Genomic DNA, 72089 nt, shown 5'->3' on the forward strand with positions numbered 1-72089 from the left:
GGATCCTACAAACAAGGACGACAAGAACCGCTGTTGCCAGAGTTCAAGCCCAAAGGTAATACAGGCCTAGGCTTTGAAAAAGAAGTCCTTCCTAAACTCAGATTCAAAGGAAAACCTAGCAAACCATTTTGCCCACCTACTGTAAAGAGGACACCTTTCATAATCAAAGCACCATCAAGCAATATTGCCATTGCCCCATCGAGGCTCACAACCCCACCGCAACCATCACCAGTGCCAAACATACCACCAATCGAACCAGTAATCCCATCAATAACACCAATAGTAGCAGCAACTACATTGGAACCCGCAACAACATCTATGGCGCCAGTAGTTCTAGCAGAAGCCACTGAGTCACCATTACCAATACTTCCAGTAACAAATCCTTTAAACCCCATCACGGTTCCTACAGCATCGATCACCACAAAAGTACATAAACCAATCACGCCTGCCGTGTTTAACTCCAAAGACATCCCAGTATGGTATAGCAATCGGATGCTGGAAAGTGATTCAGAGACCGACTCACATGAGTGGGAATTTGATCCTGTACAGCTTAACACTTCAGATGAGGAAGACACATCACCACCTCCGCCACGCAAAGACATTCCTGTTTACGGAGAAGCACAGATAAAGACCACTTGGGTACCTGAGCTGGAAACATCTTCCACAAACCCTACGTCTCATCCTACGCCTGATTCTGATAGGGAGAGTACCATCAACGACCTTCACCACACTATCTTGACCCTCACTGATACCTCTAACGCACTTAACTTAATCGATGAAGTAATGCCCATTATCCACCCTGAACTCATTGAATGGAACCAACCAAATCCCCCATGTCTTGACATCTTCCAGAACGATGAGGCTATCATTGACTTTTTGGAATTAAGGGATAATCTACCAAGCGGGGATCACAAAGCTGGATTCGCCATTCAACTTAATAGCGCAGCATACTTCGGAGCGGATGCCAAACCCTTCAGCTGCAAAAATATAACATTAAAACATGGATCTTCCAGTGAAAACCACACTGTGGCACTATTTGATCCAACAAAAGTAAAAAGAAAGAGCGTATCCAACGGTGAAAACCTCTCTGAGGCGCCTGAGGATGAAGGGTTTGACATTCTCCCTGCTAGTACACAACAGGAACGATCAACAATTCTCATTGAGGAGACTAAAGAATACAATGTGGGGACTCCTGAAAACCCTCATATCATACATCTGGCATCTCTTCTCACTCCAGAGGAATAGCCTCAATTTATAGAGTTCTTCCAGAAGCGTCAGATCAACTTTGCATGGTCATATGCAGACATGCCTGGGCTTGATCCTGATTTAGTCATGCATCATCTCACAGTAGCAAAAGGAGCCAAACCTATCAAGCAGAAGCTTCGTAAGATGCATCCTCAGATTGTCGTGCTAGTCAAAACTGAACTCAAGAAACTCCTGGATGTTGGTTTCATTAGACCAATTGATTATGCAGAATGGATCTCCAACATTGTACCAGTTGGCAAACCAAAAGGGGGCATCCGCATTTGTACAAACTTCAGAGATCTAAATAAGGCATGTCCTAAGGATGACTTCCCTCTACCAAATATCGACATCATAGTAGATTTGACAGCAGGACATGCCATGCTTTCACTCATGGATGGCTTTTCAGGATACAATCAAATAAAAATCACACCCGAAGATCAACATAAGACAACCTTCACATGTCCATGGGGCACATACTGCTGGAATGTAATGCCTTTTGGTCTAAAGAATGCAGGAGCGACCTATCAAAGAGCAATGACCACCATCTTCCATGACATGATGCATACTATGATGGAAGATTATGTGGATGACTTACTAGCAAAATCACTCACAAGAGAAGGACATCTCCATATCTTAGATCAAATCTTTGATAGACTGGAACAATATCATGTTCGACTCAACCCAAAGAAATGTGTCTTTGGAGTGACCTCCGGGAAGCTTCTAGGATACATTGTCTCAAGCAAAGGTATTGAGGTCAACCCAACAAAGGTTAAGGCAATAATGGACATGCCACCTCCACGGAATATCAGTCAGCTAAGGACACTACAAGGACGGCTTCAATCCATCCGCAGATTCATTGCACAATTAGCCGATAAGTGTCACCCATTCACACACCTGCTACACAAGAACATCCGCTTTCAGTGGGATGACAGATGCCAGCAAGCATTTCAGGAACTTAAAGACTATCTCATGAATCCACCGTTGCTGATGCCACCAGATCCAAGTAGACCGTTGTTACTTTATATCTCAGCAACAAGTACAGCACTGGGTGTGCTACTGGCACAACATAATGCAGAAGGTAAAGAGTGTGCTATTTACTATATCTCTCGCACACTGGTGGGCTATGAACTCAATTACACGCCTATTGAGCGAGCTTGCCTAGCAGTAATCTTAGCAGCCACTAAACTGAGGCACTATCTATTGACACACAAGGTACAACTCATCGCAAAGATTGATCCACTCAAGTACTTACTCAGCAAAGCAGCATTGACAGGTCGTTTGGCCAAATGGGTAATGATTCTAAGTGAATTCGACATCGAGTATGTGGACCGTAAAGCTATCAAAGGGCAGGTCATTGCAGATCAGTTGGCCAATGCACCTCTCATAGGTGATCATCCTCTCATTTCCAATTTTCCAGATGAAGAGATATTCATGATTACAGAAGTACAACCATGGAAATTATATTTTGATGGTTCATACACTAGGCACGGCTCAGGGGCAGGCATTTTGTTTATCACACCTCAAGGTGATAGCATCCCGAAGTCTTACAGGCTCACATTTCCATGCACAAACAACATAGCAGAGTATGAGGCTTTGATCACAGGACTCAGATTAGCCATACAATGGAAATTACAAGAACTACAAGTATATGGCGACTCACAACTGGTCATTCGACAAGCAACCGATGAATATCAGACCAAGGATGATAAACTCATGCCATATAAGCAAATGGTGGACACTCTAAAGACATCATTTACTACTATCACTTTTGAGCAGATACCAAGAGATCAGAATCGAGCTGCTGACGCTATGGCTACCATCGCATCTCTACTAGATCTTCCACAGAATTCAACACGCTACGAGTTCTTGGTAGAACAACTTTGGATCCCCGCTTATGATATCCCTAAATCCGAAATGATATGTCGCCTTGTCGGTTCTGAATCCCCATGGTACGGTGAGTTCTACACCTATCTTCGCAATCACACCCTTCCTCCCAACCAATCGAATAACCAACGAAAAACCTTCATTCGCCAAACTGCTCGATATACCATTATTGCCGAAACCCTATACCGACGTAGTCTTGATGGTACTCTCCTTCGATGTCTGGAACAAGCTGAGATAACAAAGGCTTTGGAAGAGGTACATGAAGGAATTTGCGGGACTCACTCAAGTGGTCCATCACTAGCCAAGAAGATCATGCGAGCTGGATACTATTGGCCCTCTATGGAAAAGGATTCCTACTATTTTGTCAGGAAATGCAAGAAATGTCAAGTTCACGGCGACCTGATACATGCACCGGCCCAGGAACTGCAACCAATCACGACACCATGGCCTTTCTGTCAATGGGGTCTTGATCTTGTGGGTAAGATTCATCCATCTTCATCCAACGGCCATAAATTCATTATTACCGCCACCGAATATTTCACCAAGTGGATCGAAGCTGTTCCACTTACCCAAGTCACCGGCAAGCAGATCACCTCATTCATCCTCAATTACATCATCTGCCGGTATGGTGTACCCATGTCTATTGTCACAGATAACGGTCTCCCTTTCAAAAATCAGGATGTCCGTGAACTTTGTGAGAAATTTCATATCCAACACCGCTTTTCCACTCCCTATTACCCACAAGGCAATGGTCAGGCCGAAGCATCTAATAAAAACATATTGAGAATCCTAAAGAAGACAGTCAATGATGCCGGTCGTGATTGGCATGTTCAACTAAATCCAGCGCTATGGGCATATCGAACTAGCATTCGGACCCCTACAGGTGCAACTCCTTACTCATTGGTCTATGGTGCTGAAGCTATCCTACCTATTGAGGTTGAGATACCATCATTACGAGTTTCATTGCACAATCTCATCGATGATGAAGCATACAGAGTATCCCGCCTTCAGGACTTAGAGTTACTTGATGAGAAATGACAAGCTGCATACAATCACCTCAAAGCCTATCAGCAGCGCATGAGTAGAAGCTACAATCACCGAGTTAGATCTCGTACATTTGAGGTAGGTGATCTTGTTCTTCGAGAAAATCCTCGCAACCAACCAAACAGAGAACATCAAGGCAAGTTTGAATCAAACTGGTTGGGCCCATATGTTGTCACTGCTGTATTCGGGTCCGGGGCATATCAGTTGGCTACATCAGACGGAGAACCGCTCGCAGATCCAATCAATAGCATGCACCTCAAAAGGTTTTATACCTAAGGTGTACAAGGCATCAGGCTCCCCTACATATCAGAAAAATACCAAACACATTCAGAAAATTCCTGAAGAAAATACAAAAACATTCAAAAAAGTAAAGAAAAATCATGCATCCAAACGGTGAACAACCACTCCGGTGGCACCTGGGGTAAGTGCGATGGTGAAAACCTGGCAAACAGGTGCCACTCGTACAGGCAATGGCTCTAGTATCTTTCAGGCTCGTTGCGATCACATTCACACACACATCCATCCATCCCAACCATGGCTTGTTATTTGATCTGCAGTTAAAGAAAGTACTCCATGCGTCTAGCATCCCACCTTTTCATAGTCAGGTCTACAAACTGGGGGCAATACCCTTACCCTCGTGATGGAAGTGGATTCTACATTGTCTTATATATCATTACGCTCTTCATTCAGGCAATCATCAGAAAATACCAAAAACATTCAAAAATGTCTCAACACAAAATCTAAAAACATTCAAAAATATCTCAACACAAAATCTAAAAACATTCAAAAATGTCTCAACACAAAAATACCAAAAACATTCAAAAAAATGTCTCACAAAATCCAAAAAACATTCAAAAATGACTCACAAAATCCAAAAACATTCAAAAATGACTCACAAAAATCCAAAAAACATTGAAAAACCATGGAAAAATCACACAAAAACATGGCAACCCCTTGTACATATTCATTCAAGCAGATGCAAAACAAACATTGACAAATACTCACACAAGTGACCACTTATCACTCGACCAAAACAATCAACATCAACAATCGAACTGTCTTTTCAACAAGGATGCATCCTTCCTTACCAAAACAAAGACAAGATGACATTTTCTTTGACAAGAAAATTATGTTAAGCTATCAAATACTTGGTTGATTTGTGAGTTCAATTGTTTGTTTATCTGTATCGGAATCTTTTAGCATTGTTTTGTATCATTTGCGCATTATTTCCGATGAAGTTCTGGGGCATGTACTAATGGTATCTACGTAGGAAGTTCACTAAGCTATGTGATCTTATGCAAAATGCAGTCATAGATCACTACGGCTTGCTGACTACGGCGTATACCTCGACCATATGGGCATGAGCCATTACCAAGGATCCTTATTCTTTATTCGTTATGTAAATATACTGTTTGTTTGCAGGTACAATGCTCATCCTTTTGTTCCTCTTCCTCCAAAATTGGATAAAGGTTTTATTTTCTTAGTACGGTATGAGCTTGTCTCAGGATCTGATCAAGCCTAAGATCAAGGAGGACGATCCAAGTCATGCATGAAAGGAGATAATCCTTATCTGTTCCGCAAGCAATACTCTGGTCGACTTGACCCTTATATCAAGTCGTTTGTATTAACTTGCTATATTAAAAACCATGAAAGAAATACTCAGGTCATCTTGAATCATTATGTCAAGATGCTTGTATTCTCTTCCAACATTTTAAAGCTCAATGATGAAAATAGAGCACTATGGATCGTCATTTCACCTCATCTGTTTATATATTGCATTCCGTTGCATATCACCCATCCATTCATATGTAGGCTTTTACATGCAAAAATGACTACTAAAAACTGGTCTTGGATACAATCACGACCGAGTACTCTGATACATCATCAATGCATCATGCAAAGTCTTACAAGATCTTGCATTCTTCATGATCATATCATCATTACATTTAGGTGCATCTTGCATTACGTCCATTTATGTCATGTTAAAAACTTAAACATTGCATATAGTTCATTGTTGACATTAGTTTTCATTAAAATCATTTAACAATCATTTTCATCAATCATAAATAATTAGATCCATTCATGGGATTAAATTGTCTTTGATTGTATTAAATCATTTAATAAAGCATTCATCTTATATCAATTATCCATTATCATTTTATTAAACTTTTCATCATTTATCCTTTGCATTCATTTCTTTATAGATAAAAGATGCATTCATTTATTACTAAGTATCTTATAAATGTTCATTATAGGATTCATTTACATTGCATTTATTATCATTACATTAAGGTGCAGTTATTATCCCCATTAGTTATCATATCATCCCATTATCATTTGCACTTACCAACATATTTAAAACGCATTTAGAATCATTCATTTAGGCATTATCATATAAACATTTGTACTTTACATTTGTTTATCCATCTGCATTCATTTTGGCATCATCATATAAACATTTGAACTTTACCTTTTGTTTATCCACATGCATTCACTTAACATTTTGTTTATCCATATTACATTCATCTAAACACATCTAGATGCATATCCATACATAAAATCATTCATCTAACCATTGCATTGACATCATCACATAAATCATCTCATCATTACATCGCAAAAGGAAACATCATACAATCTTGTTCATCCATCAAAAACATAAGCATATATCATCCTAGTATATTTATACATAACATCATTTATTCAACCATTGCATTGACATCATCACATAAATCATCTCATCATTACATTGCAATAGGCAACCATCAAAATCCTGTTCATAAAATCCAGCATACGCATATTATCATCATAGCGTTCCATACATAAAGCATTACATAACTCAAGAACATATCATCCTGCATTCATATGTCAGTATCTCACATCATAACTCATCATAAAAACATGCATAAAAGAAACCTCTCATCAAATGCATACATGTCCACATATACATCAAAGCAATAAAATCACAAACATGCATAAACATCCATACATCATCACATGCATATCATCACAAAATGGGATCTCCTCATATATATCATCTCATATATCAGAGTACAATGAAGTCTACAAAATCGGCTACCAAAGAGCCATCCAAGATACAGTCCAAAACATAGACAATGATACAATACATGTATGCAAAAATGCTCTCTCAGATGCCGCTCTGGCCAGATGCTGTACCTGCCCCACCCCTACCTGCTCCACCGCTGGTACCCGGCACCACCTGATCCATCTCTCCGTGGAGGCCTCATCGAACCCCCACTCCCTCCTGCATCTCCTGATCTATTCTGCCGCAAAGGACCCATCACTCCCCCACTGCTCTGCATCCTCTGTGATCGCTCGGATCTGGCCTGCCGCATCTGTGAGTAACTGAGAGCTCGCTGGCTAATCGGTACCACCTGCTCATATAACCCCCGCCAGTACTCTATCTCCGCCTGTGCTCGCCGTATCTCCCTCATAACCTCTCCTGAAGGCCCCTGTGCACCAGTCCGCACTCTCTCCTGCAGCTCTGCCAATCTCTCCACCGCAGTATCTCTCTCCCGCAGCACCACTGTCAGCTCTGACTCACGTGCAAATAGCTGCACATCTCTAGCTGCTACCTCCGCCTCTAATCTCTCTACCCGGGTCTGCAAATAACCTATCATATGCTCCCACAGATCCCCTGCACCACACTCCCCTATATCCATGGCTGCTGCACCTGTATCACCCCCTCCACTAGGTCCCTCCCCTGCACCACACTCCCCTGCACCACCCTCTCCTGCACCTGTATCCATCGGGATCTCTCTCTCCATCCCCCTCCCACTCAGCTGCACTCCTCCCTGCATCAATGGTCCCTGTGATATCTGCAGAGGTAGTCCACCTCTCCCTCTCCGCTGTCTCGGCATCCCCATCCCTACTCCACCTCCTCCACCACCACCACCACCACCACCTCCTCCTCCTCCTCCTCCTCCTCCTCCTCCTCCTCCTCCTCTACCACCACCTCCTCCTCGACCTCCTCCTCTCCGTCCTCGTCCCCTCTCATCCTCAAACGCTGGGATCGGCTCAGCTGGGTCTGATATCCGTCGGATCGGGTGCGCCGCCCGATACTGTGTATACTCTGCTGTAACCCCTGCATCAACGACCCTCGGTCGTAAGTCCCATGGCCTCGCCTGCAGTGTCCAGAACTCTGCCAATGCCTGATCATACGGTAGCACTGGACCCCATGCATACCGCTCTCGAATCACTCGAGCATACTCTCCCGATCCGCTCGGCAGTCCCTGCTGCCGTCCAAACTGCCTCATCACCCGTCCTGGCACCTGTCTCTCTACGTGATAAGAGGTCCTCCCAATGAGGAATCGGGTCATCAAACAATACGGCAGTGCCTCAGCATCATCATCCCATGGCTCACACTCCAAGTATGGCCGCCAGATCACTGCATCCAAATCATCTAATGCTCGCCGCCACCACTCTAGCTTCCCCAAGTGGGGCTGGCTCATCATCCCACTATACATAAACATATAGGGCTGATCCACGGCTCGGAATCTCAGACTCACTGGTCGAGTCACTGGTAGATGCTCCCATGCCCACACATGCAACAGCGTCATGCCTACTACAAGCGAACCTCTCCCCCGGTACACTACCTCGTGTAACTCCTGGTACATGTGCGCTAGCACGCACGGCCCCCAGGCATATCGGGTCCCCTCTGTCACCATCATCTCTATCACCTGTCCCCATCCGACCGCCAATCCATGTGACCGCCTGTCTGGACACAGAAGTCCTCCCACGATCCCTGACAAAACTGCTGGAAGGGGCTCATATAGTGCCGCTATATCCTCCCAGGCAATCGACCCATCATCAATGAATACGTCCTCATCAAAAATCCTCTGGCAAGACACTGTCCCCCAGGATCGATCATACGTCACCAGCTGCCCTCGAATCGGAATCCGAAGAATACGCCACACATCCTCCAAAGTCACCGTCATCTCGCCCTGAGCCAGATAGAACGTGCATGTCTCACTGTGCCATCGCTCTGCTAAAGCTGTAATCAGGCCGTGATTCATCCGAATCACGGGCATATGCATCACCTCATCGAGCCCAGTAGCCGCAATACAATCTATCTCGATCTGAGTCAAACGATCTCGCAACCCCTGTGTCGCGGGGTGGCGCTCGCGTAACTGCAACACGCGTAGATCCTCCTGCACATAGACATTCATCAAACCACCATCAGTTGTTTTGTTATCAAACTTTCTTAAGTTTAAACCTAGACTATCATCAGATACTTTGATCAAGTATCTTCGGGTCTTAACAGGTAAGCAATCATGGCCGCCTAGACTTCAACAGGCATTTCTCCTAACAAATGACCTAAGTCTCATCGGGCTGCTATGGTTCAAAACAACTCCCACTTCACCTCACCATCCATCAATCGTTAGGCATCCGGAGTTTTATTTTGTCCGAAACTGGGGCATCTTGTATCCTAAAGCAAAAGCGCTATTTAACCTACAAAAGCGCTCCTTCTGAACAATAGCGCTACAACAACAACAATAGCGCTCAAAAAGCCCTACAACAGCGCTACCAAAACAAAGGCGCTCAAACAGCTACACAATAGCGCTATTCCTGTCAATAGCGCTCAATTAACCACACCATAGCGCCCATTTATCAAAAGCGCTAAATCCGCTATGCAATAGCGCTACTCAACATCAATAGCGCTCACTTGACCCTACCGTAGCGCTAATTTATCAAAAGCGCTCAAACTTGCCTACAAAAGCGCTAAATAAACTCAAAAGCGCTAAAAATATCCTACAAAAGTGCTATTGCGGCACAATAGCGCTAATTCATGGAGCAAAAGCGCTAAAAACCTAGTTCCAGCGCTCTTGCTCCGACTTGACTTGGACTCAGCTAAAAACGTATTAAAAATGCATAAAAAGGAAGTTTTCGAATTTGCGTACCGCTGGTCCATAGTCGGCTGGGCGATGGTACCGGCGGACTCGCTCAAATCGGTGCTCGGTGATCGGAAACGGCATCGTCGCTCCTCCTTGCTCTTCCAAATGTCACTGTCAGAGCTATAGTTTTCAACTGGTCGCGGTCACAAATGATCCTATTTTCACCCCTTTCACCCCATTTATACCCCCCGACGTCACCGTAACTTCGCCCTGCTCATCGCCGTGGTCCCCGTGAACTTCCCGAGCCCCCCATTTCTCCATGTTTCCCCCAATTTCTTCTATTTTTCCCCAGTATACCTAATTTCTTCTATTCCACCACCCTGCCAATTTTCATTCTTTTTCGAGAGATCGCCCGATTTTTCGAAATTTTTCGGCCCATCTCTCGAGGGGGCATACCACCCATTAAATTAACATTTTAATGGGGCATTTCTTCACACCAGTTTTTCTTTCTTTGAAACGATGCAATAAACCGCACCGTCTCAAAGAGGGGCAAATGTAGTCACATAAATCTGTCCATTTTAATTAAATGAATATTTCGTATTTATTTGATTAAAAATCCACTAGCCATCAATTAATTAAATTAATATTTAATTAATTCATCCCCAAACATTCTTCTATTAATTAAATAAATTATTCAATTTATTTTAATTAATTCATTAAATCCAATTCAAATAAATTAAATAAATAAAATCTATTTATTTAATTAAATCCCCCTTTTCCTCTTTTAAATAAATTAAATAAAACATTTATTTAAATCATTATCCCCACCCCACTTGCATTTTCCTACAAATGCAACTTGCACACATTATTGAAATAAATGAATTTTTATTTCAATAAAATCCTATTTTCCCTCACCCACCAAATCCACTTGCAAAATCTAATCCCCTTCTAGATTCTTCTAAACCCTTCCTAATTAGCCTAAACCATTTCCTAAATATTGTCACATTCCTAAGCAAAATGGAGTCACTTCTCAAATGGCCCAAAGTCTTGGATAACCATTGAAGGTTTTCAACCTTCAACCACCAAAAACCCCAAAGTCTTTGAAAACCATTAAAGGCTTCCAACTTTCAACCACTTAATTCCCCAAAGTCTCCAATAACCATTAATGGTTAATTCAACCCTCCCACATGGTTAAAACATTTGTTTGACTCAACCTCTACCCAACCACAAAGGTCTCATCAAGCATTTAATACTTTGACCATGATTATCTCTTAATCATTTGCACAAAGGTTTATCCTAGGATTAACTCCTAATTCAGTGGGTAATCCTAATTTAGGCTTGACCCTTAGCCTTTAGATAACCATGAGGTCTTCTCAGGCCTTTAATGCCTCCAACCTCTTCTTTCAACCCAATCATGTGTTGACACTTGTCACTATTTTATTGGTGCCAATTGTGCACATGGATTCCCAACTTTCAAGCTTGACCCTTGATTAAACCATTCAATCCTGGCCATCCATTGCTCCATTTTTCCTATAAATAGAGCCCATTCCTTCATAATCCAGATCCTGAAAACTTGTAAGCATTTAGACTATAGCCATTTTAGAGAGCATTTAGCATAGCATAACTAAATATTGTCTTTTTGGTTAAAACACATCATTTTAGCATAAAAATAGCTTTTCATTTCATGTTTAGAGCTATTCTATAAATCTCAATCCTCCATAAGCATCCATAGTGCAAAAAGCTGCTGAGAGCTACACTATTTTGGAACTTGGAGAGGAGAGGAACAAGGGAGAAGGAACTAAGAGCATGTTAGGAGGTATTTGGAGATGCCTCATCATGTTTGCTTTGATAGTTAAATATGCTTGCATGCTTATAGTCTCTTTTTTGGTATGCCTTTTTAGATTAGTTTTCGATTGACTAACACTAATGTTTTGTGTGTTTTGTGTTGATTGATCTTAGACTAATCTTGTGCCACATAGGAGGGCATCACATTTACATTTACAGCATTTCTCATTTCTTGGTTAATTCCAAAACCGGGGTTTGACCTAAAGGCAAACCCCTAATCTCTAACCCCCCAATCGTCTTCGCTTTTCTGTGTGTAGGTTGCAGGTACGTGGCTGAAATTGAAGATCTGGAATCCTTGTGCAGAGACGAACAAATCCCCCTTCGTTTCGCGGATTTTTCGGAGGACCGTGTGCACGCCGGGCGCCATCGTCCCGTCAACTTTTGCTCAAATTTGCAGGACAGTGCCGTATCGACATTTTACTGCTAATTCCAGGTCCGCAGCTTCATCCTATATCCCTATCTCAGTTTATAAGCGAATCTTTGTCACTTTCTATGCATTCCTAGCTTAATTCTTCTATCAACATTCTTTACAAAAGAGGGTAGCCTTGCTTTCTTAACCCTTGAAACACATTTAGCATCCAATCTTGCATTGTGTGGGATTGGATCTTGTGGGTTTCAACCCCTCTTTTGAATGTAAAGTCTCTCCCTTAAGTGAAAACCATCAACCCTAGTGAATCTCCCTTCTCTCTCCTTGGAGTTGGAAGAGGGGAGAGCAACTAGGGTTCGATCGCGATTTTCCGCTTTACAATATTATTGTTTTTTTTTTTCCTTCCAAAAGAATATCAGCCTCATTTTGATCATGGGAAGGACCTATTTAAATTACTCCAATTCCTCCCAATGGTTTTAACCACTTGTTAAACAAACATCACTAACAAACACCTAATTATCCTTACAAACACAAAAGTTGCTTTGACAATTTTTGCCTAGGATAGGACATAAACCCAACCTAAAACCATTACGACTCAAAAATTATAAAAAATAAACCAAAATAGGTCCATATTACCTTTATACATTATAAAATACCATGTTCGACCCACTGACACATATTTCCCATAAAATGACAATTTTGATAATTTTGGCAAGCTTTGTCAATATGACCCCAAAGAGTCAACACACAACCTAATGGTCTTAATGAGATTATTACATCACATATGGTCTTTCAAGACATTATTTACCACTTTCAATCTTCAAAACACATAGGTTTCATAATTTTCCTCATAGAGGCTTGATGGCAACTTAGGTGCTCCTGCACCATGCAACCCCCCTAGAAGAGAACTCATGTCCCATGAGTTGATTCTTATGCTTGCTCCACCTTTCTTCTCTATTGCTCCATGTCTTCCCCATGATATCTGGGCTGCAAATTTATTCCATAGAATCAGAGACTCATGCCAAGCACTATAGCCTCTCTGCACTCCTTGCCATGATTGGTTGCTTGCAACTAGACCTGCTCTTGGCTTGCTATCCTTATTCGCTATCATCATTGTCTGAACACTTGCATTCAAAACCTTACTTACTTCTCCTTGAACTTATGCAATAGCATAAAATGATTTCTCTTTAATTCTTGTTGTCTCTAGAGGTTAAATAATGGTCCCCACTATGATTGCATGTGCATCCTTCTAACCAACTTGTGGCTGCTTGTAGACTTGCACTTGGACCCTCTTCTGATCCATCTTAGGCTTCACCATCCAATCCCCATCATTCAAAACTGAAACCACCTTTGAATTCTGATTTTTGGTAGCCCCACTCCTTGAGGTATCTTCAACACCCTTAGTCTCTTCTTCATTGTCTTTTACAAACTCTTTCTTACCCACCAAGATGATCTTGGCTCCCTTTTTTGCTTTGGAATCCTTTTGCAATTGTGTCAACACAAAATTTCTGCCATCCTTCTTGATAGTGTATGTGCATATCCATCATACAAAGATTGCCTATCAAATTGCCATGGCCTTCCTAAAAGTAGGTGACAACAATCCATGGGAAAAATATCACACAAAACCCTATCCTTATATTCTTCAATTTGAAAATCAATGTAAGCTTGTTCATCTATGAAAAGAGATTGATTATCACTAACCCAAGATTCTTTGTAAGGAGTTTGATGAGGAATTATTTCTAGGTTCAATTTATTCACCATTTCCCTAGACACCATATTATCTGTTGAACCAGAATCTATTACCATCTTACATACCTTACCTTTGATTTTGGAATTGATCTTGAAGATTTCTCTCCTTTGTGTAATGTCCTTGTCCTTGGGTTTGTTCAAGAGTGTTCTCCTTAACATCAATATTTCTCCAACTTTTGAGGTAACAGTGGCATTATTAGGAGAGTTTACACTTTCTTCTTCATCTTCTTTTATTAGCTTAACCCTTATTTCATTCTTTCTATCACCTCTTGATGATGAACCTTGTCTTTCTGGACACTTGAATGTTGGACGACCAACTTCATTGCAATTGTAGCACCTTCCTATGAATATGTTAGAACTTCTACCTCCTCCAAATATTCCTCTTGTGCCTCTAAATCCTCCTCTAAAATTAGTAACTTGCTCTTTACCTTTGCTTGTATCCCCTTGGTCTTCTTGAGGCTATCTTGTTCCTCTTCCTCCATTGGTGTTTCATCTACCTCTTCCTTGTCTCTCTTTCCTTCTTTGCAACTTCTCCTCAACCTTCATAGCCAACTTGTAGCACTCCTCTACTATTATTGGTGGTGTGAGACTAATTTCATCTTGAATATTGTACCTCAACCCATTAAGGTACTTTGCCACCTTCTCTTCATCATCTTCCTCATGTGTTGCTCTTATATCCAACTTATGAAATTCTTCAGTGTATGCTTGCACATCCATATCTTTTTGTTTCAGATTTTGCCACCTTTTGTACAACTGGACATTGTAGTAATTAGGTAAGACCTTTCCTTTCAGCTTATCCACCATCTTGTTCCATGAAGTTATCTTTGGTTTGTCCTTCTTCCACCTATCAGCTTGCACACAATCCCACCAAAGTAGAGCATGTACTTTCAATCTTGACTTAGCCATGCCTTCACATTTTTATTCTCTTCCACTTCTTCACATTTGAAATATTTTTCCAATGCTCCAATCCAATCTATGAGTTCTTCTCCATACATAATAATGTCAAAATCTCAGTCTACTAGTTCCTTAGGACATCAACATACCTTTTTTTTGGACAGTCATAAAAATAGTGAGTATTTTGGCCAATCAAGGGCCACAAACACTTGACTGGGCTCTGCAGTAAGCCCTCACACCTCTCCAATCCTTCAACCAACCTTTGGGAGCCCAATCTTTCATGTATTTCAACACACACATCATCGATTTGGTACCATTTTCAAGCTAAGACATAAACATCGGATTTTGTGTCACCCTTAGCATGTGCCAAAACTAGTAGGGATCCCTACAAAAGCATTTACATGAAATAAAATAATATAATACAACTTTTCACCCATTTTGTGGGTTCCACAATGGATACAAATAATTTTTTACATTTTATATGCTCACTGCCAGCCCTAGGTAGGGTTTTGGATAGTTTTTACAAAATTTACTATATCTCCTTCAAAATACAACCAAAATTAATGAAACAAAAACCAAAATTGATTGGATTCAATCCTCTTTCATATCCTATGGATAACCAATGAAAATGAATGAGTTTTCTTAATGTAAAATGCCTTTTATTAGACTGTTACATTGGAAAAACTCAAAAAAGTGCAGGGAACTCCAAGATTTTATTATTATTATTTTTCCCTCCAAAAGAATATCAACCTCATTTTAATTTTGGGAAGGACCTTTATAAATTTCTCCAAGGCTCCCAATGGTTATAACCACTTTTTAAACCAACATCACTAACAAACACCTAATTACCCTTACAAACACAAAAGTTGCTTTGACAATTTTTGCCTAGGATAAGACATAGACCCAACCTAAAACCATTATGACTAAAAAATGATACAAATAAGCCAAATTAGGTCCATATTACCTTTATACATCATAAAATACCATGTTAGACCCATTGACACATATTTCCCATAAAATGACAATTTTGACAAGCTTTGTCAATATGACTCCCCAAAGACTCAACACACAACCTAATGGTCTTAATGACCTTATTACATCACATATGGTCTTTCAAGACCTTATTTACCACTTTCAATCTTCAAAACACATAGGTTTCATATTTTTCCTCATAGAGGCTTGATGGCAACTCAGGTGCTCATGCACCAAGGCTATTGAATACATTTCTAACTCAAATAGACTAATCACTTTTTCTAACTTCGTGATCATCATAAAAAATAGCGTAGCGTAGGTGTTCCAAATTTTCATTATACATAGATATTGATCAAACCTTCAATGCTCAATCTTGAAATGAATATATCACACTCTTAAGATCTTACCAGTAAGTTTCTAGCATTGTTCTAGCACTATTTTCTCTTTGTGGTCTTCATGTGAGTAAACTAGTAGTCTACAACACCATCTTCAATAATTTTGCAACTAAGATTACATCTCTTGGATTTTGAAATAAGTTTGATGTAATATAATTTTAAAAAAAAGTTTCTATGGTGATTCAAGCCATGTTGGATTAGTTTGTGGTAAGTGCTAAGCCCATTACAATTTGAGGATAATAAACATACCAAGAACATCATTTTGTAAACATTGTTTAAAAATTAATGTTCAATGTCAATATCATTCTTTATCACAATTCCTAAACAAAATACCTTCTAGATTTATATTTAAATTGGAAACAACATTTTAATTTTATACTCTAATTAGTTGGTCATGTACACAAAATTTAACACCATCTATGGACTAATCACTTTTTCTAACTCCATGTTCATAATTAAAAATAGCATAGGGTTCTTCCAGCCTTTCATTATACTTATAGATATTGATCAACCCTTCAATGTTCAATTTTGTAATCAATATATCACTCTTAAGCTCTTACCAGTAACTTCTAGCATTGTTCTAGCATTATTTTCTCATTGTAGTCTCCATGTGAGAACACTAGCACTCTACAACATTGTCTTCAATAATTTTGCAACCAACATTGTATCTCTTGACTTCTTAAAGAAATTTGAGGTAATATATAAATTTTTAAATTTTTCTTTTATTATTATTCTTCTTTCATTTTTTATTTTTATTTTTATGGTGGTTTAAGTCACGTTGAATTGGTTTGTGAAAAGTGGTAAGCCTATTATAATTTGAAGATAGTTACATTGATAGGCATAACTCTACAATGGCAACAAACTTTTTTATCCATGTAATAAAAACAACGACAAGTCTAGTGCAAACACGTTCTACTTTTTTTGAAGATTTTGAAGCATTCTACTTTTCTTTTGGACAAGCTTTTGTTGCAGCTTGAGTTCTTTAACTCTTTCTCTATTTCTCATTGTTATAGAGAAGCTAATTATGTTGGTGATTTTTTGGCAAACAAGGCATTAAATGAGAATATTCAAATTTTGGTTGATATTGAGGAGAGTTGTCTGCCTCCTTTTCCTTCCAAGTCTTAAACTTTCATTTTTTGCACTCTCCTTTGCTTTTCCTCGACCTCACATTTTGATTGGAATTGTCAGTAAGTATGCAGTTTAGTGTGATGGTGTATGGGGCCTTTTGGCCGATTTATATTATCACATTAATTTTGCATGCTTACTCATTATCTCAAAGAAGGTGTTGGCCGATGCCTAGCTCTTGAGTTGCTTCAGTACGGGTTATTGTTTTCATTGCATTATCATTAAGTCTGTACTGGTTGCTTGCACGATATCTTTGCTCATATGTTTTAATGATAGTACTTTGCAGTAGCAGTGGCGGCTTGCACGTATGATTATTTCGCATTTCTTATTTTATTTGTCTTTTGATGTGGCAACTTGTGTGTGCTTATTGGCACAGTCTTGGGGATATGGCTCATGCGAATATCTTACATCTACTACAGGAATTATATGGAAGTTATGCTTGCTTCTTAATTATGCCTATTGATTGTTTTTTCCTCTAAGGTGGCAGCTTGTGGATGCTTGCTAGTACGGTGTTCTGTGAGTTAGCTCGTGCTGATCTCTAATCTTATATCATTTTAATTCGCTTGGATGATGTGCTTCTCTATTAATGATGTCTCAATTTTTCTTTATAAGCTCGATACATTCGGCTATGTGTTTTATCTTTTATTGTGTTTTTCTGGTGATGGAGGTTGCTGGTTATAGAATTTATTTCCCTATTAAGAAGTGTGATTTTTAGGACCCTCATGTTTTTGATGATGAGAAGCTTGGTCGACTGTTTAAAATTCATTCTTTGGAATTTTCTTTTGCTTTTCGCAAGGTGGTGGGCATACGGTGGTTGGTGGAGAATGCTAAAAATTTTCTTGTTGAAGTTGCATCTCATTTTATTACTATGTGTATGAACATGTTGTTGGATGCTTCTTTGGTTCGGGCATTATTGGATGCATACTTTCATCCCTCTCTTTATTCTGCTACTGATTTGGATAATGCTTTGTCTCTTTATCATTTTGAGTTTGGTACTTTTCCTTATGGTGGCTTTGTATCTCGATCTAAATTATTATCTAGTGGTTGGCACTGTGAGTTACTTTCACTTATAAGAGGTTGTCTGATTTCTAACCTTTATGATGACACGATGTTTGCTCTTGTAGCTTTTTTAGATCATGTATCTCTAGATATCTTGGCTGCAACTGTTAATGTGTTTTTAGGTATTCATTTCCTTCTTGATTCATTGAAGATAGTTATGCCTCTTCCAAGTGTAGTTGTGCCGCTACAGGTGGTTGCTCCAGACAATCAGAATGCAGCGACTTCACAACCTTTGTCCCCTCTTGAGGAAGGCTCTAGCACTTGGTTTTTGCACTTCTGATGCTCGCTAGCTTGCCTTCTTCTCTGATAATTTTGTAGCTGCTTCACATTTTCTGGGGGGTGGGCTCTATTATTGTAACTGGCTTTGTTGGCCCTTATGGTTTTTTGGAGATGGGTTGGGGCTGGTTTGGATTATCCACTTCTCTTCTTCGAATATAATCGGTTGTATTATTTTCCCACTGGGACTTTTATGAGCAAGACCAAAGGCTTTCTTTGCCTGGTTCTTTCGTACTAGTGTTGTTTGAACCAGGATCATGTACAAAATTATAAATATTAATAAAATTAGTGGTCTTCCACTTTTATTGAAAAAAAAAAAACTTGAAAAACTGCGATGCAACATTATTGTTTTTTTTTTTTTTAAAAATTTCATATTTATTATTTTGCTAATTATTTAGAAGACAAATTTTTATTTTATTTTTATAGGATTTGATGTGATGATCTTTTTTTTTTTTTAAGAAAAAAGAGAAAGTAGTCATGTTAGCTAATTTTATTTTTTAAATTTAATATCTACTTACGTATTTTACATAAATTTTTATAAATATAGGTTTGCTAGTAAACATCAACATCATTTTCTAAACATTAGTTAAAAACTAATTTGCTCAATGTTAAATGTCAATATCTTTTTCTTTTTTTTTTTATCACAATTCCTATACAAACTACTGTCTCCATTTATATTTAAACTAGCATATCTATATTTTTAAAAATTTATGATAAAAACATCAAAATATATCATATTTTTTCATTATTTCACTTTAAAAATTATTATATTATTATATTTTAGTTAATATTAAATCATTATTATATTATGATGTTTTAATTAATATTAAATTATTATTATATATGATTATGTTTAATATTTTAATATATTCTTATTATTATATTGTTTATATTTATATTAAACTCTTCACAAAAATAAATTTTTTTTAAGACTAAATTATTATTATTATATTTTTATTAAAATCTTTACAAAAGCAAGAAAACTATTCAGACTGAATTCTTATGTTGAGAGGTGCATTACACTCACATATGGATGTCAAAAAGTCCATCAATAAAAACTAAAAGCATTTAATTTGATGTGTTATTCATCGTATTACTCACATATGGATGCCCGAATGTCTGTTAATAAAAAATAGTATAGATATCATAAATACATCTAACTAAATAAATGCTCAGATATATCAATTGGAACTATTTTATTTACATTATAATTATTGTATTTCATTTTAAATTATATTCACTACATATAAAATAATTTAAATAATTTTATATTTATATTATTTTTTTTTCTCATACAAAATTATTATTCAATACTTGACATTTAATTTTTTATATTTAAATTTTTAACTTCTTATCATTATTCAAAAAAAAATATTCAAGATTATTTTTAAATATCTTTGTTTTTATTTTATATTTATATATCTATATAAAACTTATAATTTTGATGAGGGAATATTTTTTTTTTCTATGGTGTTTATTTCAAAAATATTATGTTTATAGTTAATATTAATATTTTGACATATGAATGGTTATGAAATTTAAACTAAAAAGTAATAGTTAATATTAACAGAATCACACCATTTCACTCCATCCCTTGTTGTTATAAAAGATACTGATATCATAATATAATTATATAATTTATGATAAATTACTTGACATAATAATTTTTTAAATGAAATAATAAACAAACATATACCATAATTTAGCAATGTGGGTTCTTGTTCATTGTGCTCACATGAAACCATGATGAAAATGTCAAAATCTCTAGGAAGCAAATGGTTGGTCCTTCAAAATATATCATATATAGATTGTTCTAAACTATTTCAATATTACATATTTTTCATTAATATTGATAATATTCATTTTTTCATTAATATTGATCTTATTAATTATGATAGGTCGTGCTATTCTCAATGCCCGAAAAGTAAAGGCAATGCAAACTAAAGCAAGGTTAACTAGTATGTGCAAGTGACAAAATTATGGAAGCTTTGTTGTCAAAACCCCAAGTTTAATGCCCATAACACTAGATCTCTTACTTGTGTATTTGCCCAACTTTTATATCAATCTGACCAATGCCTTGAATAAATTAACTTCAACAAAGTATGTAGCTAATATGAGCTTAATAGTTTTAAGACAATTGTATCAAAGGTTTCAAATTTCCATGACAATTTAACAAGGATAACTTATTATTCCAAAAATCCTCATTGTACATGAATGACCAAATTCTTATTTACACCTACAATTTAAAAGCTCAATGTTTTACTCTAGACTTGTGTAGCAATTTGGTAGGTTGTGCACATAATTGCAATTAATGTTTCTTCACGCAAATACAATTCCGAAGTTTGAGAGTAAAGAAACTAATTAAATATACCAATTTCAATGTTAGTTATGTAGTTACTATGAAATTGTACATTAACTTTGAACCCCCATAGTACATATGAAGATTTAACAATTGAAACTGTTTGATATCAGTTTAAAGGTTTCATAATGGATTTTATTTAAACTCATGTTTTGGCTGAAATTAATAATTTTACCTTAAATAACTTGGATAGATTTAAAATATTTTCAAGTATGCATTTATAATAGTATAAATTAATCAACTATTAATATAAACCAAACTATAATCAAAAGCCAATGTACAAAAGTATTTTGCATGGGAAGTTAAAAATTTTTGCCACACCTTTTAAAGACTAACAAATACATTGGACTCTTATATACAACAAAATTTCAAAAAAATTGTCTCACACAAATGTGGTTTCATGGAAAGTACTGATTGTAGGATATGAACAAAATGGGTTTTGTTGAAAAGGCTTTAGAAAACAAAAATATTTTGTCTAGCTTACCAATTTAAATTATAAGTTGCATATGTCCATATTCAGTTTTTTCCACATTTAAGATCAACTCAATTGTATTCTAAATGATTTCTCTTAACAAAAGCAATGTTCGTTTCTTCCAACTTTTACCTATCTTCCAATATACTATCCAAAGTATATATTGCTATCCGCGTAACCATTGCACCTCATTGAAGTGCAAATGCTAATTACATTTTCATTTTATACTTTTCTAACATATTTTATCTATATCTTTTATCCTAGTCATTACTATTATAATATTAATATATCATTAAATTTTTAATTTACACCTTCCTTATCTCACTTTCAATTTCGCATAGAAACAAACATTATAAAGAATCTCCGCGCGTTATGTCGTTTATAAAGAGTGCCATTGAATGTATTCAGTCACTCATGTGGACTTTTGAGCACACGCCTCACACTTCTTTTGAATGGACGTTAATATATTCAATGCATGCCTGCTGAAACCCTGAATTGAGCTCAGTATAGAGAGAATTCTGTGTTCCTCCTTGGAATTGGAATATATTTTAAATTGGAGGAAACCTTCACTCAGGCACGTATCTCTCTCACGCCTTTGACTCGCATACAACAACTACACGCAGTCTTTCTTTACTTTTTGTCAAGATATTCACTATATATATAGACTACATAGTCATGATACTCCAAATAGCAGTGATCAAGTAAAGAGCTTTAAGCATGGAGCTAACAGCAATATCATGGCCTGTTATTCTGGTAGGAGCTGCAACAATTTATGTTGCACTCATTCTACTAAAAAGCCTTGCAAGTAATAAGACCAGTTTCCCACTCCCTCCAGGCCCCAGAGCTCTTCCTGTAATAGGCCACTTTCATCTTCTCTTTGATAAAACCAGGCCAATTCACCAGATTCTAGCAGCAATGGCAAAACGCTATGGACCTGTTCTGCAGGTCAAATTTGGTAGCAAGCCCGTTTTGGTTATAAGCTCTGCAGAATTAGCAAGAGAATGTTTTACACTGAATGACAAGGCTTTGGCATCAAAACCCGTTCTTTCACAAGGTAAGCATTTGGGCTACAATTATTCTATGGTTGCTTGGGCTCCTTATGGCCCCTATTGGAGAACTGCTAGAAAAGTTTGTGTGGTTGAGCTTCTATCCCCCAAAAGAATCCAGTCTTTTGCCCACAATAGAATGCAACAACTTCGCAAAGGAGTGAATACTATGTTTCAGCAGGCTCAGCAGGAGAGTAGTGTTAATATGAAGAGGTTTTTCTCCCAATTGAATTTTAAGACTCTCATGTCTATGATTATCAATGAGAAGTATTTTGGAGAGGCTTCAGGGGTTTCAGAAGAGATTGTTTCTGAGGCAATTGAAGAGTCATTTGTTTATCATGGGTGTGTGAATATTGGGGATTATATTCCCTGGTTGAAGTGGCTTGATTTGCAAGGGTATGAGAAGGCTATGATAAGGGTACAAACACAAATAGACTTGTTTATGCAGAAAATATTGGAGAAGCATAGGGAGAAAGGATCAAAAGATGGGGAAGAGGCGGAAGACTTTGTTGATGTGCTCATTCAACAGGCAGATTTGAATGCCCAAGCAATTCCTGATAAAGATGAATTCATTAAGGCAACTACTGGTGTAAGTGTTTTCATTTTGTCATTATAATTTTTTTGCATTTCAGATCATGTTCTATAATAATATGATCCATCAAAAGTGTTTTCACATTGCACATTGCCATTTCTTGACTCTGATTCAATATATTGCATCTAAATTAAGTTCCCGTGACTAAATTTTTTATAACTTTATATTTTTATCTCTTTTACTTGTTATTGATATTTCTACATTTGCAGATTATGTTTAGTGCAGGTTCTGATACACTTTCAGTTGCAATGGAATGGGCTTTGTCATTGTTATTACAACATCCACATGCAATGAAGAAGGTACAAGAGGAACTTGATTCTAAAGTTGGACGCAACAGACTGGTTGAGGATTCAGACATACCCCAGCTAAAGTACTTGCAAGCAATAGTGAGAGAGAGTTTGCGCCTTCACCCATCAGCACCTTTGCTGTCAGTACATGAATCTGTTGAGGATTGCACAGTGGGAGGTTATCATATTCCTGCAGGAACAATGCTATTTGTAAATGCATGGGCAATTCATAGGGACCCAAAATTGTGGGACAAACCACTAGAGTTTATGCCAGAGCGTTTTATGGATAGGGAGATAGACGTATACAACATACAAATGAAAGCTGATGACTCGGAGATAATTCCATTTGGGGCAGGGAGAAGAGGATGCCCAGGTGCTGTATTGGCAATGAATATGGTGCAACTGACTCTTGCAACTTTCTTACATAGCTTTGAGTGGTCTATTCCAGCTGGAAAAGTTATTGACATGAACGAAGGGGTTGGCTTGACAATGCCAAGAGTGGTACCTCTGGAGGCTACCGTCAAACCTCGTCTCTCCCATCATCTATACTAGAGATAGATCTAGCATGTTAATGCCATATTTTTACAAACTCGCTACTCCATTTTATGTTGCCTAATATCTTGATGTAATTATTTGGACTAAGGTATAAATGATATAGTTCAAACTATTATTGGTCCTATTATAAGCTGGGAGCTTATATTTTTCATGTGCTTATAAAGGGCATAAAGACATGCTAAGAAGGCATGAATGTTCCTATAGATTAAAAAGTGGTCATAAAAGAAATGGCAATATATGCACCTAAATTACTTAATTCTATAATATGTTTTTGCTAGTAGGATTAGTAGGATTATTGCATCTAAATTAAGTAATATTCTTGACTCTGAGACAAAGAGAATGATCATTCTAATTGTTTGTTCTTTCAAAGCCATCCATGCCATACTTGATAAAACCTTTTAAGGTTTGAATGAATGTTCAAATATTTATGCTAGGAGTTTTGGGGATATTTTTTGCTTCACCTAATGAGACCTCCAAAGATTCATCAAAGGCACCAAATTGATAGATTGTAGTGTACGATAACATTGGAGACCGGTGGCATCAAAGGTTGGAGGTTCTTCTATCATCTCAAGTTAGCTTCTCACTTTTTGATAGTGCTTTGTATGATAATAATTTATTTCTTCCTTATTAACAATGAAAGATTACAAGAATACATATATTGTGAAGTTTGATTTTTGGATATAGGTAAACGGTTTGCTGATGAACACAACACGTATTGTTTCCTAGAGAGTTCATGAGTTGTGATTGATAATTATATCATTATGAGGATCAAGAGACAAATTTATGGAGCCCTATATGCACAAAGCTTGATATGGATTGTTGTCCAACAATTCAATGTCTATGTTTCATGAGTTTGAGGAAAAGAGATCTCAAGAATTTTGCACAAAGCTCGATATGGATTGTTGTCTAACAATTCAATGTCTATGTTTCATGAGTTTGAGGAAAAGAGATGTCAAGAATTTAGCTCAGAGCCACACCCTTATTAGGGTTATGAGGCAACTTGATGGAGTTCCACCTGATTCAAGATTTATTTTTTCAAAGAAATATCTTCTAAAGGTGTGTATTTATTTTTATGTAATCAACAATTAAATTGTTGAGTAAGCCTTAAGAGGAGTCACTTGGAAAGGTGAAAACTGAGGTTTCAAAAACACATATGCAATAATAATATAATCAAGGACGAGGGGGGGGGGGGATATGAAAGTTATATTAAATTGTTAGTTATGGATGGTTATATGCTCAAAGACTATATTCCTTTCTATAAAACTCATTGTTATTTTTTTGTTCTAAAATAAAATATATATACAAAATATTTTGCCAATCCATTTCATGTTGAATAGTTGAGATTGGTACTTCAAGCTCCTTAGGTGACACCTTACCAAAAGCTACAATTACACATAAATGGACTAAAGGAAAATATTCAATAATATTTTTGTGTTGGAATCTTATACAATTCATAAATCTATGCAACAATAATCACATATTGAGAAGCAAAACACCATCAATGGTGAAACCATTATAGTAGCTGACCAAAATGTGACTAATCCTACTAGCAAAAACATTGACAATTTTTTTTAACCCAAGAGAAATTAGTAATATCTCTCCTCAATAAGAAATAGAGAAAAGAGAAAAAGGCCTAAGTTGGAGTTGTGACAATGAATTGTCAAATATTCATAAGTGTTCTAGATAATAGGGAGAAAATAATGAGATTGAAGAAGAGAGGAGAGCTACCTGTAAAAGCAAAAAATATAAAAATTACCTCAGCTGTAATCTGGTTCAAAGCTCCAGTCAAAAGCAATTATCGAGCAAATAATAATAATAATAATAATAATAATAATAATAATAATAATAATAATAATAATAACAATAATGTAGTCTTCATAAATTTAATATTTGAACAAGAGTTAATAGAAATATAAAAATATAATTAGAATAATAATAATTGGATTTTTTTTTTTGTTTTGTAAAGAATTTAATAAAAATGTAAACATAAAAAAAAGAAAATATTAAAACATAACAATATCAATATATATATTTGATTGGTTAATTGTTTCTTCTTTCGAGCTTAGTGAGGTCACATTGGGAGACCCCATCCCCATGTATACAAGTTTGCCGAGACATTAACACCTCCTAGATTTGGCTCATGCTAACATTCTAAGCTATCTAATCCTTATCACTCCATATGCCACCATGCCCGTGCAAACCTCCTTATCTCTCCACATATCCTTATCTCTCCTTATCACTCCACAACTTTCCTACCTTATCACTCCATTCTCCATATAGCAAGAATGCAAGTTAATATCAGCAAGATGAAAATCATGGTTTTCTCAAGTAGAAGGAAACAAGAGCAAAATAAGTTAAATACTTTGAAGGCAACATTCTTGAAGAAGTTACAGATTACAAATACCTTGGAATTGATTTCAGCAAAAGTCTTTGTTGGGAAGGTTACAGGAAGAAGAGAACTCTTGGAGGTTGGAAGGCATTTTATGCTCTTCAAAATAGATGTAGGGATGCAGAGCTTTGGGATTGGAAAACCATCCAAACTCTTTTTAGGCTTTTGGTGTTGCCGGTTATTTTGTATGGCTATGAAGTTTGGGCTAGCAATACCTCAGTTTCTCAATGGAAGCAAATTGAGAGAATTCAAAAAATTTTAATCACAAGCAAGTTCAAAATTAAAAGTACAGTCCAATGTGATATCATGTTAAGTGAAACGGGTGTTGCCCCTATTGAAGCAACTGCTATGGTGCATCTCATTAGTTATTTAGAAAGAACCGAGCAAATGGGAGAAGGTAGATGGCCTAAGGTTGTTGTCAATGACATATTGTGCAAAAGGAAGAAGTCGTGGATGCGAAAAAACATCAAATGGTTGGAAAAATGTAACATTTATTTGAATTCATGCCCCACAAATAGCAAGGAGATAAAGGTCTACGTTATGGATAAGTTCTATAGGAAAATTTGGGGTATTGGGTTAGGAAGGAAGAAACAATACTATATCAATGAGTTCAACCCCAATTATGATCATCTTCAAAAAGTCTATATAGGGGCTAATATATCATGGAGGGATACAATTCTATTTACTCAGCTTAGAACCAACTCTCACCAACTTTGATGTGAGACCATGTGGTGGAAAAGGCCAAAAGAGATTTGGGAAGAAAGAGTTTGCCCATTTGTACCACTGGGAGTGTGGAAACTGAAAACCATATTATCTTGGAGTGTGAAGCAATTAAAGACAACAAAGAAAAGTTTGCCAATTTCTTAACTACTAGCACATGGTATAATCCATTTAGTAAGGAGTATATTGAGAAGCTGGGAGCACTCATCATTAGCTTACATAAGCAAAGATCGGATCTTCAAAAGTCGGCTCAGATTGGACAGGTTGTCCCATAGACTATTCTTAGCCTCATGGACATTAAAATTCTTTCTTTCTTTCTTTCATCATTGCCCTCATACTCACGTTCAATTCTGCAATCATAGTTGAGGCCTTCACACTCAAGGCATGTTATTAGAAGTTTACTAGGTGGCTAGTTGCCAATCCACATGGATTTGTCCATGTATTCAGCTGCTGATATTTTTGGGCATTAACACCCATACTTTGCAGTCCACTCATTTTTTGTTGACATCACACCTTTGGTCAACCATACATCTCGCCTGTGGCAGTCGGGAACACAACGCAAATGACCATCAAAGCGATCGAACCAAGGACAACCCGACAATAGGGCCTCGCAACTACCACTGCACAGTGAAGTTACCCCATAACAATATATTCATATCTGAACAATAATTTAATATTAATTAGAATATAATAATATAATTATTATTAAACTAAAAGAATAAACAAATATAATATTTTCATGATATTTTATTATTTATTATATTCATCTGTGAGCAAACTTCTGGAATTGATTGTGTGTGAGTTTTTGAATCGACGTTTCGAATCACACTCTGTGATCCATCATCAGGATGAAAGAGAGCACTAGAAGCAAAAAATTGATCACCGAGTGTGATCCGAAATGTTGATTCAAAAATTTGGCCATAATAAATTCCAAAAGTTTGCTCATAAATGAATTCTATGAATTGTGGAAATCTCATATCATCAATTTATTATATTCTTTATGCTACTTATTATTATTATTATTATATTATTGCATATTTATTCTTTATTTAAAAAACAAAATGTATATAAGAACATTTTCAATCCCAACAACATTTTAATTTTATACTCTAATTAATTGGCCGTGTACAAGAATCTCCGCGAGTTCTGTCGTTTATAGAGAGCGCAATGGAATTCATTCATTGAATCGTGTGGAAATTTCAGCGCACGCCTCACACCTCTTTTGAATGGACGTTAACATATTCTGCTTCAAACCACCAATTTCAATGCATGCCTCCTCAAACCTTGAATTTTCTTTCCTATACAAAACATTCTGTGTTCGTCCCTGGAATTGAAATATATTTTAAAATTGGAGGAAAACTTCAGTCAACCACGTATCTCTCTCACGCATTTGACTCCCATACAACAACTACACGCAGTCTTTCTTTACTTTCTGCGAATATATTCACTATATATATACACTATATACTTACACTGCGAAACCACAGAGCTTTAAGCATGGAGCTAACAACATTGTCATGGCCTGTTATTCTGGTAGGAGCTGCAACAATTTATGTTGCACTCATTCTACTAAAAAGCCTTGCAAGTAATAAGACCAGTTTCCCACTCCCTCCAGGCCCCAGAGCTCTTCCTGTAATAGGCCACTTTCATCTTCTCTTTGATAAAACCAGGCCAATTCACCAGATTCTAGCAACAATGGCAAAACGCTATGGACCTGTTCTGCAGGTCAAATTTGGTAGCAAGCCCGTTTTGGTTATAAGCTCTGCAGAATTAGCAAGAGAATGTTTTACACTGAATGACAAGGCTTTGGCATCAAAACCCGTTCTTTCACAAGGTAAGCATTTGGGCTACAATTATTCTATGGTTGCTTGGGCTCCTTATGGCCCCTATTGGAGAACTGCTAGAAAAGTTTGTGTGGTTGAGCTTTTATCTCCCAAAAGAATCCAGTCTTTTGCCCACAATAGAATGCAACAACTTCGCAAAGGAGTGAATACTATGTTTCAGCAGGCTCAGCAGGAGAGTAGTGTTAACATGAAAAGGTTTTTCTCCCAATTGAATTTTAAGACTCTCATGTCTATGATTATCAATGAGAAGTATTTTGGAGAGGCCTCAGGGGTTTCAGAAGAGATTGTATCTGAGGCGATTGAAGAATCCTTTGTGTATCATGGGTGTGTGAATATTGGGGATTATATTCCCTGGTTGAAGTGGCTTGATTTGCAAGGGTATGAGAAGGCTATGATAAGGGTACAAACACAAATAGACTTGTTTATGCAGAAAATATTGGAGAAGCACAGGGAGAAAGGATCAAAAGATGGGGAAGAGGCGGAAGACTTTGTTGATGTGCTCATTCAACAGGCAGATTTGAATGCCCAAGCAATTCCCGATAAAGATGAATTCATTAAGGCAACTACTGGTGTAAGTGTTTTCACTTTGCCATCTCTTAACAATTTTATTTCATTTTAACTACCCATCTTCATTATTGTTGTTGCTTCTGATTTTGATCGTATATAATTTGTTGCAATGTTTCAGATCACATTCTATAATCTATCATAAATGTTTTCACAATGCACATCACCATTTCTTATTGAATTTGATTCAATATTCTTATTAAATTTGATTCAATATATTGCATCTAAATTAAGCTCTTGTGACTTTAGATTTTATCTCTTTCCCTTGTTATTAATATTTCTACGTTTGCAGATTATGTTCAGTGCAGGTTCTGATACACTTTCAGTTGCCATGGAATGGGCATTGTCATTGTTATTACAACATCCACATGCAATGAAGAAGGTACAAGAGGAACTTGATTCTAAAGTTGGACGCAATAGACTGGTTGAGGATTCAGACATACCCCAGCTAAAATACTTGCAAGCAATCGTGAGAGAGAGCTTGCGCCTTCACCCATCAGCACCTTTGCTCTCTGTACATGAATCTGTTGAGGATTGCAAAGTGGGAGGCTATCATATTCCTGCAGGAACAATGCTATTTGTGAATGCATGGGCAATTCATAGGGACCCAAAATTGTGGGACAAACCACTAGAGTTTATGCCAGAGCGTTTTATGGATAGGGAGATAGACGTGTACAACATACAAATGAAAGCTGATGACTCAGAGATAATTCCATTTGGGGCAGGGAGAAGAGGATGCCCAGGTGCTGTATTGGCAATGAATATGGTGCAACTGACTCTTGCAACTTTCTTACATAGCTTTGAGTGGTCTATTCCAGCTGGAAAAGTTATTGACATGAACGAAGGGGTTGGCTTGACAATGCCAAGGGTGGTACCTCTGGAGGCTACCGTCAAACCTCGTCTCTCCCATCACCTATACTAGAGATAGATCTTTCTTTAGCATGTTATACCAAATTTTTACAAACTCGCTACTCCATTTTATGTTGCCTAACATCCTGATTTAATAATTTGGACTAAGGTATAAATGATATAGTTCAAACTATTATTAGTCTTATTATAAGTTGGGAGCTTATATTTTTCATATGCTCACAAAGGGCATAAAGACATGTTAAGAAGGCATGAATGTTCCTATAGATTAAAAAGGTGGTAATAAAAGAATCATGTTTTTCCTCATCAATCATTGATTGCTTTTGAAAATATCTTTAGTGTTCACTTGACTAAAGGGTTATTTAGGAGTTCATCATTTGTATGAAAAGACAAAGAGAATGATTATTCTAATTGTTTGTTCTTTCAAAGCCATCCATGCCACACTCGACAAAACCTTTTAAGGTTTGAATGAATGTTCAAATATTTATGCTAGGAGTTTTGGGGATATTTTTTGCTTCACCTAATGAGACCTCCAAAGATTCATCAAAGACACCAAATTGAAAGATTGTTGTGTACGATAACATTCAAGACTGGTGGCATCAAAGGTTGGAGGTTCTTCTATCATCTCAAGTTAGCTTCTCACTTTTTGATTGTGGTTTGTATGATAATAATTTCTTTCTTCCTTGTTAATAATGAAAGGTTAAAAGAATACATATATTATGAAGTTTGATTTTTGGATATAGGTAAAGGGTTTGTTGATGAACACAACACATATTGTTTACTAGAGAGTTCATGAGTTGTGATAGATAATTATATCATTATGAGGATCAAGAGACAAATTTATGGAGCCCTATATGCACAAAGCTCGATATGGATTGTTGTCTAACAATTCAATGTCTATGTTTCATGAGTTTGAGGAAGACAGATCTCAAGAATTTTTCACAAAGCTCAATATGGATTGTTGTCTAACAATTCAATGTCTATGTTTCATGAGTTTGAGGAAAAGAGATGTCAAGAATTTAGCTCAGAGCCACACCCTTATTAGGGTTATGAGGCAACTTGATGGAGTTCCACCTGATTCAAGATTTATTTTTTCAAAGAAATATCTTCTAAAGGTGTGTATTTATTTTATGTAATCAACAATTAAATTGTTGTGTAAGCCTTAAGAGGAGTCACTAGGAAAGGTGAAAATTGAGGTTTCAAAAGCACATATGCAATAATAATATAATCAAGGAATGGGGGGGGGATATGAAAGTTCTATTAAATTATTAGTTATGGATGGTTATATGGTCAAAGACTATATTCCTTTCTATAAACCTCATTGTTATTTTTTTGTTTTAAAATAAAAAATATATATGAAATATTTCACCAATCCATTTCATGTTGAATAGTTGAGATTGGTACTTCGAGCTCCTTAGGTGACACCTTACCAAAGGCTACAAGTACACATAAATGGACTAAAGGAAAATATTCAATAATATTTTTAAGCGTTGGAATCTTATACAATTTGGAAATGTATGCAACAATAAACACATATTGAAAAGAAAAACACCATCAATGGTGAAACCATTATAGTAGCTGACCAAAATGTGACTAATCCTACTAGCAAAAACATGGACAATTTTTTTTAACCCAAGAGAAATTAGTAATATCTCTCCTCAATAAGAAATAGAGAAAAGAGAAAAAGGCCTAAGTTGGAGTTGTGACAATGAATTGTCAAATATTCATAAGTGTTCTAGATAATAGGGAGAAAATAATGAGATTGAAGAAGAGAGGAGAGCTACCTGCAAAAGCACAAAATATAAAAAATTAAGAATACGGATTCAAAAGAAAATGAAAGCTCACTACCATCTCCATACATAAATTGAATAGAACAAATGGACCGCAAACACTTAAAGTATTTAGTACTATAAAAAAGAAAAAATGTGAAAGAGTTTGTAGATACTGGTACTACACATAACTTTATTAATAGAAGATTAGCTAATAAGCTTAATTTTTTTGTTTATCTAGTATCTAATTTTCGTTATCATAGTTGATGGGGAACAATTACATTGTGGTTGTAAATGCCATTGAATAAAACTCTAAATGAGAAACTATCTTACTATATTTTGAAATGTTTACTATTTCTATTAGGAGAGTTGATGGAGTTTTGGGTCTGTAATGACTTAAACAATTAAGAATAATACCTTTCAATTTGAAAGACTTGTTCATTGCTTTTAGGTCACATGAGAAAGTGTATAAAATTTTGGGACTAAAATCACCACCAAGTTAAATCATTTTCTCACATAGGATGGAGAAAATATACAAGAAAGGTTCTTATAATATAGGGGAACAATTATAGTTTGTGGAAGCATAAGATATGATAACTCAAGATCAACAAAATATTCAAGAGATTATTCAACATAATCAATAATTATTTCAAGAATCCAAAGTTGTGTCAATAATTGGATACCATGATCATGTAATTGTATTAATATCAAGAAGCATGGTTAATCCCAATGAAATTTCATATTTATTCCTTATTCTTATGCTTAACAAAAATAATGATCCATGATTGTTTTGGTATTAACAAGATAGTATAGAAGATTTTCTCATAACTATCATCCTATAAGGACACATTTCTTTTGACAATGTACTAAAGTGAATGTCCCAAAATTTGTGGTCAAACTTTTGATATGCCAACAATTTATGAAAGGGAAACAATAAAGGCTCTAAGATTCTTACAAATATTAGGCATTCCAATATTTGTGGTTTCCAAAGTCAAATAATCTTGACATAATCTTTCTTGTTGCACATAGACTCATTAAAAATGCATATTTTTACGATCTCTCTCATCTATTTCTTACTAATATTACAAAAAGAAATAAAAAATCATAAAAAATATACCAAAACTTCATGGAATTTCTAAAATCTAATCGAAAAATAGAGCCACCTAAAAATTTTAAATCAAGTGGAAGAATTTTTTAATTAAAGATGCAACATGTAATAATGAACAATTTGAATAAAAAATATTTTAGAGTTCCTAAGAAATAAGGGAAATGCTTTCCTAAAGGAGAGGGGAATGAACTATGATGCTTATATAATATATTATATAATCTTAACTATAATGAGGATAAGCACTTTTGAGAGGATTAACCCTAACATAAATATTAGTTAATATAGTAATTCCCCTTAATTACAATGAAGGGGTGTGTCCCTACATAGTTATGCGTGTAAACAAGGATAAGAACTCTACCTCATATCATTATATCATCAAATGTTGTATTCATATATTATAATATCATTATTCATGTCACCCCCTCGAAGTGGTCTACAATATTTATGTTCCATGAAATATCATAATAATTTTATGTGTTGTTTTGATTGTAGGTTGTAGCTTAAGTTGGCTTTCTAGTTATTGGGGAAGTTTGTGTGGTTTTGTTTCTAATTTTTTGTGTGGATTTTTGGGTGTTATTTATGATTGTTTTTCTAATACATTATATCATATTTTCTATAGATTTTTATCTTATTTTAATAAACTTGACTGTTAAATAATTGAATATTTTCTAAATTTGTTACTATTGTATGTGTTAGACATTTTATTGTAGTAATGACATATTCTATGTAACTAAAATTTATATTTTACTAATTAGGAGATTCATAGGTTTTTATTCTAAGTTTGGCTAGAAGTGCATAGTTTTGTGTAGATTTTTCTTAATCTTGTGAGTATTTTGATTCAATAGAAGAGGGTTTAAAAAATTCATGTTTTTATATAGATTTCCTACATATTATTACGTTAGAAAAAAACCATATAAAATTATTTAAATAGGGATACTATAAGCAATCACATCAATAAATTTTTCTAGAATATGCCCATCTGTTTGGTTTGATATTCCCTACCATACCTTACAATTTTGAATACATATCTTGTGCAATAATTTATCACTTCCAACCAATTTTTTGTTACTCAGCAATATCTAATAATCTATGCTAGCAAACTCTAAATAATTTATAAACTTTTTACCTATCTTTTCCCCAAAATTATTCATAGTGGAGGCTTAATTTTATTTATTTTCTATTTTTTATAAGTAGTATTTGAAGTATTAGGCTATTGAATGAGTTTCTAACACAAGAAAATTCATTGTGAAATAATGATTTTTTCTAACTCCATGCTCATCGTCGAAAATAGCCTAGAGGTCTTCCAACATTTCATTATACTTGTAGATATTGATCAAGCCTTCATATTCAATCTTTCAATGAATATATCACACTCTTAAGATCTTACCAATGATTTTCTAGTATTGTTTGAGCATTATTTTCTTATTGTTGTCTTCATGTGAGTACACAGTACACTAGCACTCTACAACATTGTCTTCAATAATTTAGTAGTACATTTTGCAACCTACATTGTATCTCTTGGCTTCTTAAAGTAATTTGAGGTAATATAAGTTTACTTTCATTATTATTTTTCTTTCATTTTTATTTTTATTTCTATGGTGGTTGAAGCCACGTTGGATTGGAAGATGAAGCCACTTTGGGTTGGTTTGTGGTAAGTGTTAAGCCTATTGTAATTTGAAGATGATTACACTAATAGGCATAACTCTACAATGACAACAAATTTTTTTTCCATGTAAAATAAAGTAAACAACAAATCTAATGCAAACACATTCTTTTTTTCTTTGAAGATACGAAATAGTTTTAAAAAAAGTGCAAAAATATAGGTTTTCTAGTAAACATAACAACAACATCATTTTCTAAACATTAGTTAAAAATTAATTCTCAATTTTTATCACAATTCCTAAATAGCATACCCTTGCCATTTATATTTAAACTAGCATATCTATAATTTGAAAAAATTATGTAAAAGAAGTTGAAATATATCATATTTGTTCATTATTCCACTTTAAAAATTATTATTATTATATTATAATTAATATTAGTTCGTTATTAGTTCCTACCAAGGCATGATACTATTGCATTCATTCAATTTTTTAGTTTTATTAGTTTAGTCAACGATTGCAAAAAAATAAAATTTCTCAACAAAATTTATAAATTTTATGTTTAGTTCCTATTTAAAATGATTGCAAAAATTTATTTTACTTTTTTCTTATTGGTCCATACAAGCACGCATTTGTTTATTATATGAGGTCAACTAGTAGGCCATTTATAAAATTATGTTGTTTGTGCACCAATGGTTCCAGTAAATGAGTGATAGATTTAAATGAACCATGCATTCATTTATAGAGAATAAAACATGAGTGAAATAAAACCTTTGAATCAAGAAGACAATTGGATTCCATTACCAACTGGATCATGTTATGTTAGTAATAGCGAGAGATGGAGAGAGGGGGAGAGAGACAGATAGTTATATCTGGAGTGAGACATGTCTAGAGATAAGGGAGAGATGGAGATAGAAATAGAGATGAAAATGGAGATGGGGATAGTGGGGAAGGAGAGGGAGAGATAAATATATAGAGAGGAAAAGAGATATAATAAATAGAGGTCCAGGAAGAAGGAGAGGGAGAGGGAGAGATATGGATGGGTAAAGAGAGTGAGACATGTATAGAGATAGGGGAGAGATCGACATAGAGGTAGAGATGAAGATCGAGTGAGAGAGGAAGAGGGAGACAAAAAGATAGAGATATAGAGGTAGAGGGAGAGATAAAGATAGAGATAGACATAGACATATAGAGGGAGAAGGTGTGAGATGTGTTGGACAATTTGTAATTGACTCGTCAAGAAATATGTTAGCATAGGTTGACACCTAGTATGATGGCTAAAACTTTGGTAGATCTTCAGACAAATGGTAATAGTCATCAACATATTGAATTATTTGTAGTTTACATGTATATCCTCATTTTTTATGTCTCATATGTGCTAGCCTTTATTTCCCTTATCTCCTTATACTTCTCAAGACATACTACATCTGATGAATTTTATAGAGAGAGTGCAAAGGGAGGAAGCTACTAAGAAATTCCATAGGAGGTGTCATTTTCATTGAATATGTATGATGTCACAAAATATTTAATGGTTTGACTTCATTGCAATTCATCTATTGTATCTTCTTTCTCACTTCTCTTGTTTGTACTTATTTCTCACCTTTCGGAGTCTTAAATCACAATATGCCATTATTTTCCTTATAAATTTTTATTTATTTTTCTTTAGTTTCACATACAACCTTATGACCATGAGGGCACTATTTTGATTATATATTCTTGAATATTGATACACTAGGAGGTCAAGTCTTCTTAAAGTCCATCCAACCTTGCACCCTTCTAATTACTTTTATGTGTTGACATTCACATTCTAAAATGAATTATTAGCTCTGATTTTCTATTCAATGGCTATATTAAGTTGAATTTAATCTTAAATATTCCATGCATATACATTATTCATAAATTTAATTATTAAATAAAATATACATTATTTATATTATTAAAAATGATATTAAATTAATTTATTTATTATTCATTATATAATATTAGATAGAATTTAAATAATATCTATTGTCGAGTAATAACGCAAATGTAATATAATTATATACAACAAGGTTGTTTCTATAATTATAAAATAACTATAATTTATATATTATTATATAATGTTAGAATGTAAATAATATTGATTGCTATTAATAATTTAAATATATTGTACATAATCATATACTTCCCTCTAGTGTCCTCAAAACAATGATACTAGGGAAGGAAATAGATGCAAGGTGTGGTAACCAACATCTACCTACCAAGTATAAGGGAGGACACAAGGTACCATGTGCTAGGCAATGACTAGGTCTTGAACTTGACAGTGATTGTAGCATATTCTCGTAGTTTTTATTGATCTCACGGTTCCTAGGCATCCCAATTAGCAAATATTACAAAGTATAAAATATAATAATATTAATTGTATATTATATTATATTTATACATTGATTTAATTTATACTTTATAGATATAGATTAATATTAATTACAATAATTTTATATTTATATTTGATATTTTTTATTATAAAATATATATAATATTAATTGTAATGAATATATAATGCATACTAAATATATATTATATAAATATTTCATTACCTCTTGTGCTTTTATTTAACATTTAAACCCCCTTTCAAAATTAATGTTTCGTTTGAACTTATAGTATAATTATATACATCATATGAATAGTTTTATATTCTTTATGCACAATAACCATCGGATTTAAGTGAAGTAAAAAAATCCCATCTAAATTATAGTAGAATAATAAAAAGTATGGTCCAAGCGATAGTAAAGTAAAAAAATATCATGTCGGTAGTAAAGCAATTGAAGCTCATAAATTAGCTCATTTAGTCTTTGTTAAATTAAATTGTACATAAATTATTGTTGTCTCATTATATTAAAATTGAACATGTAATGCCATGCCACTCAACTTGCAAAAATGTATACCCTAAGTCCAATGCCATGGGATTTCTTAAGACTGTCAACTATTATTTTCTAAATAATAGTAGATTGTGCAAGTTTATTTATGATATTATTAATTTTACAATATATTATTCATTATTTTGTAATTGATTTGTGAATACAAATTTAATTTAAGTTATTGTTTAAATTAAAAACAATCACTAGATCATTTTAAACATTCAAAATATCTATAAACCAACTTATTTCATCTATTAAAATGCTTGTCTAGATTATTAAATTTTAAATTAAATATCACATTTCATTTTAATAATTTCAATTATCACTCACAAAAAATCATCCAAATTAAATGTTTGCTCATTCAACACATTTATTTAATTCATGACATAATCATGATAAATGACAACAATAGTGACAACAAGGACATGATGCTTTGAGCATGTTAATAAAAATACAAAACAAATAAAATGTATGATCAACGTACATGGAAAAAATTTATAACATATTTATAGGCATCATTATTGTTATTTAATGTCTTTATTGTAATTGTGATGATTTTGTTTATAAAGTGTTTGGTTCATTTAAAACACATGAACCTTAGGGAAATTGTTAATAGGGAGAATCTCAAGGTTTTAGGTTTTCCACCTTCTAACTTTTTCATCCATTGACAAAGCTTCTAAGATATATAGTGGTCCATCATAACTCAATCAACATATTATATAATATTTTCTCAAGAATGTCTCCCACCCAGGTGATGTCAAACTCCTCCTCGCCTACTCGCAACAACTCCCTTGTGTTGGACCCTGTTGTTACGAATGGCGCTGCTAATACTATTGGCATCGTTGAGCTGTTGTGGGTAGCAGTGGGGGTTGCTTCTCTGTGCCCTTAACCATTGTCTTCCCTCCCCTTTCTAATGTTGGGTCTGTGCGCGATGCTCCCATGGTGGTGGGTGTTGCTTCATTTCCCAGTGGGGTTTTTCCCTCAGCAGTGGATGCAATGGCTACATGTGGTGTGGCTCATTCGTGCCCTCTTCAACCCAGGGATTCTCTTCCTGGTGAAGCTGCTTCTGGTAATGATTCTCAATCGACCACTAGTGGAGCTTCTTCTGGTAATGATTATCAACCAGCGGCTACTGATGCTGGGGGTGCTAAGGTCCAACCCAAACCTTATTTTTCTAGTAGACGTAGCTTTGATCGTGTGGCCAAATTTGCTGCCCAGCCTTCCAAGGGGTTTTGTCCTCTTCCCTGTGCCAAATCTGCCCTTGTGGTGGTTTGTGGATAGGATGTGGTGGACAATATTGTGTTCTACCAATGTTATTCTTTAGTGTGCAGATTCTCTGGGCTCTAGCCTTCTCTATTGGACCTCCATCACTAGGTGAGTGACTCTTGGAGGCCTTTGATGGCTCATAGCATTGAGATTTTTCCTTGTGCTAAAGGTTTTTTCATTGCTTCTTTTACATCTTCGTTTGATCGAGATTTAGTCTTAGGCAAGTTGTGGGCTTGGGGAGTGCACCCCCTCTGTGTTAAGCCCTAGACAACTTCTTTCAACCCTCTCACTGAACCACTTAATGTGTGTCCAATTTTGGTTTGCCTCCCAAATCTCCTTCTTCATTTTTGGGAGCTTTCTTGCTATGAGGCTATCGGTAACTCTATTGTTCGTTTCCTTAAGGTCGATGATGCTACGTCTTCAATAGACCACACTACCTTTGTCCGCTTCTTAGTTGATATTGACATCTCCATGCCTCTTTCAAGAGATGTGCCTCTTATGATTGGGGATCGACCTTGGACTCAACCGTTAGAATTTGAGGGTCTCCCCTTTCGTTGTTGCAAATGCTTTTCTCCAAGTCACCTTGCTTCAGACTTCTCTATTCCACGCCACCAAGGAGCTGCTACTTGGTGGAAGGATGTCTCCTCTCAGGATGTTGAGGTGCCTCTTACTATTGTCGATGTTATTGATTCCATGGTTATGGCTCCTCCTGCTCTTGTGGTTTCAACTTTTACTGTTTTTGACATGTAGCTACCTACTGGATCCACACCTATGGTTACTCCTTCGTAGCAGCTTGTTGTTGTCCCGCTTTAGCTCCCTGATGTTCTGCATCAGCTGAATGTTATCCCACAACAACACTCTGTTGGAACTTCTGAGGATATCCATGTGGATTCCTTATCACTTGATCATTCCCTTGATGATCTTAATGCCAGTATCACCTGGACAGTTGTTTATCGCAGGCAGAAGGGGATGTCCTCCCTGCCCCCCCAAATTTGTCAAGGCTTGGGTGCTTCCCTGCCTTGAGTTGGGTCTTGGTTGTTTGTGGTTAGACAGGGTTCTTCTCTTGTCTAACCTTGTGTGTTTCGGGACTTGCTCCCTTGTTTTTTGTACTTGGGGTTACCCTTACTGGTTGTGATTAATTGTTTTTGGATATTCTTTGGCTATGTAAAGGGTTGGTGCCCTAGTTAACGTTGCCTTTTTAATAAAAAAACATATTATATAAATTTTTTAATATTTTTATTTATTTTACTTTAATTATGTATTAAAAAATTGGTCAATTTCAAAATTGATTGTAATAAAGTTATAATAATTGCTAATCTTAAACTAATATTCATTAACAATAATATTTATTTATAATCTTGTAACACTCATTTTCAACAATTAAAAATAAATCTTTTCAACGGAAAGAATATTTTAATTAAAATTTGGTATTAGCTTAAATTAAAATTTGATAACACTAGAACTCTCTCTCTCTAGCTCTCCCCCTCTCTATCTCCTTATATCTCTATTTCTCTATCCCTCTATGATAGTGCCACATATATCTCTATCTTTATTTTTATCTCTCCTTCTACCTCTCTCTATCTCTCTATCTATTTCTCTCCCTCTTCCTCTCCCTCTCTATCTTCATCTCTATTTTAATCTACTCTAGAGTAACCACACTAAAGAAAGGAACTTAACGCTTTGTATTGCTTGTTATTATATTATGATATTGTAATTAATACTAAATTATTATATGATTATGTTATTATATTTTAATATATTCTTATTATTATATATTATTTTTATTTTTATTAAACTCTTTACAAAAGCAAAAAGCTTTCAAGACTAAATTATTATTATTATATTTTTATTAAACTCTTTGCAAAGGCAAGAAAACTATTAAGACTAAATTATTAAATTATGTTGAAGGCGTATTATACTCACATAGGGATGCAAAAACGTCTGTCAATAGAAGCATTTAATTTGACATGTCGGTGACACTTAAATGCATGAAATTTTTTTAAAAAACACATTTTATTTATTTTCTCCTCCCATGCACTTAATTTTTAATTATTAAATGCCAATTATATCTCCACTTCCACCTCTCAGGTACCACTCACTCTAAGTTTGACTAATGAATCAATTCTCGAGCTATCTCCATGGGAATTGGAATGTAATAATAATAATGTAGTCTTATTGAGCAGTTTAAGGACGGAATGATGGCAAGGACGATGAGGGTTTCGGTGCCTGACGACTCAGGCGATGGAGGCAAGGATGGCGAAACAGATGGCGAAGGTGGGGGCCTCTTACCTTTGGCCCTTCTTGGTTTCCCTGGTTTCTATGCTGCTCTATGTGGTCTATAGAGTTTGAGGGCTGTGAGAAGTGAGGAGGGAGGTGTGATCTCCTCGGTCGGCCTATTCCTGTCTTGGAGCAGAGGGGTTGCTTGGTTCAAATCTGCTTGGGAGGGGATGCTCTTTACATACATGAGGGGTGCGGTTAAGGTTTTTGGCAGGTTGCTATTTGATGTGCTTGATCCTCGCTATTTGTTTGGGCACTGGGTCTTATTTGGGCATCGTGTCTCTCCTTTGCCCTCCTTTGTGACCCTCTGTTTGATCTTTGGTTCAGATGGCATGAGAGGTGTCAGGGGTAGGGTGTGGCCTCTTGGGGTGTTGGTTGCTATCACTCCTAATGTCAGGCTTAGGGTCTCTGAGCCTGATGTTGCTGAGGTTTATGTTGTTTTGGTGGATCTTCCCTCCTTGGGTGCGGTGGTGGTTCCTCTTATCTAGAACCCTAGTTTTTTTTCAAGGTTCTCCTTTTGTGGGTTTTCGGTTTCCTCTCTTTCTTTGGGATGCCTTGTGCCCTTGGGGCCGGATCTGGTGCGGCTAAGGTTTTCTTTTTGGAAGATCTGGTGTCTTGTGTTTTTTTCTGATTTGGGTTGTCCTCTTATAGAGGTGGAGGGACTTTTTCTATGTTGGACTATGATTGAAACGTTTGGGCTTCTGGGCTGTTATTCTCCTATTGAGGTGGAGATTCAGTGGTTGGGAGCGGTCGGGTTTTAGCTTGCTGCTAGAGGGGTCTCGGGGCTGACATTCAACCTTCTCTCTTGTCCTATCGAGGTGGACCTCTTCCCTATTGAGGTGGGGAGATGGTGTGAGGAGGCCTTTCCGATGATGTTGTTGCTTGTGTTGTTGGTTGAAGTTACCTTTCATTTCTCTCATGTGTTTCTTCATGGCAAGGTCTAGTTCCTCTGTGTCCCTACTACCCAGAATTTTTTGTGGGTTGAAGGACCCTTTGAAATCCCTCCTGGTTCTGTTTGGAATCAATTGGCTAGTTTTTCGATTTCAAGTTAGGGGAGCCTAGTAAAACCCACAGGTAGGTTGTTTGCTGCTAGTGCTTTTAGGTTTTTTTTCTTTTCTATGTGTGTTGGTCATGGGAGCCTTGTTCTTCCCACAGGCAAGCTGGATGCTAGCAATTTTAAAGGGCCCAGTCTTGCCAGTTGTGGTTTTTGGTTAACGGTTAGTTGTGTTGTTGGCAGGCTGAATACTTTGTTACAGGTTAAGGGAGCCTAGGAAAACCCTTGTTTGTTGGTTTTGAGATCTAGTTTAAAACTCATGATGAAGGTTAAGGGAGCCTTTCAAAACCCCATCAGTCCAGATTGTGAGTATATGTTGATCTATTTTAATTGGGTGTTGTTGAAGGTGATGGGTGCTTGGGTACATCAATGGAAACATCTGTAGGTTAAGGGAGCCTTGTAAAACCATTGATGTACCATTGAAGGCAACATATAGTGGGAATGCAAGTTAATATCAACAAGATGAAAATCATGGTTTTCTCAAGTAGAAGGAAACAAGAGCAACATAAGTTTTACTTTGAAGGCAACATTCTTGAAGAAGTTACAGATTACAAATACCTTGGAATTGATTTCAACAAAAGTCTTAGTTGGGAAGGTTACAAGAAAAAGAGAACTCTTGGAGGCTAGAAGGCATTTTATGCTCTTGAAAATAGACGCAGGGAGGCAGAGCTTTGGGATTGGAAAACTATCCACTCTTTTTAGGCTTTTGGTGTTGCCGGTTATTTTATATGGCTGTGAAGTTTGGGGTAGAAGTACCTCGGTTTCTCAATGGAAGCGAATTGAGAGAATTAAAAAATGTTTAATCACAAGAAAATGCAAAATTAAAAGTACATTCCCATATGATATCATGTTAAGTGAAACAAGTGTTGCACCTATTGAAGCAATTGCTATGGTGTGTCTCATTAGCTATTTAAAAAGAACCGAGCAAATGGGAGAAGGTAGATGGCCTAAGGTTGTTGTCAATGACATATTGTGCAAAAGGAAGAAGACGTGTCCATGCAACAAAAAATGGTTGAAAAAATGGAACATTTAGTTGAATTCATGCCCCACAAATAGCAAGGAGATAAAGGTCTTCGTTATGGATATGTTCTACAAGAAAATTTGGTGTATTGGGTTAGGAAGGAAGAAACAATAGTATATCAATGAGTTCAACCCCAATTAAATGATCATCTTCAAAAAGTCTATATAAGGGCTAATATATCATGGAGGGCTAAAATTCTAATTGCTCAGCTTAGAACCAACTCTCACCAACTTCGATGTGAGACCGAGCGGTGGAAAAGGCCAAAAGAGATTTGGGGCTTGAAAGAGTTTGCCTGTTTTGCACCATCGGGAGTGTGGAAACTGAAAACCATTTTACCTTGGAGTGTGAAGCACTTAAAGACAATAGGGAAAAGTTTGCCAATTTCTTAACTGCTAGCACATGGTATAATCTATTCAATGAGGAGTATATTGAGAAGTTGGGAGCACTTATCATCAGCCTACGTAAGAAAAGATCGGATCTTCAAAAGTCTGCTCAGATTAGACAGGTTGTCCCATAGACTATTCTTAGCCTCATGAATGTTAAAATTCTTTCTTTCTTTCTTTATTTCATCATTGCCACCATACTCACGTTTAGTTCTGCAGTCATAGTTGAGGCCTTAACACCCGAGGCATGTAATTTGAAGTTTACTAGGCGGTTGGTTGCCAATCTGCATGGATCTGTCCATGTATTCAACCGCTGATATTTTTGGGCATTAATACCCATACTTTGCAGTCCCCTCATTTTTCGTTGACATCACACCTTTGGTTAACCATACATCTCACCTGTGGCAGCCGAGAACACAGAGCAAACGACCATCAGAGAGATCGAACTTGGGACAACCCGACAATAAAGCCTCGCAACTACCATTGCGCCGTGAGGTTACCCCATAACAATATATTCATATCTTAACAATAATTTAATATTTATTATAATATAATAATATAATTATTATCAAACTAAAATAATAAACAATATAATTTTTTCATGATATTTTATTATTTATTATATTAATTTGTGAGCAAACTTCTGGAATTGATTGTGTGCGAGTTTTTGAATCAACGTTGCGGATCACACTCTGTGATCCATCATAAGGATGAAAGAGAGCACTAGAAGCAAAAGATTGATCACGAAGTGTAATCTAAAATGTTGATTCAATATTTTGCTTCTAGTGCTCTCTTTCATCCTGATGATGGCTCACAGAGTGTGATCTGAAACGTTGATTCAAAAACTGGCACACAATCAATTCCAGAAATTTGCTCATAAATGAATTCTATGGGTTGTAAAAATCTCATATCATCAATTTATTATATTCTTTATGCTACTTATTATTATTATTAAATTATTACATTTTTATTCTTTATTTAAAAAATAAAAATTATATGAGAACATTTTTAATCCCAACAATTATATAAGAATGTCCGCAAGTTCTGTCGTTTATAGACAGCGTAATGGAATTCATTCATTCATTCGTGTGGAAATTTCAGGGCACGCCTCACACCCATTTTGAAAGGACGTTAACATATTCTGCTTCAAACCACCAATTTCAATGCATGCCTGCTCAAACCTTGAATTTTGATGTTCCTATCCAAAACATCCTGTGTTCGTCCCTGGATTTGGAATATATTTTAAAATTGGAGGAAAACTTCAGTCAACCACGTATCTCTCTCACGCAACAACTACACACAGTCTTTCTTTACTTTCTGCGAATATATTCACTATATATATACACTATGTACTTACACTGCGAAACCACAGAGCTTTAAGCATGGAGCTAACAGCAATAACATGGCCTGTTATTCTGGTAGGAGCTGCAACAATTTATGTTGCACTCATTCTACTAAAAAGCCTTGCGAGTAATAAGACCAGTTTCCCACTCCCTCCAGGCCCCAGAGCTCTTCCTGTAATAGGCCACTTTCATCTTCTCTTTGATAAAACTAGGCCAATTCACCAGATTCTAGCAACAATGGCAAAACGCTATGGACCTGTTCTGCAGGTCAAATTTGGTAGCAAGCCCGTTTTGGTTATAAGCTCTGCAGAATTAGCAAGAGAATGTTTTACAGTGAATGACAAGGCTCTGGCATCAAAACCCGTTCTTTCACAAGGCAAGCATTTGGGGTACAATTATTCTATGGTTGCTTGGGCTCCTTATGGCCCCTATTGGAGAACTGCTAGAAAAGTTTGTGTGGTTGAGCTTCTATCCCCCAAAAGAATCCAGTCTTTTGCCCACAATAGAATGCAACAACTTCGCAAAGGAGTGAATACTATGTTTCAGCAGGCTCAGCAGGAGAGTAGTGTTAACATGAAGAGGTTTTTCTCACAATTGAATTTCAAGACTCTCATGTCTATGATCATAAATGAGAAGTATTTTGGAGAGGCTTCAGGGGTTTCAGAAGAGATTGTTTCTGAGGCGATTGAAGAGTCCTTTGTGTATCATGGGTGTGTGAATATTGGGGATTATATTCCCTGGTTGAAGTGGCTTGATTTGCAAGGGTATGATAAGGCTATGATAAGGGTACAAACACAAATAGACTTGTTTATGCAGAAAATATTGGAGAAGCACAGGGAGAAAGGATCAAAAGATGGGGAAGAGGCGGAAGACTTTGTTGATGTGCTCATTCAACAGGCAGATTTGAATGCACAAGCAATACCCGATAAAGATGAATTCATTAAGGCAACTACTGGTGTAAGTGTTTTCATTTTGTCATTTCTTAACAATTTTTGTTCATTTTTAACTGTATCTATATTCATTATTATTGTTGTTTCTGGTTTTGTTCATATATAATTTTTTACATCAATGTTTCAGATCATCGTCTATGATCCATCATAAATATTTTTGCATTGCAACTTTGACTCAATATATTGCATCTAAATTAAGTTCTTGTGACTTAAAATTTATATCTTTAGATTTTATCTATTTCCCTTGTTATTAATATTTCTATGTTTGCAGATTATGTTCAGTGCAGGTTCTGACACACTTTCAGTTGCCATGGAATGGGCATTGTCACTGTTATTACAACATCCGCATGCAATGAAGAAGGTACAAGAGGAACTTGATTCTAAAGTTGGACGCAACAGACTGGTTGAGGATTCAGACATACCCCAGCTAAAGTACTTGCAAGCAATAGTGAGAGAGAGTTTGCGCCTTCACCCATCAGCACCTTTGCTTTCAGTACATGAATCTGTTGAGGATTGCACAGTGGGAGGTTATCATATTCCTGCAGGAACAATGCTATTTGTAAATGCATGGGCAATTCATAGGGACCCAAAATTGTGGGACAAACCACTAGAGTTTATGCCAGAGCGTTTTATGGATAGGGAGATAGACGTATACAACATACAAATGAAAGCTGATGACTCAGAGATAATTCCATTTGGGGCAGGGAGAAGAGGATGCCCAGGTGCTGTATTGGCAATGAATATGGTGCAACTGACTCTTGCGACTTTCTTACATAGCTTTGAGTGGTCTATTCCAGCTGGAAAAGTTATTGACATGAACGAAGGGGTTGGCTTGACAATGCCAAGGGTGGTACCTCTGGAGGCTACCGTCAAACCTCGTCTCTCCCATCATCTATACTAGAGATTGATCTAGTGTTAATATCATATTTTTACAAACTCTCTACTCCATTTTATGTTGCCTAATATCTTGATGTAATAATTTGGACTAATGTATAAATGATATAGTTCAAACTATTATTGGTCCTATTATAAGTTGGGAACTTATATTTTTCATGTGCTCACGAAGGGCATAAAGACATGTTAAGAAGTGATGAATGTTCCTATAGATTAAAAAGGTGGTCATAAAAGAATCATGTTTTTCGTCACCAATCATTGATTGCTTTTCAAAATATCTTTTGACTAAAGAGTTATCTAGCAATTCATCATTTGTATGACAAGACAAAGAGAATGATCATTTTAATTGTTTGTTCTTTTAAAGCCATCCATGCCACATTTGACAAAACCTTTTAAGGTTTGAATGAATGTGTATACACCCAAAAATTGCACCATGCTTGCGGACACTAACTTACTAACATTTATCCTTAATCGATTAATTGATCAAATATCATTCTTCTAATTCAAATTTTGTATTTTCCTAATCATTTAAATGATCAAGTACCATTCTTCTAATTCAAATTTTGTATTTTTCTAATCATTTAAATGATCAAGTACCATTCTTCTAATTCAAATTTTGTATTTTTCTAATCATTTAAATCATGTCATCATTAATCATTCATTTCCTAACATTTATTGAATAATCTTTATTATTTGATTAGTTCAATCCCACTTTTGTTTTTTTTGGTAAGTAATGGACCGAAGCCAATAAAGTGTTCATACCCTACTTTCTTTGTGGGATTTGAACTTGTGACCTCTATTTCAAGAATACAAATTCTCCACCACTAGGCCAACCCAAGTTGTATTGTTCAATCCCACTTTAATTAAATAATCTTTATTATTTATTTGAATTCAATTTCATTTTTCTCATAATTGAATAATTTCGTTAAATTATTTAATTAACTAATTATTTCATCATAATTAAATAAATTTCTATTTATTTAATAAAATCTTAATTATCTTCTTCCAAAAATCAAGAATGGAAACAAATCTTTATTTATTTTTATTTAATTAATTTAATTTCTAATTATCCTCATCCAAATTCAAAAATGGCAATAAATCGGGAAAATGATTTTAAAAATTAAATTGTCCATAAATTATTGTTGTCCTATTATATTAAAATTGAACATGTAATGCCAAGCCATTCAACTTGCAAAAATGTATACCCCGAGTCCAATGCCATGGGATTTCTTAAGATTGTCAACTATTTTTTTCTAAATAATGTTCTTGTGGAATTTTAATTTATGATATTATTAATTTTAAAAGATATTATTCATTATTTTTAAATAGATTTGTAAATAAAAATTTAATTTAAGTTATTGTTTATATTAAAACAATCACTAGATCATCTTAAACATTCAAAATATCCATAAATAAACTTATTTTTAAAATATATATTAAAACGCTTGCCTAGATTATTAAATTTTAAATTAAATATCACATTTCATTTTAATAATTTCAGTTACTTCATTTAATTTTAATAATTTCAATTATCAATCACAAAAAATTATCCAAATTAAATGTTTGTTCATTCAATACATTTATTTAATTCATGACAATCAAGATAAATGACAACAACAATGACAACAAGGACATGGTGCTTTGGGCATGTTAAAAAATATACAAAACAAATAAAATGTATGATCAACATAGAAATTTTTATAACATATTTATAGGCATAATTATTGTTAATTTAATGTCTTTATTGTAATGGTGACGATTTTGTTTATAAAGTGTTTGGTTCATTTAAAACACATGAACCTTAGGGAAATTGTTAATAGGGAGAATCTCAAGGTTCTAGGTTTTCCACCTTCTAACTTTTTCATCCATTGACAAAGCTTCTAAGATATATAGTGACATCATCTCAATCAACATATTATATAACATTTTCCCAAGAATGTCTCCCACCCAGGCAATTTCAAACTCCTCCTCACCTGCTTGCAATGAGTCCCTTGTGTTGGACCTTGTCATTGTGAATGGTGTTGCTAATGCTATTGGCGTCATTGCTGTTGTGGGTAGTGGTGGGGGTTGCTTCTCTGCACCCTTGATCGTTGCCTTCCCTCCCCTTTCTATTGTTGGGTCTATGCGCAATGCTCACCTGGCAATGGGTGTTGTTGCATTCCCCAGTGGGGTTTTGCCCTCGGCAATGGTCATGGTGGCTACGTGTGGGGTGGTTGGTTTGCGCCTTCTTCAACCTAGTGATTCTCTTCTTGGTGAAGTTGATTCTGGTAATGATTCTCCACCAGCCACGGGTGGAGCTGCTTCTGGTAATGATTCTCAATCGACGACTATCGATGTTGGGGGTGCTAAGGTCCCACCTAAACCTTCTTTTTCTAGTACACATAGCTTTGATCGCGTGGCCAAATCTGCTACCCATCCTTCCAAGGGGGTTCGTCCTCTTCCTTGTCCCAAATCCACCCTTGTGGTGGGTTGTGGATAAGATGTGGTGGACAATATTGGGTTCTCTCAATGGTGTGCTTTAGTGTGTATATTATATGGGCTCTGGCATTCTCTACCGAATCTCCATCATTAGATGAGTGACTCTTGGAGGCCTTTGATGGCTCATAACATTGAGATTTTTTCTTGTGCTAAAGGATTTTTCATTGCTTCTTTTACATCTTCGTCTGATTGAGATTTAGTCTTAGGCAAGTTGTGGCCTTGGTGAGTGAACCCCCTCTCTATTAGGCCCCAAACAACTTCTTTCAACCCTCACTAAACCACTTAATGTTCATCCAGTTTGGGTTTGCCTCCCAAATCTCCCTCTTCATTTTTGGGAGCTTTCTTGATATGAGGCTATTGGTAACTCTATTGGTCGTTTCCTTAAGGTTGATGATGCCTACGTCTTTAATGGACCACACTACCTTTGCCCACTTGTTAGTTGATATTGACATCTCCACGCCTCTTCTGGGAGATGTGGTTCTTATGGTTGGGGATTGGCCTTGGACTCAACCATTGGACTTTGAGGGCCTTGCCTTTCCCTGTCGCAAATGCTTTTCTACGGGTCACCTTGCCTCAGACTTCTCTATTCCACGCCAAAAAGGAGCTGCTACTTGGTGGAAGGATGCTACTACTAATCACCTGACCATCCATGTTGCTAATTTTGATTCAGATGTCTCCTCTCAGGATGTTGAGGTGCCTCTTATTACTACTGATGTTGTTGTTGATTCCACGGTTATGGCTCCTCTCGCTCTTGTGGTTTCAACTTCTATTGCTTTTGAATCGCAACTACCTACTGGATCTACACCTATGGTTACTCCTTCGTAGTAGCTTGTTGTTGTCTAGCTTCAACTCCCTATTGTTCTACACCAGCCGACTGTTGTCCTACAACAACACTATGTTGGAACTTCTGAGGATATCCGTGTGGATTCCTTACCGCTTGATCATTCCCTTGATGATCCTAATGTCGATATCGCTCAGATGGTTGTTTGTCGCAAGCAGAAGGGGTGTCCTCCCCGCCCCCCTAAATTTGGCAAGGCTTGGGTGCTTCCCCACCTTGAGTTGGGTTTTGGCTATTTGTGGTTAGACAAGGTTCTTCTCTTTTCTAACCTTGTGTGTTTCGGGACTTGCTCCTTTGTTTTTGTACTTAGAGTTACCCTTGTTGGTTGTGGTTAATTATTTTTGGATAGTCTTTAGCTATGTAAAGGGTCGATGCCCTAGTTAACGTTGCATTTTTTAATAAAAAACATATTATATAAATTTTATAATAACTTTTTAATTTTAGTTTAATTATGGATAAAAAATTGGTCATTCAAAATTGATTGTAATAAACTTATAGTAATTTATAATCTTAAACTAATATTCATTGACAATAATATTTATTTATAATCTTGTAACACTCATTTTCAACAATTTACAAGATTATAAATAAATATTTTCAATGGAAAGAATATTTTAATTTAAATTTGGTATTAGCTTAAATTTAAATTTGATAACACTAACTCTCTCTAGCTCTCACCCTCTCTGTCTCCTTATATCTCTATTTCTTTATCCCTCTATGATAGTGCCACATATATCTCTATCTCTATTTTAATCTCTCCCTCTACCTCTCTCTATCTCTCTATCTATTTCTCTCCCTCTTCCTCTCCCTCTCTATCTTCATCTCTACTTTTATCTACTCTAAAGTAACCACAATAAATATAGGAACTTAACGCTTTGTGTTTCTTGTTATATCATGATATTGTAATTAATATTAAATTATTATATATGATTATGTTATTATATTTTAATATATTCTTATTATTGACTCATTCATGAGTTTTCAAGGGTTCATCCTTCATGTGGGGTGCACAGGTAGGAGGAGGAGAAGTGGTCTAAGCCAGAGCCAGGGTGGGTTAAGATAAATTTTGATGGGACATCTAGGGGTAACCCACGCATTTTCGAGATGGGATGTGTTGCACATGATGAAAATGGGGTGATCCTCTTCAAGGGAGCAAAGAGACTACAAGACAGGAATAATAATGATGCAGAGGTACAGGCTACATTATTAGCAGTTGAATTCGTCATTAACATGAGGACCCTAAAGGTTCACTTGGAAGGAGATTCTAAGGTTGTGGTGAATGCAATTATGAAAGGACTAACCTTGAGCTGGTGATTAAATAAATGTATAGCTCTGATTTCTTCGAAATTGAACAATTTTCAATATTTCCAGATATCTCACATTAGGAGGTGTGGAAATGCTTTAGTGGATGCCTTATCAAACATGGCATGCAAACTGGTCAAAGGAGTGATGAGGTGGTGGGAAAAAGATGACGCCATAACACAATGACATTTTTGAAATGTCTCATACCATATAGTACCACCAAGAAATTTGAAGTGTGCGAGAGCATGTTTTCATTCTCTGCTCGCGAGCCTAGGCTAGTTCGACTGACACTGGCAATTAATATCGATGAAATCTGTAGTGATGGCAGAGACAGAGATAGACTTATTAATAGAAATAATGAGAAATAATGCCCATTCAATGCGAATGGTGGGAGCTCTCCTGGGATTGCGAGAGTGGTTTTTGACAAAGAAAGATGGTTTCGTGGTTGGCAAGAGTAATGAAAGCCAATTTCACACTAAAAATAAACAAAATGATGTCAGCATTTTGGGGGCTGATTCTGGAGAGATGGTTGAAGACCATGTTCAAGTCGCAGGAGCCATTGTTTCTAAAGGCTATGCAATTCGTGTTGGGAGAAGAGGTAGCGCTTATTGGCCATAGGTATAGAACAAGAGCAGAAATCTATTCTCTTATAATGGTATGGGGGCTCGAATCGGATTCCTCATGCACAGAGGTTCGAAGAGTAATGTAGGAAATAGTGCCGCATGAATACCTAGAGAATATGGAGTCTTTGTTACAGTGGGTGGTGCCAAGTCGAGGGTTTGATATGTCAGAAGGAATTCCGGAGCAGCTGGTTGAACTTAAGGGTTGACATATGCACATTCCCTTTCTTAGACGAAGAGAAGAAGTAAAGGCATGATTTCGAGATACGGCGAAACAGGATGGGAGGCGTTGAAGTTGTATGTCCAAATTATGGAGCTAGAGGAGGTCATCAGAAAGGAACGAGCGGAAGTAGGGGATGAGGAAGTGGATGGAAGGAGGTTGCGACAAAAAAGCAGATGTTTATTTGCGGGATTGGCAAAGAAAAGCTTGCCTTTGGCAATTCTCCCGAATGATGGAGGAGGAGAGACGGGTGGTGCGGCAAGTGCTATGGTTGTGCAAGAGGTAGAGGTGGAATGAGAGTGACCTAGCTATGGCCCCGAGTACCTCTATTTTTTTTCTTCTTAGTCTATCAGTATTGGAAACTTCATGTTTTATGGTTTTTTCAGTAGTGTAATATGAACTTCGAATTGCTAGATAATCTTTGTATGGCAATGATGTAACGAGTGTCGTTTTGAGCTCGGTTAACTATATTTTGGGTGTGGGATGATGGTTTGGTGGGATTGACTTCTGCTTTTTGCTGGGTGGTTTGGTGGATCTAGTAGGTGGTATTTGGGTAGTTGATGTTTAAAAACCTTTATTGTTATTGTATTACTTTATTTTATAATATAATAAACATACATATTACCGATGAAAAAAAATATTCTTATTATTATATTATTTATATTTTTATTAATCTCTTTACAAAAGAAAAAAGCTTTCAAGACTAAATTATTATTATTATATTTTTATTAAACTCTTTACAAAGGCAAGAAAACTATTAAGCCTAAATTATTAAATTATGTTGAAGGTGTATTATACTCACATAGGGATGCAAAAATGTACGTCAATAGAAGCATTTAATTTGACATGTCGGTGAGACTTAAATGCATGAAAAAAAAAACACATTTTATTTATTTTCTCCTCTCATGCAGTCAATTTTTAATTATTAAATGCCAATTATATCTCCACTTCCACCTCTCAAGTACCACTCACTCTAAATTTCACTAATGAATCAATTCTCGAGCTATCTCCATGAGAATTGAAATGTAATAATATAAAACTATAATAATAATGTAGTCTTAATAAAAGGTGCATGAGTAGCCGAGTTGGTGTGAAGGCGATTCATGAGGCGTAGTGTTAAGCTAATGATCATGCTGCCATGTCCGTGCAAACCTCCTTATCTCTCCACATCTCCTTATCTCTCCTTATCTCTCCAAATACAACCCTTTATCACTCCACAACTTTCCTACCTTATCACTCCATTCTCCATATAGTGGGAATGCAAATTAATATCAGCAAGATGAAAATCATGCTTTTCTCAAGTAGAAGGAAACAAGAGCAACATAAGTTTTACTTTGAAGGCAACATTCTTGAAGAAGTTACAAATTGCAAATACCTTGGAATTGATTTCAACAAAAGTCTTTGTTGGGAAGGTTACAGGAAGAAGAGAACTCTTGGAGGTTGGAAGGCATTTTATGTTGTTCAAAATAGATGTAGGGAGGCAGAGCTTTGGGATTAGAAAACCATCCAAACTCTTTTTAGGCTTTTGGTGTTGTCGGTTATTTTATATGGTTGTGAGGTTTGGGCTAGTAGTACCTTGGTTTCTCAATAAAAGCAAATGAGAGAATTCAAAAATGTTTAATCACACACAAGTTCAAAATTAAAAGTACAGTCCCATATGATATCATGTTAAGTGATATGGGTGTTGCTCCTATTGAAGCAACTACTATGGTGCATCTCATGAGATATTTAAAAGGAACCAAGCAAATGGGAGAAGGTAGATGGCCTAAGGTTGTTGTCAATGACATATTGTGCAAAAGGAAGAAGATGTGGATGCAAAAAAACATCAAATGGTTGGAAAAATGTAACATATATTTGAATTCATGCCCCACAAATAGCAAGGAGATGAAGGTCTTCGTTATGGATAAGTTCTACAGGAAAATTTGGGGTATTGGGTTAGGAAGGAAGAAACAATACTATATCAATGAGTTCAACCCCAATTATGATCATCTTCAAAAAGTCTATATAGGGGCTAATATATCATGGAGGGCTAAAATTCTAATTGTTCAGCTTAGAACCAACTCTCACCAACTTCGATGTGAGACCGTGCGGTGGAAAAGGCCAAAAGAGATTTGGGAAGAAAGAGTGCGCCCATTTTGTACCACCGGGAGTGTGGAAACTGAAAACCATTTTATCTTGGAGTGTGAAGCATTTAAAGACAACAAAGAAAAGTTTGCCAATTTCTTAACTGCTAGCACATGGTATAATCTATTCAGCGAGGAGTATATTGAGAAGCCGGGAGCACTCATCAGCAGCCTACATAAGCAAAGATTAGATCTTCAAAAGTTGGCTCTGATTGGACAGGGTGTCCCATAGACTATTCTTAGCCTCATGGACGTTAAAATTCTTTCTTTCTTTCTTTCTTTCTTTCATCATTGCCACCATACTCACATTCAATTCTGTAGTCATAGTTGAGGCCTTAACACCCGAGGCATGTGATTCGAAGTTTACTAGGTGGCTAGTTGGCAATCTGCATGGATATGTCCATGTATTCAGCCGCTGATATTTTTGGGCATTAACACCCATACTTTGTAGTCCACTAATTTTTCATTGACATCACACCTTTGGTCAACCATACATCTTGCCTATGGCAGTCAGGAAAACAAAGAAAACGACCATCAGAGAGATCGAACCTGGGACAACCCGACAATAGGGCCTCACAACTACCATTGCGCAGTGAAGTTACCCCATAACAATATATTTATATCTTAATAATAATTTAATATTAATTATAATATAATAATATAATTATTATTTAACAAAAAAAATAAACAAAAATAATATTTTCATGATATTTTATTATTTATTATATTCATCTGTGAGCAAACTTCTGGAATTGATTGTGTGTGAGTTTTTGAATCAACGTTTCGGATCACACTCTGTGATCCATCATCAGGATGAAAGAGAGCACTAGAAACTAGAAACAAAAGATTGATTAGGGAGTGTGATCCGAAATGTTGATTCAAAAACCTGCACACAATAAATTCCAGAAGTTTGCTCATAGATGAATTCTATGAATTGTCGAAATCTCATATCATCAATTTATTATATTCTTTATGCTACTTATTATTATTACTATATTATTGCATATTTATTCTTTATTTAAAAAACAAAATGTGTATAAGAACATTTTCAATCCCAACAACATTTTAATTTTATACTCTAATTAATTGGCCGTGTACAAGAATCTCCGCGAGTTCTGTCGTTTATAGAGAGCGCAAAGGAATTCATTCATTCATTCGTGTGGAAATTTCAGCGCACGCCTCACACCCATTTTGAAAGGACGTTAACATATTCTGCTTCAAACCACCAATTTCAATGCATGCCTGCTCAAACCTTGAATTTTCTTTCCTATTCAAAACATTCTGTGTTCGTCCCTGGAATTGGAATATATTTTAAAATTGGAGGAAAACTTCAGCCAACCACGTATCTCTCTCACGCATTTGACTCCCATACAACAACTACACGCAGTCTTTCTTTACTTTCTGCGAATATATTCACTATATATATACACTATATACTTACACTGCGAAACCACAGAGCTTTAAGCATGGAGCTAACAACAATGTCATGGCCTGTTATTCTGGTAGGAGCTGCAACAATTTATGTTGCACTCATTCTACTAAAAAGCCTTGCAAGTAATAAGACCAGTTTCCCACTCCCTCCAGGCCCCAGAGCTCTTCCTGTAATAGGCCACTTTCATCTTCTCTTTGATAAAACCAGGCCAATTCACCAGATTCTAGCAACAATGGCAAAACGCTATGGACCTGTTCTGCAGGTCAAATTTGGTAGCAAGCCCGTTTTGGTTATAAGCTCTGCAGAATTAGCAAGAGAATGTTTTACAGTGAATGACAAGGCTCTGGCATCAAAACCCGTTCTTTCACAAGGTAAGCATTTGGGCTACAATTATTCTATGGTTGCTTGGGCTCCTTATGGCCCCTATTGGAGAACTGCTAGAAAAGTTTGTGTGGTTGAGCTTTTATCTCCCAAAAGAATCCAGTCTTTTGCCCACAATAGAATGCAACAACTTCGCAAAGGAGTGAATACTATGTTTCAGCAGGCTCAGCAGGAGAGTAGTGTTAACATGAAAAGGTTTTTCTCCCAATTGAATTTTAAGACTCTCATGTCTATGATTATCAATGAGAAGTATTTTGGAGAGGCCTCAGGGGTTTCAGAAGAGATTGTATCTGAGGCGATTGAAGAATCCTTTGTGTATCATGGGTGTGTGAATATTGGGGATTATATTCCCTGGTTGAAGTGGCTTGATTTGCAAGGGTATGAGAAGGCTATGATAAGGGTACAAACACAAATAGACTTGTTTATGCAGAAAATATTGGAGAAGCACAGGGAGAAAGGATCAAAAGATGGGGAAGAGGCGGAAGACTTTGTTGATGTGCTCATTCAACAGGCAGATTTGAATGCCCAAGCAATTCCCGATAAAGATGAATTCATTAAGGCAACTACTGGTGTAAGTGTTTTCACTTTGCCATCTTTTAACAATTTTTCTTCATTTTTAACTACCCATCTTTATTATTGTTGTTGTTTCTGATTTTGATCGTATATAATTTTTTGTATCAATATTTTAGATCATATTCTGTGATCCATCAAAAATGTTTTCACATTGCACATTGCCATTTCTTAACTCTGATTCAATATATTTCATCTAAATTAAGTTCCCGTGACTAAATTTTTTATAACTTTAGATTTTATCTCTTTTACTTGTTATTGATATTTCTACATTTGCAGATTATGTTTAGTGCAGGTTCTGATACACTTTCAGTTGCAATGGAATGGGCATTGTCATTGTTATTACAACATCCACATGCAATGAAGAAGGTACAAGAGGAACTTGATTCTAAAGTTGGACGCAACAGACTGGTTGAGGACTCAGACATACCCCAGCTAAAGTACTTGCAAGCAATAGTTAGAGAGAGTTTGCGCCTTCACCCATCAGCACCTTTGCTTTCAGTACATGAATCTGTTGAGGATTGCACAGTGGGAGGTTATCATATTCCTGCAGGAACAATGCTATTTGTAAATGCATGGGCAATTCATAGGGACCCAAAATTGTGGGACAAACCACTAGAGTTTATGCCAGAGCGTTTTATGGATAGGGAGATAGACGTATACAACATACAAATGAAAGCTGATGACTCAGAGATAATTCCATTTGGGGCAGGGAGAAGAGGATGCCCAGGTGCAGTATTGGCAATGAATATGGTGCAACTGACTCTTGCAACTTTCTTACATAGCTTTGAGTGGTCTATTCCTGCTGGAAAAGTTATTGACATGAACGAAGGGGTTGGCTTGACAATGCCAAGGGTGGTACCTTTGGAGGCTACTGTCAAACCTCGTCTCCCCCATCATCTTTACTAGAGATAGATCTAGGGTATTTGGACTAAGGTATAAACCATATAGTTCAAACTATAATAAGTTGGAATGCATAACAGGAAATGAAATTAGTTTAATTTCAAGTCTGCAAGTTGTAATGAATAAGGAAGACCTCTATATTGAGGCACTATGTAATCATTGTTTTGAATCAGTAAAGATGTTTACTTGTGTGTAAAATCAAATTGTATTTATTCTTGTGAATTCAATATCTGTTGTAGCAACTTTTAATTATTTATTGTATATTTCAAAATATTCATTTGGTATCAGAGCAAGAAGATCTGCAAACAATTCATAAGGAAGATTGTCGAAAGGATTAGAAGATTATGGCAACACGGGATGTTGAAAGTTTAAAAAAAAAGTTAAATTAAAGGTTTGCAAAGTTTGAAGAAATTTGCAGAGAAGATCAAAGGTGTAGTCACTGGTTTCAAATAAAGGGTTTTTAAAAGCAACAACAAAAGTCAAGGAATTGATAGAGAAAGAAAACAGATTGTGAAGCCATCAATCAATTGCAAAATCAGATAAATTTTATTTGTTTCAAATGGGAAAAATATGTTAAAAGTTTAAGAAAGAAAATGTAAATTTAATTCGTGAGAAGGATAGTTTGGAGAAAGAAATGGTTGCAATTAAAACATGTAATTCACAATTGATAGAAAATTTTAAAATGTTTGGAAAAGAAAGATGTGAAATTGGGAATCTTGAGAAAGATTTGGAGAATGTTAAAATAAGAAATGCAGAGTTAGAAGAAAAATTAAAATTGTTTAATGAGGTTAAGAAGAATAATGAAGATTTGGAAAACAAATACAAGTGTTAGAAAAATAAAATCAATGTTTGAAAACATCGCCATTAGATTGTGATGTCTTTGTTGGCATAGATCATTTGTTTGTTGGTTTTTTGTAAAGTAGTTTTTGATAAAGAATGTAAAACTGGAGGTCGGAGGGTGTTTGAAAATACGAGTTTTGCAACTTGTGATGTAAATAACAAAGATTGGGTTGAAAAGAATGTTGTTATAAACATTATGAAGAGAATTGGTTATGATGGAAAAGCTTTGGGAAAACATTGGCAAGAAATTAAAATGCTCATTCAGCCAACTATGAGGCCAAAGAATGAAGGCCTAGGATATGGTAAGAGAAATAACAATCATGTTGCAGTGTTACATGTTCATGCAAATCAGCTAGAGGATCCTGGTGTATACAATGTTTTCATTGTCACAGAGGAGGACATAAAAAATAGACGTGTTCAAATCTTCACCCTTGTGCAATTTGTAGGTTGAAGAATCACTCTAAAAAATCATGTTGGGATAAAGAGTGCATTAGACAAACTAAGAAAGATTGAATACATATAAATTATAGATTTACTGATGGATCCAGTTGGAAAAGGGTAACAACGATGTTCAAAAAGGTTGTATAAACCTATATTTTCACATGTTGATCAAAATTGTGGTATATCAAGGTTTTCACGTTTGAGTCAAGTGGTTGATAACTACTTGTTATGATTGGCGGGTTGAAGTGTCACAAGTTCTCTCTATGTTAGAGAAATGAAGGGAAATCCTTGTGATCTCTCATGAGGAAGAGAGATGAACAAGAAGTGTATTGTGTCTATAAGACCTAGTACAATAGTGATGACAATGCTACACAGTGAGTTGAAAATATTTAGTCTGTGAGTCCAATTAGCATCACGGGGATGTGTGTTGGATAGTGATGCAAGTGTGCAACTAGAAATAAAATTAGTAATGTCAAGCATGCAATTGGATTTTTTAGATACACATTCTAAAGTAGTTTATTATTATTTTTGGTAACTTTTAGTAGATAGTATTTTCAATGTTTTTAAGTGTTTTAGTTGCTATGCATAAAACAAGTCTATTTTTATTATGGGCTATGATCTCTATAAAGTGTTATCCTTGTTGTCAAGTCTACAAGTTGTAATGAATAAGGAGGACCTCCATATTGAGGCATGATGTAATTTTTGTTTTGAATTTATAAAATATGTTTACTTGTGTGTAAAATCAAATTGTGTTTATTGTTATGAATTCTCTATTTGCTATAGCAGCCTATGTTTATTTTTTGTATATTTCAAAATCTTCATATTCATACTTTACATTTTGAATGTTTCTATGGATTTAATGATTAATGTTACAGCCTTAGTACTTTAATTTTAACACTATTTTAATTATTGAGTATTTAAAAGGTCTAAATGAATTGACTTCATTTATGCATATATATCCATGTAAGTTATGTTTTGGATTAACTAGGTACTAGTGCTTTCTCATAATTTTTGCACACATGATAACATGAATATGTGTTTGTAGGTGCTAGGGGTGCAACAAAATAGTCCTAGCAACTTATCATTTTAATAGTCTTTGTCAACCCTTTAATCACAAATTTGTAACCATAAGATCATCAAGCTATTTGCTAATTGTCAAATTCTTAATTTAATGTTGCATCTTAACCATTTTCTAGTCACTCATTCTAGAATGATGGCCAATCAAACCTCCTAGCTTATGACTTCTTTATCCCTATAGATTGTTGACGATAGACCATATTAATTATTGAAATATAATGCAATAATTATTAGATTAGCTACATAGATGAATTAACATATATTTTTATCATCCATGTTTTGTTTCATTTCCATGTCTGGCTAAACACTCTTTCACCACTAGTTGCACCAGTGGCTCTATGCATTTGAATTGTAAGATTATTCAAGTAATTTAACTAGTTCCTCTCAACTTTCAAATTAAATAGATGAGTTAAGGTGATCAGAATGCTTGGTGCATCAATGCAAATGAAGGCGATGAGGAGGAAAGTAGAACACAAAGATGGTAAATAGTGAAATGAAAATAGATCAAGAAAGGGTTAGATGCTCGTCTTGATGGGATTATGCTACAAATGCTTAGTAAAATTATCTAATGAATTTTCCCAACTTCGCTATCAGATTTGAAACTTAGCTTTGACTCCATATTCCAAATGAAAAAGTTGTTGACATGAATGAAGGGGTTGACTTGATAATTCCAAGGGTGGTGCCTTTGGAGGGTACCATCAAGCCTCATGTATACATTGATTTTTTATTATATGAATAATTAATTTTAAATATATATTTATTATATTTTTTATAATATTATATTTTGCATTAGCTAGTTTTTAATCTTATTTAGGATTCATATAAATAAAAAAACTTAGGTAGTTGCTTCCTTACTTTAATGTAATTAGCAATTACATAATCGAAGGTAGAGGTGAGTGGAATTATAGTATGGCTAATAAGTTGTTATTATGAGACTAATCTTATATTAAAAGGAAAAAAAATATTTCATATTTTATGTACCACACATTTCTTGTTTTATATGATTATATTTGTTGCATTTTGAATGGAGTATCTATTTTGTAAAATGAATCACACTTGAATTTTAATCCTTTCATCTGTTGTTGCAGTGTTCAACTGACTTTGTGAATAGTTTTTAAATAATTTTATTGAAGAATTGGTATTGTGTTAGCAAAAATTAATACTATCTTTAAAGTTGTGATTCCAAGCAATTTCCTTTTCTGTAAACAGTTGTTTAATCACTACCAATTTTCTAAAAGTATGATAGAATTGTTCTTGGATATTCTTAGTGCATATACTTTGCAATCCCATTTCAACTTACACATCCTCAAATTGATAGATAAATGAGTCAAAAGAATGGAATTCAGATAGCTTCTCAATGGAAACTTGTGTCTCTAGCTTGAGTACCTAGCTATGTGTGATAACCATTATTTTGCATCCACACCGACTCCAAGAGTCATACCAATAAGGAAAAATAATGAAAGAATCAATGTCCAAGATGATGTTCATATCGGCAAGATAACAGCATTCAGCCAGAGGTTTCTTTTGTGACTCTGACAACTATTGTCCCACCGATGACATTTGATCATTGTAACTCTCAGGGATAACCATAAGGAAAGGAAATCCAAGAGATAGAAGGGATCGGAGAAATTTTCCCCAATGGGCAAAACTTACCAAATTGAAAGGTCACCAAGTGAATCAGCAAGATCACTAATTGTTAGCCCAAATAATTCTTATAACCCATACATGCTTCTTATGTTAAAAACCCGTATGTGTTACTTATAGTAAAGAAAGGGTGAAGGAAAAGGGAGAGAGAGAGAGAGAGAGAGAGAGAGAGAGAGAGAGAGAGAGAGAGAGAGATGGTAAGGGAGAGAGGGAGAGGGAGAGGATGGAAAAGGAAGGGATAGAGAGAGAGAGATGGGAAAGGGAGGGAGGGAGACCGTAGGACACCATATGACCCCTTAGGACACTATATGATGTCTTGGGATATCATATGGTCCTACTTGGGGTCATATGGTGTGGTAAGGGATCTTATGGTGTCGTTAGGAGTCATGTGGGGTCCTAAGGGGTCGTATGGTGTGCTAAGGGCCCAGGTGATCTGAACTTATTTTGTAAGCAATATTGGCAATTCTTTTTATATTATAATAATGGTTCATCTTGCCCCCTTAGGACAACATATGACCCCTTAGGACACCATACAACCCCTTAGGATATCATATGGTCCTACTTGGGGTCATATGGTGTGTTAAGGGGTCAAATGGTGTCGTTAGGGGTCATGTGGGGTCCTAAGGGGTCTTATGGTGTGCTAAGGGCCCGAGTAATTTGAACTTATTTTTGTAAGCAGTGTTGGCACTGCTTTTTATATTGTAATATTGGTTCATATTGCCCACTTAGGACACCATATGACCTCTTACGACACCATGTGACTCATTAGGACACCATACGACACCTTAGGACATCGTATGGTCCTAAGGGGTCATGTGGGGTTCTAATAGTGCCACACATTTATTACAACACCATATGACCCCTTAGGATATCATATGCTCCTAAAGGGTCATGTGGTGTGCTAAGGGGTCATATAATGTTGTTAGGGGACATGTGGGGTCCTAATTGAGCCACACATGTGTTACAATGCCATATGACCCCTTAAGACACCATATGACTCTTTAGGATATTATACATGGTCCTAAGGGGTCATATGGTGTCATTGGGGGTCTGGTGGGGTCCTAATGGGGCCGCACATGTGTTAGAACATCATTTGACCCCTTAGGACATCATACGACCCCTTAAGATATCATATCATCCTAAGGGGTCATGTGGTGTGCTAAGGGATCGTATGGTGTTGTTAGGGGTCTTCAGGGTCCTGATGGGGCCACACATGTGTTACCACACCATATGACCCCTTAGGACCCCATACAACCCCTTAGGACATCATATGGTCCTAAGGGGTCATGTGGTGAGCTAAGGGGTCATATGGTGTCATTAGGGGTCTTGTGGGGTCCTAATGGGTCCGCACATGTGTTAGAACACCATATGACCTCTTAGGAACCATACGACCCCTTAGGACATCATATAGTCCTAAGGGGTCATGTGGTGTGCTAAGGGGTCATATGGTGTCGTTAGGGGTCTTGTGGAGTCCTAATGATACCACACATGTGTTACAACACCATATCTCATTAGGACACCATATGACCCCTTAGGACATCATATGCTCCTAAGGGGTCATGTGGCATGTGCTAAGGGATCATGTAGGGCCCTAATTGGGCCACACATGTGTTACAACACCATATGACCCCTTAGGATATCATACATGGTCCTAAGGGATCATATGGTGTCATTGGGGGTCATGTGGGGTCTTAATGGGGCCGCACATGTGTTAGAACATCAAATGACCCCTTAGGACACCATATGCTCTTAAGGGATCATATGGTGTGTTAAGGGACCTTATATGATGTCATTAGGGGTTATGCGGGGAGAGAGAGAGAGAGAGAGAGAGAGAGAGAGAGAGAGATTTATAGAGGGTAGGAATACAATGTAATAAGATATTGAGAGACAATATATATGCATATATTTAACATACACATACACATTTTATAAACATATGCATACATAGTATATATATACACATTATACGTGTACATATTATATACATATACATATATGTATACATACACATACACATATTACAAACATACATATGTATATCTATATATTAGAATGTTTTTATGCTAACATAACCCGTACAGGTTTTGTTTACCTAAAACACGTATGTAGTTTTGTCTCTACAAACCCCGTACATTCTATTACTTTAAAGAAACTTGTACGTGTTTAGTGTGTTTAGGCTTGTGAATAGGCTTGGATGTCAAGGTGAGGGTTGGAAGTTTGATTTCCCTCCTTTTTGACGTGTTTTGTTTTATCAAGTTGGTTTCTCGACTTCGTCATCATCAAGTTTACACCTCATCAATTGGTTATTTCTAAAATTGCTAGCATATTTTCACCCATCTTCAGAGCTTTCTAACCATATAATTTTTTTTAAATTTGAACAACAATAACATATTATTCTTGAATTTCTTTTACCAGTGTCTCCATAGTTCTCAAGACATATGAGTACCATTTTTTTAATAACTTTTGATCTACTTATCCAAATTTTTAAAAAAATATATATTATTGCAATGCACTTTATTCTTTAAACTTAAAAAAAAAAATTAAAAAATTTGCATTTTCGATTATTTTGGTGCAAGTTATCCTTCATGCACGATCAGGGACTCGATTCTCAAGATGTGCCCAGTTCGAAAAATCATTAAAAAAATGTACTAAACAAAAAATTACAAAAAAATACACAACTTCTAGTTCTCACTCTTAAATATCTTTCTACCAAAGGATTTGTCAAAATACTAAATCTAACTATGACTTTTTTTATGCACATGTCACACACTATGTTATGTTTTTCAGAAAAAAATCAGGATCTATTTTTTGTGTGTGAAGGATTTGACCCCCTTAATTTTATCCAATTTTGAAAAAAATTAGTAGTTTGGAAACTAGATTTAGATTACTACAATCTTTATTCTTTGAGTATCTTCATATTTTGAGTGGATGACTCTCAAATTACTCCTCCAAGTTCAAGTTTAGCTGATTTCAAAAGAAGAAAAGAAGTGTCCACTTATACCCCCCTTTTTGCACACTATCTTGGTGCACTTACCCAATGGAAAGTATCAACCAATCCTATAGAGACATATAATTTAACCTACTAGTCAAAAAATAGTGCGAGCAAGTTCATTATTATTTCTCAAAAAGACTAACCCACCATTGATGAAAACATTTCTTGCAAATAGCCATAATTCAAAATCCTTAAAACTCATAACAACTATTGCATTTTAATAAAAACTACAAATAAACATGACACATTCACCTAAAAAGTTCTTAGTGCTTCCAATAAATGTTCATAAAAACTATTTTAATTTTAATTTTTTTCCTTATTACTCTAAAACCCTAACCTAGGATCCATGAAAACATCTCTTCCACATTGCCATATTTATGGAGAATGGAGAAATAGAAAATATAAATTAATAAAAGCTACAAATAAAAGTGACACATTCACCTACCAAGTACTTAGTGCTCTGAATAAATGTCCATAAAAATTGTTTGATTTTTATGTTTTCCCTTATTTCTCAAAAACCCTAACCCAACATCATTGAAACCGCCTCTTACAAATTGTCATAATTCACCAAAATGTAGTAATGGGCAAGGGAAAAACATTGACATAAAAAAATGAATGAGAAAATGGAACCTAGCATGCAAACGTGTGGAGACATATAATGTAACCAGCTAGTTAGGAAACACTGTGAACAAGTTCAAAATCCTTGTGCCTCATAAAAAATTATACTATTTTAATAGAAACTACAAATAAATATCCCACACTCCCCAATAAAATTCTTTCACTTGCAAAAAACAAATTTTAAGGTTAAAACAACACACTACAAAGGAATACCAGTGAAAAAACAATGTTAAATATACTTGAATCATCAAATACAAGCTAGAAATGAAGCTTCAACAATGAAATAAAAGCAACCAAGTGCTTAATCAGAAAATATTGTGAGTAGGCCTTAATTAGAAAACAAGACTTTCAATAAACACTTCAAATGAATTTGGAAACAATACTTTTGATAAACACTGCAAATGAATATGCCATATTTAATTTTTATTTTTTCTCCTATTCCTCAAAAACCCTAACCCAACATCATTGAAACCACCTCTTACAAATTGTCATATTGTTTTAACAAAAACAAAAAATAAATATGCCACACTACGAACAAGTTCAAAATCCTTATACCCCATAAAACTATGTTGTTTAAATAAAAACTACAAATGATTGCCTACAAAGTACTTAGTGCTCCCAATAAGTTTTTATGTATCCATAAAAACTATTTTATTTTTTATTTTTTCCCTTGTTTCTCAAAAACCCTAACCCAACATCATTGAAATCGTGTCTTCAAATTGCCATAATTCACAAAAATGCAATCATGGGCAAGAGTAAAATAGTGAAATAAATATATGAAAGAGAAAACGAAAGCTTGCAAGCAAACGCCTAGAGACATATAATGTAACAAGCTAGTCAGAAAAGATTGTTTGCTTTAATAAAAATTACAAATAAATATATGTCATTCACCTACCAAATTCTTTCGCTTGAAAAAACCAATTTCAAGGTTAAAACAATGCACTACGAAAGAAATAGTGTAAAAAATACTTGAATCAACAAATGCAAGCTAGGAAGAAAGCCTCAACGATGAAATAAAAACAACCACTTAATCAGAAAACACTGTGAGCAACCCTTAACTAGGAAACAATACTTTCAATAAACACTACAAATGAATTTGAAAACAATACTTTAGATAAACACTGCAAATAAATGTGTCACATTTCATTTTTATTTTTCCCCTTACTTCCTTAAAAAACCTAACCCAACATCATCAAAATAATGAAATAAAACATCACACTGCAAAAAAATAGTGTAAAATATACCTGAAGCAACAAATACAAGCTAGGAAGCAAACATCAACGATGAAATAAAAGCAATCGCTTAATCAAAAAACACTACAAGCAAGCCTTGATCAAAAAACAGTAATTTCAATAAACACTCCAAATGAATTCAGAAACAATAGTTTCCATAATCACTGCAAATAAATGGAGTCTAGTCTGCAAAATTCGTTATTCTCTAATGGCAGATGCAATCGGAAGTTATCAATCGAGAGATTGACAGGAGAGCAGGAGGAGATTGCAATCGATTTGTCCAAAGAAATGGCGGAGGATAGTAAGTTTTGGGAGGAGCAGTCAGTTATTGCATGATTCATAGGCCTTAATTGGTCTAGGAAAGCCATAAAGGAGTGGGTGGAAAAGAATTGGGGTTGCAGAGTAGCTATAAAATTCATCCCTAAAGGATTTTTCGTTGTTATTTTTGAAGAGGCTGCAGAGAGAGATAGGATTTTGAATCAAGAAAATTGGTTCGTTGATAAACATTCGGTGTATTTGCAACCTTGGACACCGCATTTCAATCCCCTTCCATTGGCGGTTTACTCTTCCCCTATTTGGGTGAGGCTTTACAATCTACCGATAGAATATTGGGGTAATGGTTTCTTGGGAAGGATCGGTAGAATGCTTGGTACTCTTCTGGAGATTGGCATGGATGATGAGGAGGATCTCTACAAATACGCAAGGTTGAGGGTGGTTACTATTAGGAGGATTCCTAATTTCATAACGTTGGTGACTTCAAATGGAGAATGGAAACAACAGGTAGAGGTTGAAAAGGAGGTTCGACAATGTTCGAGATGTGGTAGCAAATTTCATGGTGTTGATGATTGTCAGATATTTGTTAGGAGGGCCAAGCCTTCATTTAGGAGACCTACTCAAAATTGGAGGAAAAAGGAGGAATAGCCTTTAAAAATGCCATCTGATGCGGTCAGGAAATTGGCTGAAGAAAATGTTTCGAAGCAGGAATAGAGGAAAGCATGTTCGCCCTTTGTGAATGTGAACAGAGGGTTTGCAATAGACAATGTTGTTGTTGACACCATTAGGGATGAGGCAGTTATTGGCGAATGCTCGTGACCAGATTTGTCCAGAGGTGGGCAGACTGAAACAGTCCCTTCTACTCATATTATCCCGTCTTGTAAAGGTTCATCCGACACAGAATTTGAAATGGACAAAGGTTCGGAGGATGATTTGTTTCAAGATGAAGAATTAGACTGTGTTGATCTAAGATGTATTAGCCAGTTGGCTAATTTATTATTGGGGAAGGCCAAAGGATTTAGAGGGAGACGGAGTAATCGACAGAAAAGGGAAGATAGAGCACATGAAAGAGGGATTATCAATATTTATGATTTCATGAAAAAGGCCAAGGGAGAGGGCATCTCCCTTGGAAAGAAATGAGAGTCACCTCATGGAATGTCAGGGGACTGTCGGACCCTAACAAGAAATGCTTGGTTAGACGAGCGTTGTATAAGATCTCAAATGAAGTGTTGTTGCTTCAAGAAACGAAATTGAGACTAGACAAAGCTTTAAGTTTCTTACATTCTTGTAAGAATTAGTATGGTGTGTTTCAAGAGGTAAATGGTGCAGTCGGGGGTTTGGGGATTATGTGGATCCCTGATAGCATTAGGATCGATTTGATCGATAAAGCTGATAATTGGATGATTTGTCGGGTTACTTGTCGTAAGGAAGATATGGAGTTTCCCTTGGTTAATGTCTATGGGCCTTCTAAAACTGCTAATAAAGCAAGAGTCTGGTCAGTACTCACTGATAAAATCAAGCTTTTAGGAAGTAAGAAAGTGATTGTGGTCGGCAAATTCAACACTCTTCTTGATTTGGATGATAAAGCGAGAGGTTTGTGGATGAATAATAAGGTGATGGAGGATTTCAGGGACTTTGTTCACTCCAATCATCTCTGTGATGTTATTCCCAAGAATTGGTGGTTTACTTGGACTAATAGAAGAGCCAATCTCACCAGAATTTCAGAAAGGCTCGATAGATTTTTGTAGGAGAGTTTTGGGTTGGTTCAAGTTTCTTTCTCGAGTCTAGTATTCTTCCCCTATCTCTATCGGACCATTTCCCAGTGCAATTAAGGTTGTCTGAAGAGGGTGGCAAGAAGAAGGGCAACTTTAAGTTTCTCTCTATGTGGTGGAGGGACGAAAATTTTCTTCCTTGTCTTGAAAGGTGGTGGCTGGAGAGCAATTGTTTTGTTGGAACCCCAAGTTTCTATTTTATTCAAAGGCTGAAATTTGTCAAATAGAAAATCCAAGTATGGAATGTTGAATCTTTTAAGAATGTTTTTGCTAAAAAAAATAGACTTCAAGCAGAGTTGGAACAATTGAATGAAAAAAAGATAGCTTTGGGGACATCAAATGTGGACTTTGACAGAGAGAAATTGCTTAAGAAGGAACTGATGGAAATCCTCTTAAGAGAAGAGATTTACTGGAGGGATAAGTCTAGAGATTTGTGGATTAAAGAGGGGGATGCCAATACCAAGGTTTTTCATGCTTTGCTTAAGGCGAATCGAGCTAGAAACAAAATTGATAGAATTCAGGATTTGGATGGCAATTGGCATTCTTCAGTTGAGGATATTGAGGACATAGTTGTCAAACACTTCAAACAAATTCTAGGGGAATACGATGGTTTAAGTTCAGACCCTTCTTCGTACATCCTGGATGCTATTGATAAATCTATTTCTGGTGTGGATAATAAGTTTCTAATGAGCCCATTCTCTGTCACAGAGGTCAAAAAAGCCACATTCAATTTGCACCCGAACAAGGCCCCAGGACCAAACAGGTGGACTATGGATTTTTTCCAGAATTGCTGGAATTTTATGGGGGAAGACATTTGGAGAGTTGTTGAAGATTTTCGGAAAAAAGGAAAATTTGTCAAGGAATTGAACAACTCCAACATAGCATTGATTCCAAAAAAATAGGATTGTTGTTCGATGGTTGACTTTCGTCCAATATCTCTTTGTAACTCAATTTATAAAATCTTTTCCAAATCTATGGCAAACAAGCTGAAGAGTTTGATGGACAAAATCATTTCGGAGGAACAACATGGTTTCACTCTTGGTCGTGAGATCACTGATAGCACTATTTTGACAGCAGAAACTATTCATTCAATGTGCCAATCAAATTTGAAAGGTATGATTATTAAATTAGATGTCAGTAAAGCATATGATCGGGTTGCATGGGCCTTTTGCAAGCTACTCTAGCTAAGTATGGATTTGACAAAAGATGGGTGGATTGTATTATGCATTGTTGCTTGTCAGTCAAATTTTCCATTATTGTAAACGGGTTTGTTTGTGGTTTTTCTCAAGCTACTAATGGGTTGAGACAAGGGGATCCTTTGTCTCCTTTTTTGTTTGTTCTAATGGGGGAGGTCTTGGGTAGAAATATCAAGAAGTTGGTCAGACTAGATCAATGACAGGGTATTAAAATCCACAACAGTTTATGTCCCATTTCTCATTCACAATTTGTGGATGATACTATTTTATTTGGGGTGGCCAATGAAAGAGAAGCTAGCAGAATCCACTAGTACATTCGGAGCTAATTTTCAACGGTCGATTATCAGAATTGTGACTAATTTTCGTCAGAGTGCCGACAAAAGTAGCTGTCAAAAACTGATCGTCGGATTTGTTGACGATGCCCCTGACTGTTGGAAATACGACAATCCCATGGACTCTGCCGATGGTGGGCATGAACGCTCTTTTGGTCAAAAAAGTCATCGGACATGCAACATCCCCATTGAATGCTTCTGTAGATTTCATCAGAAAGTCGACAGCAATTTGGAACTTCACACCGATGGTGATGTTGTTTGTCTGATGCTTGTGTCATCAGTCCATTAGGAGGCATCAACGACCGTCCGACTATGAAGTGTCGTCGCACGTACAGCATCCTTGTTAGATGTTTGTGTAGTTTGAGTCGGAAGTGTGATGACTCCAGAACCTTTTCACCGACGAGAACGTTGTATGTCCGACGATTTCCTCATCGGTGGAAATCTAGGTATTCGTTGTAATTCCGACAATGATAATATTTTTATCAAAAAAAAATATTATTATCCATTCATTGATATCTACAGCGAATGATATTCTATCCCCACCATCTACCAGTAGGGGGTATAGGTTTGAGGCTAATATGAGGCGCACTAGTTTCAAGCTAATATGATTAGGCACACCATGGTTGAGATGGTCCAACTCCCTAGTCTCACTCTAGGACTAAGCTCATTCCATATCTAAATGAAAGACATCTCAAATACATCATTGGTGGAAAGCTGCAAAAGGCCATTTTCATACATAAGCAAGACATACACAATTGGGCACAATCACCAAGAGAATGGTAAAAAGTGTGTTTGAGATCATTGTCTTAATTTGTAAAGCTCTGATGCTAATAGTAAACAAGATGAGAGGGGGGGTGAATCATACAAACTTAATCTTCAATATATTCAATAGATTCAACCTCGGTAGCTTATACTTCTAAATACATAACCAAAATTGTAAAACATTCAGATTCATGAACAGATAACATCACAACACATATAACACCAAATTTAACATGGAAACCCAAATAGGGAAAAACCACTGTGGGATTTTAGACCCACTAAGAAATATACCCTTCTAGAGTATGCTTGATTAAAAGCAAATCCTGTTAAAGATTACAAATACATTGCTAGATGTGACCCGGTTAAGGGATTTCCCTCAGACTTGTTAGAGTCTTGCACTTTGTAAGAAGTGACCTTGTCAAAGGATTTCAAACACTCATTTAGAATGTTACCTTGCTAGAGGATTTACAAATAAGACTGTTAGGTCCACTCGGTTAAGAGATTTCCTATCACTTACAAAATAAACAACAGTAATAAAATATATCTGCAACTTCACATCTGAAATACTAAAGAAGATTCTTATTTGCTCAAAACAATCTTGTCATAAGACTTATCTAATCCCTTGATGGGCTTGTTGGGCTTCTCAATCTGTTCTTCAATCTTCTGAGCTCGGTAAACATTCCTGTAGCATCATTGTGCATACATTTGCCCGCATGTAGTGTTTATCAACAATTCCTTATTTATAAACAATTTCTAACCACTTAATCTCCTTGATCACATTTCCCATGATCAATCTTAGCCATCAGATCATCAAACTTGACTAGGTTCAATGTATCCTTCAATCTGAAAATGTTTTACCTCAGCTTGGAACTTGCATTCCTTCCTTGGAACTTGTGCTAGGTTGTTGCGGTTTAATCTGTGTTGTAGGTCTTCCTCTTGATTTTTCATTGCCGTAGATCCTTAACAAACTTTTTGCACGACATACCAGATATTTATTCATCTCTAGCTCATCAGCATCCTTCATTAAATAATGTTTTTATCCATCCAATGCTATCTATTATAACTCAGTTGTTAC

General features: G+C 35.9%; 4 protein-coding genes across 4 annotated transcripts; all 4 read left to right on the forward strand.

The window, feature by feature from the left end:
- Positions 1–22242: 22242 nt before the first annotated feature.
- Positions 22243–24133, forward strand: LOC131051330 (xanthotoxin 5-hydroxylase CYP82C4-like). Its single transcript, XM_057985791.2, has 2 exons — positions 22243–23176; positions 23389–24133. The coding sequence occupies exons 1-2, from the start codon at positions 22259–22261 to the stop codon at positions 24016–24018; spliced, it is 1548 nt and encodes a 515-aa protein (XP_057841774.1). The 5' UTR covers positions 22243–22258; the 3' UTR covers positions 24019–24133.
- A 4490-nt stretch (positions 24134–28623) lies between these two features.
- On the forward strand, positions 28624–30729 carry LOC131051327 (xanthotoxin 5-hydroxylase CYP82C4). Its single transcript, XM_057985788.2, has 2 exons — positions 28624–29545; positions 29831–30729. The coding sequence occupies exons 1-2, from the start codon at positions 28628–28630 to the stop codon at positions 30458–30460; spliced, it is 1548 nt and encodes a 515-aa protein (XP_057841771.1). The 5' UTR covers positions 28624–28627; the 3' UTR covers positions 30461–30729.
- A 14436-nt stretch (positions 30730–45165) lies between these two features.
- Positions 45166–47214, forward strand: LOC131051332 (xanthotoxin 5-hydroxylase CYP82C4-like). The gene is made up of 2 exons (XM_057985795.2): positions 45166–46081; positions 46346–47214. Exons 1-2 carry the CDS (start codon positions 45362–45364, stop codon positions 46973–46975), a joined length of 1350 nt encoding a protein of 449 aa, XP_057841778.2. The 5' UTR covers positions 45166–45361; the 3' UTR covers positions 46976–47214.
- Positions 47215–56012: 8798 nt separating this feature from the next.
- On the forward strand, positions 56013–58003 carry LOC131051329 (xanthotoxin 5-hydroxylase CYP82C4). The gene is made up of 2 exons (XM_057985790.1): positions 56013–56933; positions 57212–58003. Exons 1-2 carry the CDS (start codon positions 56016–56018, stop codon positions 57839–57841), a joined length of 1548 nt encoding a protein of 515 aa, XP_057841773.1. The 5' UTR covers positions 56013–56015; the 3' UTR covers positions 57842–58003.
- The last annotated feature ends 14086 nt before the right edge of the window (positions 58004–72089 follow it).

This window comes from Cryptomeria japonica, chromosome 11, assembly GCF_030272615.1.
Source record: "Cryptomeria japonica chromosome 11, Sugi_1.0, whole genome shotgun sequence".
NCBI classification, from domain to species: Eukaryota; Viridiplantae; Streptophyta; class Pinopsida; order Cupressales; family Cupressaceae; genus Cryptomeria; species Cryptomeria japonica.

Coding starts and splice junctions, on each gene's coding strand:
- LOC131051330 (XM_057985791.2), top strand. CDS start 22,259: ATGGAGCTAACAGCAATATCATGGCCTGTTATTCTGGTAGGAGCTGCA. Junction 23,177..23,388: donor TCATTAAGGCAACTACTGGT/GTAAGTGTTTTC, acceptor CTACATTTGCAG/ATTATGTTTAGTGCAGGTTC.
- LOC131051327 (XM_057985788.2), top strand. CDS start 28,628: ATGGAGCTAACAACATTGTCATGGCCTGTTATTCTGGTAGGAGCTGCA. Junction 29,546..29,830: donor TCATTAAGGCAACTACTGGT/GTAAGTGTTTTC, acceptor CTACGTTTGCAG/ATTATGTTCAGTGCAGGTTC.
- LOC131051332 (XM_057985795.2), top strand. CDS start 45,362: ATGGCAAAACGCTATGGACCTGTTCTGCAGGTCAAATTTGGTAGCAAG. Junction 46,082..46,345: donor TCATTAAGGCAACTACTGGT/GTAAGTGTTTTC, acceptor CTATGTTTGCAG/ATTATGTTCAGTGCAGGTTC.
- LOC131051329 (XM_057985790.1), top strand. CDS start 56,016: ATGGAGCTAACAACAATGTCATGGCCTGTTATTCTGGTAGGAGCTGCA. Junction 56,934..57,211: donor TCATTAAGGCAACTACTGGT/GTAAGTGTTTTC, acceptor CTACATTTGCAG/ATTATGTTTAGTGCAGGTTC.